Source organism: Quercus lobata, chromosome 6 (genome assembly GCF_001633185.2).
Source record: "Quercus lobata isolate SW786 chromosome 6, ValleyOak3.0 Primary Assembly, whole genome shotgun sequence".
NCBI lineage: Eukaryota > Viridiplantae > Streptophyta > Magnoliopsida > Fagales > Fagaceae > Quercus > Quercus lobata.
In genome coordinates this window covers 25,660,208-25,732,296 of record NC_044909.1, presented here as the reverse complement: position 1 = coordinate 25,732,296, position 72,089 = coordinate 25,660,208, and the positions used below count along the sequence as shown (strand labels likewise).

Below are 72,089 nucleotides of genomic sequence, written 5' to 3'. Positions count from 1 at the left end.
CAATGGTCGTCTAATCCTATTCATCATTTCGAGGTTCAAATTTGGCAATGGTTGTCTAATCTCAACAAGATTCAAATTAGATAGTGGTTGTCTAATCCTATCTATCATTTCAAGGTTCATATTCGGCAGTGGTCATCTTATCATAGCAGGATTCAAATTTGGCAGTGGTCGTCTAATCCTATCTTTCATTTCAAGGTTCAAATTCGGCAGTGGTCATCTAATCTCAATGGGATTCAAATTCGATAGTGGTCGTCTAATCCTATCCATCATTTTGAGGTTCAAATTCGGCAGTGGTCGTCTAATCTCAATAGGATTCAAATTCGGCAGTGGTTGTCTAATCCTATCCAATGAATAACCCTTATTGGTTTGGGTATCAAAATACCAATGAATAACCCCCATTGGCTGGGTATTAGAGTACTAATGAATAATCCCCTTTTGTTTGGGTATCAGAATACCAATGAATAACCCCCATTGGTTTGGGTATCAGAGTATCAATGAATAAACTCCATTGGCTGAGTATCAGAGTCAAACATAGTCAGATTATCCAAAATCATATATATAAAATCATAATTCAAACCAAAAATATATCTCATTCAAATACATATATATAATCATATATTCAGTATTCAAATATATTTGTGATAATTCTATATTCTTTACTTTCAATCAATATAGCTAAAAAAAAAAAAAAACAATTAAATAAAATAAAGTGGATCCTTCTTCTCCCTAAGAATTAAACGAACCAAGTTCACCTATACGAGAGTGAGGAATAAAAACCAACACTTATATTCAATGCTCATATATATTTGTGAAAGTTCTTTATTCTTTACTTTGAATCAGTATAGCTAAAAACAATTAAATAAAATACCTCATATATTTAGTAATCAGATATAATTGTGATAGTTCTTTACTTGAAATAAGTAATACAAGTTGAGATAAAACTCTAACAGTTATAAACAATTTTCAGTAGTTGAAAATGCAAAAGTAATCAAAATAAAACCAATTAGGATAAGGTTACTTACCTTCAAAAGCCATACCAAAAGGAACTTCTCCCTAACACTTCTTCTAAAATCCTTAGATATCACCTAATTGAAGTATGGTTGTGTGAACTTCCTAGCTCCCTGAATGTAAGGATCTGCCATCTTTTGTACCTTTATAACATGTGGAACTACAGAACTCTTAGATGCATGGTAGGCCTCAAATGTTTTAGCAGTAAGTGACTGAATATGTGGTTCAAGAGAGGTTACAAATGTTAACCATTGTTCCATCATACTTGGTAGCCATTCTGTCATCATTGTTTCAAGGGTTTTTTAAAAAAATAACTATAAAACACATACTATATTATAAGTTAGACAAGGTTTCAAACTTATTGCATTTCTAGCAATTCGAGTCCAGTGGACTCGATTTACCTAGAAAAATGACGTGGACAAAGTAAGAAATCGAGTTTGCTGAACTTGATTTCTATACATAGAAATCGAGTTTAATAAACTCAATTTCTGTGTACAGAAACCAAGTTTAACAAACTCGGTTTCTATACATAGAAACCGAGTTTATTAAAATCGATTTCTATCTATAGAAACCGATTTCAATAAAACTGAGAATCCTCATCATTCTGCTCAACAAAAAAAAAAAAAAAAAGAACATAAGACCCAGAAACCACATAGAAGATCAACCCAAAAACCACATAGAAGATCAAATGAGAAAATGATACCGGTTGTTGGGACGGCGACGGCATCGGAGCGGAGGGGCGATGTCGACGGAGCTGCAGGTATGAACTGTGAAACCCCACTGGTCATTCTCAGCTCAGACCACCCAACTTCATTCTTTCCTCCCCTCCTCCACATTTGACCTTTTCCCACCTCCATCCATCCATCTCTCCTATATCCATCTACCCAAAAAACACTCAAGTTGTTGCAAAACAAAAAATGGGTGCGAGTAGCGATCCGACCCAAGACGGATCCGACGAGCAACAAAAGCGGTCAGAAATATACACGTACGAGGCGCCGTGGCACGTCTACGCCATGAACTGGAGTGTCCACCGCGACAAGAAGTACCGTCTAGCCATCGCGAGCCTCCTCGAGCAGTTCCCCAACCGGGTCGAGATAGTCCAGCTCGACGACTCCAACGGCGAGATCCGATCCGACCCGAACCTCTCTTTCGAGCACCCGTACCCGCCGACAAAAACCATCTTCATCGCCCCTCCGCTCCGATGCCGTCGCCCCTTCGTTCCGTCGCCGTCGCCGTCCCAACAACCGGTATCATTTTCTCATTTGATCTTCTATGTGGTTTTTGGGTTGATCTTCTATGTGGTTTCTGGGTCTTATGTTTTTTTTTTTTTTTTTTTTTTTTTTTTTTTTTTTTTTTTTTTTGTTGGGTGTAATGTTGAGATTTTTTGAGCAGAAATGATGAGCATTTTCAGTTTTATTGAAATCGGTTTCTATAGATAGAAATCGATTTTAATAAACTCGGTTTCTATGTATAGAAACCGAGTTTGTTAAACTTGGTTTCTGTACACAGAAATTGAGTTTATTAAACTCGATTTCTATGTATAGAAATCGAGTCCAGCAAACTCGATTTCCTATTTTGTCCACGTCATTTTTCTGGGTAAATCGAGTCCATTGGACTCGAATTGCTAGAAATGCAATAAGTTTGAAACCTTGTCTAACTTATAATATAGTATGTGTTTTATAGTTATTTTTTAAAAAAACCCATTGTTTCAATGTAAGGCTCAGCCCACTTTTCAACATGACCTTTATTTTCCTATGCCTTTTGGATTAACAAATCCAAGGCTGGCCTTCCATGATCATTCCAGTGAGTCACTATATAGGATTGGAAATAGCGTAAATGGATTGCAAGCCAACATGGAACCCACCATCTATGGACCTTCACTAACTCTTCAAAGATTGAAGCAGCCTCCAATTTTGCCATCAGCATCTCTTCCTCCGCAACTTTTAGAAGATGTTCAGCTTTACGAACGAGTCTTCTGTTCATCACCAATTTTTTTGAAGATTTTCTAGTTTTAAATTCAGTTCATGAATCTTTTTCTCAGCTACGTTTGCCCTGGCTTCCAACACATCTTTTATCAAATTTTGTGTTTCAATTTCCTTTTTAAGTCTGCCAACCTACCAAGAATTGTTGAACTTGGAGCATTTGTGCTGCCCCCTATGGGCTCCTTAACATGTAGTGATCCTTTTTGTTGGAGCAAAAATGCAATGCTATTTGATTTCTCTTCAATGATTCTCTCCATCTGTCTGATACCCTCATCCTTGCTTCTCAATTCATGGTTTCTCTCTTCAACGCTAGAGTTGAAATCTCGAAGTTGAGGTGGTGAAGCGAAGACGAGTGTGGTGGCTCCGCGGTAATTATGGTGACATATGAGGGTGAGAATATGGAAAAGGGAAAAGGAGAAGAGGCAGAAGAGGAGCTTCTTGACCACCATTACAAGACTGCCAAGACAGAGTTTGAGTCTCCACTCTCCCAATGGAAATAGATTATCACAGTCTCCTCCCTCAAAAATATCCCCCCATATACATTGACTTAATAAGCTTATATAGCTAGGGTTTCAACCCTATTTTTCTAAAAAACTCCCTTATAATTATAAATTATAAAATTAACCCCACAAAAGATTTACTTAAATACCCTTCCTTTTATTTTTTTTTTTCCGGGTATTACACCTATCCATCATTTCGAGTTTCAAATTCGGCAGTGGCAATCTCAACAAGATTCAAATTCGGCAATGGTTGCCCAATCCTATCCATTATTTCGAGGTTAAGATTTGGCAGTGGTTGCCTAATCTCAACAGGATTCAAATTCGGCAGTGGTCGTCTAATCCTATCTATCATTTTGAGGTTCAAATTCAGTAATGGTCGTCTAATCTCAGTAGGATTCAAATTCGACAATGGTCATCTAATCCTATCCATCATTTTGAGGTTCAAATTTGGCAGTGGCTGTTTAATCTGAGCAGGATTCAAAAATCGGTGACGGTTGTCCAATCCTACGTTTTCAAAACTACTCATGTTTCAAATTTGCATTGTCATCATGTTTTCAATCTCTCAAAATTCCCATTTATCATGCATAGTTTTTCATGTCTACTTAGTTTCCATAGATTTTCATGTGTTTTCATAGCATCCAATATATGTGAGCTCATTTACGCTACTAAAGCATGTGAACAGATATATTTTCCACCATCATCATGGCATAACTGATAAAAACAAAAAATAAAATATGCAAAAATACCAAAATTATAAAATAAATGCTAGCATGCTTTCCTACTTGCTTTGCTACTAAAATATCTGCAGAAAATAAAAAGAAAGAGAAAATGGACACTGACCTCAAGTGCAGAACTGAAGATTGAAGCTGTGAACTGAAGCTGAAAACTGGACCCACTAAACCACGACTTGCTTAAGAGAAATTTTTAGAAGTGAGAATTTAGAGAAATGAAGTCAGAATTGTCAAAATGGAGCTTTCAGGTCCATTTATACGTTAGGGTTTATGCCCTAAAATCCAACTTATTGGCATGTTATAAATAATTAAATTGCTTAATTATATGAGACTATTTATAAATGAACTAATGTGATATTATCTTAGTCCATGAGATGCATAGTATGTGATTTAGTTACAGAAGATATAAATCACAAGTTCTTTGTAAACTCAGAATTTTAGTTCGTAGTTGGTGATGAAATTAGGTATTTCATCTGTGAAGACTATAACATATCAATTAAGATGATTTGTCTTGATTATGGAAATGGAGACTTCTACTTGATATGTTGATATGTTTTAAGAATTAAGACATATTGAACTGGACCGTTGTGAGATTTATTATTCTCCTAATACTGTCGAATGAATAATAAATCTCACGACTTCTATTTACATTAACTCTAAATCCTGAGAGAATAATGAACCTGATCATGAGGTATAGGTTGTTTTGATATATCAGGAATGAGATCTAAAGTCACGATCAAAACCTCAGTATGTTGCAACTGCATCCAATGTTGATGGAACATATATTCTTAAGATGGAATTCATAATCTCTTAACGGAGATATAAAATATTCTCTTGAGATAAGTTTAATGGGTTTGGTTATTTAGAGTGTTGGGCCCAACCACTTTAGTAAGGAGTTACTAAAGTATATATTTATGAAATTAGATTTTATAAATATATGATGAATAACTTAAAGGATCAAACCAGGTACTCAAGGATTAAGATGTAGTAATCTTCAAAGTGGCAGTCAACATTTCATGACTTTGTATTACTGCGAATATTTTAATGAAGGGGTTGCATGTATAATAAAGTTTTGAGATATAATTTATTAATAAGGCCTAGAGTGCAATTATTTTCATATAGTGGTACTGAATATAATTAATGGTAACTTTGGACTTGTCAAGAGTTGAAAAAAAAAGTCCAAGGCCCATTGGAGCTAGAGTCTTATTTGTTTCCTTTTGGTCCCACTCCAAGCCACTTACTAAAGCCCAATTGGAATGGCCCAAAAGGCTAGCCCAATTAGATAATTAGTTATATATAAGGAAAGAAACATATAGAACTTCATAAGGGTTTTTCATTAAGATCATATAAGGAATGAAATGGTGTGTATATGAGTGTAAGACACTCTGTTATTCTCCCATTGGAAACTAATTGAGAGACCACATTTCTTGGGCATTAAGTGGAATTGGAGTAAAGATTAAAAGTGTTCCTAAATACTTCTAATATTTTGTTTTTGAATTTCACCGCACCAAGGTATGCTTTCTTATTCTTAAATTCTAAAATTCACATAGTACATGTTATCAATTGCGAATGAAGTAGATCCGTTAATTTTTCGCTGCGTATATTTTGAATGCGATACAAACATGTATTTTTCCAACATTATAGGCCTTGTATGGCCTAGGCAGCCCGACGCACCTACAAGGGCCGCCGGCCAACGTTGACCAGTTGACCTTTAACCAAAAAAATAAAAAATAAATAAAGAGTCTTTTGCCCAACATCAAGGACCGAGCTAAAATTTTTCCAAACCCGCTGTAGCAACTCAATCTTGTCAGGTAAGGCTGGTCTCGACCCATGAACAGCACAGTTTCCGCACGCAATATTGGGGCAACAAAATGCGGAATCACGTTCTTTATCCAGCACCTCTCATTGCACTCGAGATATCAGATAAAGAAGGGGCAGTTGTAAACACCGTATTTTGTTCGCCCTCAATTTGTGTGCTGGTCCCCGAAAATTTCAAAAATATTATCTTTTCTCCATGGGGCCACGGAAACATCTAGATTAACGTGGAGCAACCCATTCGAGCATTGGAGCACCATTTTAGGTTGAATTGACCAAAATACCCGTAGTCAACCTTAGGTTAACCGAAAGTCAAAGTTAGTCGATAATCATTCCAAAATAACATTTTGCATGTTTCTACATTAAACCCGAGCTACTCGGTGATTTTCGTCAACTTTGACCAAGTTTGACCAATTTGACCCGTGGTTAACTCTTGGGGGCACCAGAAACCCTAATTTTGATTCGATCATTAGAATGGGTTAAGACTAGTGTCATTGCAAAGATTATCAAATTCCCTTTCCAACGACTATTCATGGGTTGAAATCGGAGTTAAAACGGCTGAGATATCCAGAAGCTGGAATAAGAAAAAGTTGAATCTGTGTTTAGGATGTTAGGATATGTGTCCTTTAAATCTTATTGTATGATACTATGTATGACGTTATGTTGTGATTCATAAAGTTTTTTTTATTATTATATAAAATAATGGTAACATGAATATTTGGATATTATCAAATTGTATATGTGATGCATAGTATGTGATTTATGTGATTTAGTCACAGAAGATATAAGTCATAAGTTCTTTGTAAACTTAGAATTTTAGTTCGTAGTCAGTGATGAAATTGGGCATTTCATTTGCGAAGACAATAACATATCAACTAAGATGATTTGTCTTGATCGTGGAAGTGGAGACTTTTGGTTGATATGTTGATATGTTTTAAATGTTAAGACATATTGAACTGGACCACTGTGAGATTTATTATTCTACTGTTAAATGAATAATAAATCTCACGACTTCTATTTACATCAACTTTAAATCCTGAGAGAATAATGAACCTAAGTATCAGGAGTGAGATATATCAGGAGTAAGATCTAAAGTCACGATCAAAACCTCAGTATGTTGGGCAGCCACATTTAGTGTTGAAGGAACATATATTCTTAAGATGGAATTCATAATCTCTTAATGGAGATATAAAATATTCCCTGGAGATATAAAATATTCCCTTGAGATAAGTTTAATGGGTTCGGTTATTTAGAATGTTAAGCCTAACCACTTTAGTAAGGAGTTACTAAAGTATATATTTATGAAATTAGATTTCATAAATATATGATAAATAACTTAAAGGATTAAGATGTAGTAATCTTCAAAGTGGCAGTCAACATTTATGACTTTGTATTATTATGAATATTTTATGAAGGGGTTGTATGTATAATAAAGTCTCGAGATATATTTTATTAATAAGGTCTAGAGTGCAATTATATTTATATAGAGGTATAATTAATGGTAATTTTGGACTGCTCACGAGTTGACAGAAAAGCCCAAAACCCATTGGAGCAAGTGTCTTATTTGTTCTCTTTTGGTCCCACTCTAGGCCACATACTAAACCCCAATTGGAATGGCCTAAAAGGCTAGCCCAATTAGATAATCAGTTATAAGGAGAGAAACATACAGAATTTTGTAAGAGTTTTTCGTAAGAGAATGAAATAGTTTATATGTAAGTGTAAGACACTCTCTTATTCTCCCTTGAACACACGCATATAAACTAATTGAGAGACCACACTTCTTGGGCACAGGTGGAATTGGTGTGAAGATTAAAAGTATTCCCAAGAACTTATAATCTTTGGTTTTGAATTTCACCCCACCAAGGTACACTATCTTGTTCTTATATTCTGAAATTCACATAGTACATGTTATCAATTGCGAATGAAGTAGATCCATTAATTTTCCACTGCGTATGTTTTGTATACAATGCAAACATGTGCTTTTCCAACATGGGAAGACCTTCAAATATGCGTCAAAAGCTAGAACAAGAAAAAGCTGAAACTGCTGATGTTAGTAGGGTGGCCGGCGGCCCTACAAGGTGCCCCAGAAGCTTAAGGGTCACTTTTACAGTATAAATATCCCTAGACCCCTCATTTTGCAACCAAAAAAAAAAAAGATTTTGGGCAGTTTTTGGGCAAATTCTCTTTCTCCTCTCTCTAATTTCTCTCCCAAACACCTCCCAAACACATCCAAACACCATCAAACACCTTTGATCCTTCTCTTTTCACGACAATTTTATGGTAGTGTTCTTCCACCCAATCTTCCTCTCCTTGGTTCCATACCTTGGATTTGAGGTTTTATAGCTTTTCCTAGCTTCACCTTGCTTAATAATACGCTTTTATTGCTTTTCCTAGCATGTTCTTGCTTCCTAACATGTGTTTATAGTTTTTCTATCATGTTTCCTTTCTTATGCCATGATCTATTGCTTTGATGTTGTTGGCCTAACCTTCTTGGGCTAGGATATGTTTAAATTTAATGTTCGTGCTTAGATCCACTTGTTTTTAAGCTTCTTGCCATGTTTATGCTTAGATCTACATGTTTTTAGCCTCCTTGCCATGTTTATGCTTAGATCTACATGCTTTTGTGCTCCTTGCCATGTTTATGCTTAGATTTACATGCTTTTTTTCTCCATGCCATGCTTGTGTGCTTAAAGCTATGTTGGTTGCTATGCCATGGGCTTCAATAGCCCTTTTTCCCCTTGATATCTCTCTTTCTTGTGTTTTGGCCCTCTTAAGGATCTAGATCCTGTGGTCTAGGCCTACATCCATACACCTTGGCCCATATTAAAGGGTTTGGATAATTTCCTTTGCATGTCTATGTTTGCTTGCTTGTTTCTATGCTTTATCTTCATGTTAGCCTCTCTAGATCTAGGCTTTGCCATACTTTGTGCCGTCCATGGGCTTATGCTTGTGTGGTTGCATCCATCCCTCCTAGGGATTGATTGGGTGTAACCACTTGTGAGATACACCCTCGTGGTGTTAGTGTGCTTGATACACACCTTTCTCTGCTTCATGCGATGTTGATATGCTTGCCTTGCTTGCTTTGTGCCACCCGTTTGGCTTTCATTGATTTTTTGTATCTTTTTATGGTTGCCTACATGTTCATGCAAGAGTCTGTATGTTGTTCTTACTTCAATCCAATGGAACTATGGACACTTGATCCAAACCTACATTTATCCTCCTAGGACACCCTCCTTTTGTTTGATAACATGCTTGTTCGCCCTTTCATATGCTTCACATGTTTGTTTACCCCCATTTGGCATCTTTTCCCAACTTGTCTTTAGAATGCTTTTTCCTTCCATTTGTTTCTTTGTTTATCTGGTAGCTTGTTTCTTTTGTCTTTGCATGTACATGCATGGAGAGTGATCACTTGGAGCAAGGGTATGACCTCCTAGGAGTAAGGAAAAGGGCAAGAATGCAAGGAAGAAGATGCAAGCCCACCAAGGGGCTGTTCAGTAGATTAGGGGGCCTAGCCCTTCTAGAGCGGTTTTCTCTTTCTCTCTCTCTAAGCCTCTTCTCTAGAGCATATATTAGGATCCCCCCCTCTTCTTGTACCCATTTACTTTTCCTACTCCTTGCTTGGGCCACATTCCCTGGGTATGGCAATGTCTGTTTTACATTTCCTGTACCTTACTGGGCCATAACCTTGGAACGTTGGCAATGTCTGTTTACTTTCCCGCTTTATGTGATAGCATTGTGCATGATGTATGTATATATATATATATGCCTATGTGTGTGGGTAATTGTGCACTTTGTATGATGGACTCTCGTGGCTACGTGAGTGACCCTTTCTAGTCATAAGAGCTCTTGACTTTGTAGTGTGGGTATGTGCTCAAGGCAATTGTCGTAGGTGCATATTCATGCTATATTGTGTGCACAATCATTGCAGTGTGATTGTCTTGTTCTATGTCACCAAGTGACATTGGTTTCCACGTGTATGTGACATGCATCAACATGCTTGACGCTTGGAAGGGCTTTGGCTCATCACAGTACAAGCATGTCGATATGTGCCGTATACACAAACACGAAACCCAACTAGTGCACCATAGCACACTAAATGCGAAATGCTGCTAGATTTTCATCGTTGAGATTTGGAAGTGATTCCAAACACACTTGGAAAGCATTGATCGAGTCCACACCCATTCCGAAACCATACCTCAAAGCCCAAAACGTTTAAAGCCTCGAAAGCTAATGCTAATAGCTTGTTTTCAATTGCCAATGTCCTTAAATTATGATTTTACCAAAACAAAAGGCTGTCTACAGACAGGTGTTGTGGGGTGCCTAACACCTTCCCCACACGTAACCAGACTTCCGAACTCAAGAATCAAGATTATTTACCCATCCATACTAGATTAGGAAAAACGACATTTTTCTTAGCTTAGGATCGAGAATAAAATCAAATAGAGTCAGATGACTAATCACACCTTAAAAAAAACCCAATGATTGGGGGTGATTTCACTTACCCTTGGTAATTTTCTTAAAATCAACTCAGATTCTAGTCACACACCCGAGGTACGACACACCTTCATACCATAACAACTCTTGCACTGTAAGAGAGAAAGGCGCACAAGCATCGTCACGATGGGTGGTCGAGCAGCCGCGAGGTGTCGACACATATCATTGTTTAAGTGATCATAAATGTCTAGAAGACCGGACTCTATCCGAGCCGAATGTGTGCCTAAAACCTTCCCATTTTGTAACCTAGCCCCCGAACATTAGAATCTTAGGTTGGTAGAACTAGTATTTTATTTTGTTTTAGTAGATTGTATCTAGGACCAAAGCTTTGTATTTTTATTTTTTTACATTAATTGTATTTAGGACCAAGCCTTGTATGATATTCTACCAAATTGTATTTGTATATTCAATTAATGAAACTTGAGTAATCACATATATGTAAATTGTATATTATAGTTTTTTATTATTTTTTACAATAAAAAATAAGTGGCAACTACACATAACCCCAAAGGAGAGGTGCCGATACTTTTTCCTTTGATTTGACAGCACCCAAAAAGATCCGGTCTCTCACAATGATGTAGACACCACATTTTGTACCCCTTACGACTCGGGCGCCCATTCCCTAATGATGCTGAAATTCTAAGACCCAATGTTGGTTTAGGGCCTAATCAGGTGTAAAATTGACTTAAGAAATGTTAAAATGAAAAATATAACTTTTAATGAGCAAATAAATCTATAATTAGGAGAGTAAAGCCAAGGCAATCCTCGGCCTGTGCACGTAGGAATCAATTTGCACATGCAGCCATGATGCATGCACACGTAGGCTTGAGTCTACACGCGCATGTAGGGTTCTAGAAACTATGAAAGACAAGTTTTCTGCATTAAAGACTGAGGTTTGGAATGAATCCCATAATGTCTGGGAGTTGTTCCAAACCCCCATTTTCACAATATAAATAGCCATACATGGTACCTTTTCAAAACATACAGAAATCTTCAGGGAAAACACTAAGAGTCACTAGAAATAGTGAATCAAAGAGGGAGTTTTTCACAAAACATCCTCAAGTCAGTTTTCTTTTGATTATGGCATTTTCTAGCCTTGATCTTCGAGTTTAAGATTACTGATCACTATTTTATTGATTGTGAATAGATTTAACTAAGGGGAACGGTTAAACCTCAAGCTTGAAGAGCTTTTGTTTTGAGGTATTGAGTTCTAAACTCTTTTTTCTCTTTTCTATTTTAATCTTGTTTCCTTGCTTGTTTTATGTTTAAATATGTTTGTATAGCTTAGTTTTAGATAGCCTTTGTATTTCTAAGCATGTTAGGTTGTTAGATTTATTGTTATGAAGTTTACTTTGTTTTTTGTGCTTGTTGCATTTCTGGGCTAGGGTTTCTAAGTAAGCCTACATGCGTGCGCATGCATCATGCATGCGCACGTAGGTCAAAGTATGCGTACGCATGCATTTGACTTGCTCGCACAGACTTCTGAGATGCCATGATAGATGTATGTTAGGGTGTATTGTGAGATGCCTTGATAGATGTATTGTAATGTGCCATGATAGATGAATGACTGGGTTTTAGGATGATTGATGCCATGTTGTATGTTTAGATGTATGCTAGTGTGTGCGTAAGTATAGATACAATATTGAATGTACCTTTAATAGGATTAAGACAAAAGACACAATGAGAGGAAGCCAGCCATAGGGTTTGGCAGTTTTAGGTGTGTAACACCTTCTCAAGACCGTACCTAAACTCTGAACCCATACTCTGGTAGTAAGATCAAAATGTCATTCCTCGAGAGAACGCTATATTCATGGTTCCTAGGCCATTGCAAAAAATACGTGGCAACTCCCCGTTGTGTCGACTCCGCTGGGGATGTCGAGGGCTAAGCTTCATATTAGACTTAGGATGATTAATTAAGTACCCTTGTGCTTGTATGATATTCTTTACTTGTATAATGTTTTTTATGTTTGTATGATATTGATTATTTGTATGATATTGTATGAGATGCCATGTTGTTTGTTTATAGCATTTCTTAATTGTTATTGTGCATGAACCCATTTCAACAATTTGGTAGTAGTAACCATGGATCACCGGTCTTCCTTAGATTCGGGTACCTAATGGTGAACTCACCAACTCATAGCCCAAAGTCACTTGATCCTTTCTTAATGACTATAAAGAACAAACCATACAATTAGGACCAACGCAACGTTCATTACGTTACAAGTTGGGAGGTGTAATATCCTAGTTATGGGAAACATTGAAACAACAAGCCCACCCTACAATGTAATTTCTTAGAACCTGTCCTTAGGCATGTCTAAGTAAATGATGCATTGCATCTTGTGTGTGTTTATTTTGATCAATTGGATTGAAATAGATGGGACCATAGCCTTGATTGAGCCAACCTTCCTTTTCTTAGGGGAAAATTTGGTTAAGATCAAAGGGAAGACTTCAAAGAGAACCAAAGAATGATAGCCATGCAAGTTCTAGTTCGAGGCCTTTCATAGTACTGAAACCGTTGCGCATAGAAGGCTCCCCACAGCTCCAGTACCACAACCCAATGTTTGATTCACAAGATAGCCCAAGCGACAAAAGATCAGAAGACTCTGTCATTATTGCAGAATGAGATGAACACCAAAATGCAAAAGAACATATGATTACCCAAGAACTGCTAAATACAATGGTAGCTAGCCAAATCCAACTGAGGGAAGATATGAATCTCATGGTGAAACAATTCCAAAATATGAAGAATGGTCAAGAAGGAGACAAGACTAATCAAACTTCCCCCATCACAGAACATGAAAAAAGGATCAATGAGAAGATGAATAAGGGGGTTTTGGAGTCGCCACCTAGTTTTTGCAATGGTCTAGGAACCATATATATAGCATCCTCTCGAAAAAGGACATTTTGATCTTACTACCAGAGATATGGGTTTGAAATTTAGGTACGCTCTTGGGAAGGTGTTAGGCACCTAAGATCGCCTAACCCTAGGGTTGGCCTCCCATCATTGTGTCTTACGTCTTAACCTCATTAAAAACATGTTTGACACTTGTATCTATACTCACATATACACTAGCATACATCTAAGCATACAACATGGCATCATTCATCCCTAAACACATACATATCTACCTTTAAACAAAAAAAAGCCAAACCCAAACGCATATGAGAAACCCTAGCATGTGAAACCCTATCATACATCTTAAAACAAGGCAGCAACCCAAACATGGCAGTCATAAGATCATATAAACATTCATATTCAAGATCAAACATCATACAAACATGCTCATCACAAAAGATGCATGTTCACATCAATGCATGTCTTACCTTTGCTTACCTTGCAGCAACTTAGCACCTATGGTATTAATGCATGGACATATGAATGAATGACATTAAAACTAAGAAACCCTAATCTAAACATATGATTGCAAATAAACAAACAAACATGTAAAACAGAAACTTTGGAAGTGTAAAAACAAATAAAAGAAACTAAACAGAACAACATGTGAAAATAGAAGCAAAACAAACAAATAAAAGTTAGGGTTTCTGGGCAGTGGTTAGCACACGCAAGAACAAGCCTGCGTGTGCATAATCAAGCCTGACTGCGTAGGAAAGATTATGCGTCACAGCCTCTTGCCCAGAAAACCTAAAAACACAAAAACATAGCAGAACTTTAAAACGGAAATTCTAACAACCTATCGTGCATTTTATGTTAGGATTAGTGCCCTTAAATCCAATTGTATGATGCTATGTATGAAATTATGTATGACTTAATGTTGTAATTAGTAAAGTTGTTTTATTATTCTCTAAAATAATGGTAACATGAATATTTGGACATTGTCATTTAGTTCATGAGATGTATAGTATGTGATTTATGTGATTTAGTCATAGAAGATATAAATCACAAGTTTTTTGTAAACTCAGAATTTTAGTTTGTAGTCGGTGATGAAATTCGACATTTCATCTGCGAAGACTATAATATATCAACTAAGATGATTTGTCTTGATCATGGAAGTAGAGACTTCTAGTTGGTATGTTGGTATGTTTTAAGAGTTAAGACATATTGAACTGGACCGTTATGAGATTTATTATTCTTCTAACGACTGTCAAATGAATAATAAATCTCATGACTTTTATTTACATGAACTCTTGATCCTGAGAGAATAATGAACCTGATCATAAAGTGTAGGTTACTTTGATATATCAAGAGTGAGATCTAAAGTCACGATCAAAACCTCAGTATGTTGGGCAGCCAAATTTAATGTTGATGGAACATATATTCTCAAGATGGAATTCATAATCTGTTAACGGAGATATAAAATATTCCCATAAGATAAGTTTAATGAGTTTGGTTATTCAGAGTATTAGGTCTAACCACTTTAGTAAGGAATTACTAAAATATATATTTATGAAATTGGATTTCATAAATATATGACGAATAACTTAAAGGATTAAACCGGGTACTCAAGGATTAAGATGTAGTAATCTTCAAAGTGGTAGTCTATGTTCATGACTTTGTATTACTACAAATATTTTATGAAAGGGTTGTATGTATAATAAAGTCTTGAGATATAATTTATTAATAAGACCTAGAGTGCAATTATATTTATATAGTGGTATTAAATATAATTAATGGTAACTTTGGACTTGTCAAGGGTTGACAGAAAAGTCCAATGCCCATTGGAGCTAGTGTCTTATTTGTTCCCCTTTGGTCCCACTCCAAGCCGCATACTAAAACCCAATTGGAATAACCCAAAAGGCCAGCCCAATTAGATAATCAGTTATAAGGAGAGAAACATATAGAATTTTGTATTAGAATGAAATAGTTTGTATGTGAGTGTAGGACACTCTCTTATTTTCCCTTGAACACACACATATAAATTGATTGGGAGACCACACTTCTTGGACACAAGTGGAATTGGAGTGAAGATTAAAAATGTTCCCAAGTATTTCTAATCTTTGTTTTAAATTTCACCATACCAAGGTACACTTTATTGTTCTTATATTCTAAGATTTACATAGTACATGTTATCAATTGTGAATGAAGTAAATACGTTATTTTTCTGCTGCGTATTTTTTGTATGCGATACAAACATGTATTTTTCCAACATTTTAGACACACAAGAACGTAAATCCAATCTAAAAAAGCATATTAAAACATATTCTAACAAACAAACAAAGCGAACAACGAGATTTAAAGGCAGAAAATAAAAGAAAGGAAAAAGAAAAGTTTAGACTAGATACCTCACAGAAAAGCCTTCCAAGCTTGATTTTGACCGTTCCCTTTAGTCAAGTTTATTCACAAACCAATAAGAAAGTGGTTAGCTATGTCAAACTAAAAGGATTGTGGCCAGGAAAGGTCCCAATCAAATAAAATTGACTTGAAAGTGTTTTGTGAAAAACTCCCTTTTGATTCACTATTTTTTAGTGAATCTTAGGTTTTTCTTGTGGGATTTCTGTGTGTCTTGAAAATGTACCATGTAAGGTTTTATATAGTAGAAAAAATGGGTTTCGGAACGACTCTCAGACGATATGGGATTCATTCCAAACCTCAGCCATCATTGTAGAAAACATGTCTTTTTTATGTATCTGAAACCCTAGCTACGTATGCAGGAGTGTGCATACGTACACATGCTTTGGCCCACGTACACTGGTTGCTGTCCATGTACGTAGGCCGAGGGCCACTTTGGTTATTTTATTTCCAAAAATAAAATTTTACTCATTTGAAAAGTTATATTTTCCATTTTAACACTCCTCAAGTCAATTTGATATCTGATTGGGCTTTAAACTGGCATTGGGCCTTTGAGTTTGAGCATTATTGGGGAATGGAGGCTCGAGTTGTAAGGGGTACAAAATGCGGTTTCTATAAATACCCCTCTTTTGATTCGTGAGCTTCACTAACAGAATCAAAAGAAAAAAAGACAAAACATTTTGTTTTGGCGTATAGCTCGGGCCCAACCCATTGGCTTTAACCTGCATATGTGAGACGCCTAACAAAGGCCTTACTCTACCCCTTTTTCACTTCTATTTTAACTGTTTCGCTTCTATATGCAATCCTAACACCTCTTTTTTGTCATTTTTGTATCTGAACCTCACTGCATCCTTCTTTTTATCTTTATTCTTACATCGAAAGCATCACTTTTCATCATTTCTGTTTGAATCAAGAATCTAATGTTATCTTCTTCTTTTGCAGTCCTCCTCCCCTTATGCTGGTAGGGTAAACACTAACAAGGTGGTGGAGTGGTACAACCTTCTCGTCCTTAAAACCAGGGCCTTTATCCATCATTGGCCTTCTTTCGAAAAGGTCCGTAATTGCTACCTTGGTGTAATGCCTCATCGAGAGGTGGTGGGATACTACTCACACCTTTCATATTGCTAAGCTCATGGTGACTCCCTAAGACTTCTACCACATGACTGGCCTTAGCTTCGAAGGGGCCATCATCAGCTTGGATGGCGTGTCGAGCATCCAGCTGGGTCTCAACAGGTTGGGTAGGAAGTATTCCATCAAGACCATCTGCTACTTTGACTTTGTTAGGGTATATGTGATTCACTTATTAGGAACATATGTCACTATTTTATGTAATTGGCTAATCCTATGACAAAACACACTTTACTTGTATTTGGGTAGATCTATAATGTGTTTAAGAATTCAAGAAATTTTGTTTCAAGATCAAGTGTTGAAGCCATGCAAATCTGTCCAAGATTCAAGTTGAAAAATTCCTATCATTAAAGCTCGACAGCTAGCCATCTATCGATCTTGAAGAGCTGTTCAACCCCGTGGCTCGACAATAGCTCAACAGATAGGGTACCTATCGAGGTTTATGAAAAACTGAATTTCAGTTTTGTTTTGACTCTAATCTGGGATTATGTGTTTGGACTTTCTTTTCTCACAACCCTAGACATATAAAAGGATTGTTTTAAGGGCCGTCAAAGTAGACACAATTTGCACAAGTGTTGAGCAAAGTTTGTTCAAGCACAGTTTTGCCCTAGTTCATCATTCTTGTGAAGAAGTTGTTGTGTTTGTGCGCCGTAGGGTTTTGTGACCAAGCATCTTCTTGATCTTCATCGTTGGGTTGAACTGAAGAACTTTGCAGTCAACAACCTTCTCTAGTTGGTGATTGAAGTCGCGTATTGGGATCTGCGCAATTGGTTAGTCACGTACTAGGAGCCGTGCATCAAAAGGAGAAATTATCACTACAGAACAAGTCCAATTGGGTATTGGGGTAAGGGTTCAACTGTAAGTTGGTATAAGGTACTGGGATTCCTTTACTTGTAACCGCTTGTTGTGATAATAGTGGAATTTCGGGAGTGGTGACCTTAAAATCACCCGGTGGGGTTTTTGTCGTATAAGTTTTGCTCATTCATAAACAAATCACCGTGTCAATTTATTTTTCACTACATACTTAGTTTATTGGTGATTTGTTTGTGCTACCACATGTTTGCATGTTAATTTGATTAATTAATAAACTTGGCTAATTAATCAATTAATCTATCACAAGGGGTCAATTTGTTTTTGGCCTATCAAGTGGTATCAGCGCAGGCACACTCTGATTATGTTTTAATCTTTGTTGTGTTGATCCATTAACCCCTTTTTGTCATGGATAGGAACGGTCTTTAATTATTCTTCCTTTATTTGATGGCACTAACTATGCATACTGGAAAGTACGCATGAGAGCTTTCTTGTAGTCTATAGATGAGAAGGTGTGGCAAGCTGTTGAGATAGGCTGGACCAAGCCAAATGAAGCGCTGGCCGATTGGGATGAAGCCAAGATCAAGGCGGCAAATTTCAACAGCAGAGCATTGAATGCTTTGTTCAGTGCAGTCACTAATGTAGAATTCAAGAAGATATCCTCTATTGAAACTGCAAAGGAAGCATGGACCATCCTCCAGACAACCTATGAAGGAATTAAGGCTGTCAAGGATTCGAAGCTTCAGAGGCTCACTATAAGCTTCAAAGAGATTAAGATGGAGAAGCATGAGTCGTTTGATGAGTTCTATGCCAAGCACAAGGACATAGTGAACTTAGCTTTCAATCTTGGGGAAACCATTCCTGAACCCGAGATTGTGAGAAAGGTGCTTAGATCTCTACTTGAGAGATTCCATTCCAAGATTACGGCGATTGAGGAATCAAAGGACATTGACAAGATTCCTTTGACAGAGCTGGTTGGTAATCTACAGACTTACGAGCTAAAGTTAACAAGGATTTGTAAGTCGGGCAAAAGCAAAAGCATGGCCTTGAAGGCCAATAGCAGTTACATGGATGAGTCTTCAGACGATAAAGATTTTAAGATGAAGTCCTACATCACCAGGCAATTCAAGAAGTTCATGAAGAATGCCAATGGAAAGGGCTTCGACAAGGGCTTTGGGTGTCAAGGCTTCGGTCACATAAAACAGGAGTGTCCTACATATCTTAAGAGCATTGGGAAGAGTAAGGCACTTGCTTCTACTTTGAGCGACACCAAGCCTGAGGATGATTCCGACAATGAGGATGATGGAATCCTGAATGCCTTCACTGCCACTGTTAATCCTATTGAGGGGATTTTTGAAGATGTGGATAAAGAAGAGGAATTGGTGGAGTCCAAGTTTGAGAAGATGGATGATCAAGATGATATCCATACTGCCTATGAGAAAATATACAAGCTTTTTGAGAAACATGAGAAACTTTATAGGCTAGCCACCAAAAAGCTTAGTGATGTGGAACTTGATCGTGAAGAGCTTTCCACAAAGTTTGATGAAGCTAATCAAACTATTGGAGCATTGAGGTTTGAAAATAATTTCTTGGCTGAGAAGACCAAGAAGCTTAAAGCGAAACTATTTCAAGTCAGAGCTCAATTGGAGAAGACTTCAAGTGCAAAGCTTGATAAGATGCTCAATCTTCAAAAATCTGCTTTTGATCAAACAGGCTTAGGGTATGGTTTCTCTTCTTCTAATATTGCTTCTACTAGTACTACTATTTTTGTTCTTCTTAGTAATAATGTTGAAATTGAGAACAATGTTGTTAAAACTAATTTAGCTAGTGAGAACATAGACAAAGGTAGATCTATCTTAGGAGCACCCCCTAAGCAAGATAAGAAGGAAGCTAAAAAATCTAAGGCTAAGAAGGCTAACTCTCAAAAGCTTAAACAAAAGAAGCAGCATCTGTGTCATCATTGTGGAGTTGTCGGTCATACTCGACCAAATTGCTATAAGTGGTTAGTCACTCAACAGAGTTGTAAGGTTGAATTTATTCAACCATCTAATTGGCTTTATTCCGTGCCAAATTTGCTTGTAATTCAGCATTTAGTAACCCTGTATTTAGGTGGGTTTGATGTAAGGGTAGTGAGTGAGATAGAGTGAAGTTTGCTCAAGAGTGTGCAAGAAAACAGAGACTCGCGGCTGGGACTCGCGGGTGACTCGCGGCTTCAAGCCGCCAGAAGCAGCACACGTGCCAAGCATGCTGGAAGATGAACAGTCTGCTAGCTGGAGCACTACAGGACAAAACAGGACAACTGGCCATACGGTTATCTCGCGACTGGATCTCGCGACTTAGTCAAGCCGCGAGGTCAAGCCGCGAGCCACCCCTGTTTTGTAAAAACCTGACGTTTCACATTCCTCTCCACTCCAGTATAAATACCCCTATTACCCACGATTGAAGGAGAGCTTCCAGAGAGAATTTTGAGAGAGAAACCCTAAAGAAAAACCAGATTGTTTCACCCACAATCTCTACCTTAGAATCTCTTCAAATTCCTCAACTCTCTTCCTCTCCATTGTTAAATCCTTGAGAGGCATTATACCAAACCAGGTTCTCACCATCATCATCATTGTGAGACTGCTGTTTGGATTTCTGGGAAGCAGTTAGGAAGGAACCAATCTTCATTGGTTGATGCTACGGTCTAGTAGCGGAATCCGGAAAGCTAGAAAAGAAAAAGGTTCGGCGCAACCTCGTTGGAGCAAGAAGCTTGGAGGGCTTAGGTGCACTGGGTAGATTAGGCTTGGAGGGTCTATTGCTGTCCTTGTATCCCAACTATATTTTCTAGTGGATTGATTACCGCTTGGAGGGCGGCGGAGAGGTTTTTCGCCGAGGGCTTCGGTTTCCTCTTCGATAACACATCGTGTGTTGTCTTTGTGTTTGCATCTTCCTTCCTCTCTATCTTTGCCTTTTATTTATCTGCTGTGGATTTTAATCTGTTATGGCTTAGATAGTATTTAATCAATTTCGCATGATAGCATATGTTAAGTTTCCGCACACTAGTTGTTTGACATATTGCTTGAATTGATTAAGTTGTAATTTGGGGGTCTAAAGGTTCAAAGGTGTTTTTGTACACGTTTTTGAACTTTCAATTGGTATCAGAGCGGGTACACTGATATTGGTTTCATTACCATTGTGGGATCCTTGACTCCCTTTTGAGATGGATAGGTCTCAATCCCTAAATGCACCTCCATATTTTGATGGTAGTAATTATGCTTTTTGGAAGGTTCGAATGAGAGCTTTTCTGAGTTCTATTGATGAATCCGTTTGGGATGCTGTTGAGATTGGTTGGACCAAACCAGAGGCAGCCAAATCCACATGGGATAAGGCAGCACTTGCTGCATCTAATGCTAACAGTAAAGCACTCAATGCTATCTTCTGTGGTGTGTCTCCAGATGAATTTCACAGGATTTTTCATATTACCGTGGCCAAAGAAGCATGGGAGATTTTGGAAACTACCTATGAAGGCACGAAGAAAGTGAAAGACACCAAGTTATAAATGCTGACCACTCGGTTTGAGGAGCTCAAAATGAGTGAGGATGAGTCTTTTGACTCTTTCTATGGGAAGTTAAATGAAGTGGTTGTCAGCAAGTTCAACTTGGGGGAGAAAACGGAGGACTCGAAGATTGTAAGGAAGATCCTTCGATCATTGCCGGAAAGTTTTCGAGCTAAAGTGACAGCAATTGAAGAGAGCAAGGACCTCGATGACATCAAAGTGCAAGAGCTGGTTGGTTCTCTGCAGACTTATGAGATGTCGCTGCCCAATCAACGGAAGAGTAAATCTCTTGCACTAAAGACCATTAATGAGAAGGTGGAAGATCAAGACTCATCGGGAGAAAATGTGGTTGACAAAGATGTTGCATACCTTGTCAAAAATTTCAAAAAGTTTTTGAAATTCAAAAATAATGGCAAATTTGATGATAAAAGAAAATTCCAAAGTTCTGGAAGGGAGAAAAGGAAATTCAAAAGGAAAGATGGAAAAGAATCCCAACCTACACAAGGTGTCACTTGTTTCGAATGTAACGGGCATGGACACTTCAAGAAGGAATGTCCGAATTATTTGAAATCGAAAGGTAAAGTGTATGGCACGACCTTGAGTGACTCGGATTCGTCTGATTCAGAATCTGAAGAGAGCTGTGATGGAGAGGGGAACTATTCGGCTTTTATGACTATTGCTCATGTTGAGTCTTCAGATGAGCTGAATCTGCTTGTGCGAGACCTTGGAGAACATAGTGATGATGAATCACTAGGAATTGTTGAAGAATCGGATGCTGAAGAAGATGGAAGCACAGCAAATCTTCAGGAGAATTATAACTCACTCTTAGAGAAGTCCGGGGAATACACAAGGGTGGCCAAGGTTGCTGTGAGAAAAATGAAGAAGGCTGAGGAGGACTACAAAAGTCTCCTAATCCGATATAGGGAGGCCAAATGTGAGATAGAAACTCTGAATGGAGAGTTGTCCGAAACTTATACAAAAGTAAGGTTTCTTGAGAGTGAGGTTGTGCAAGCAAATGCTAAAGTAGAGAGGGTTACCACCAAGAAGCTAGATGATGTTATCTCATCTCAAAAGAGCTTTTCATACAAATCCAGATTGGGATATACCGGAGGAGGTAGTTCGTCTGGAAATGTCACTAAAGAAGTGAAGTTTGTAAAGGCCAAAGGTCCAGTTGTAGCTAACCTTACTGGTGAGAAGCTCGAGGTGGAGGAGAAGAAGAAATTGGTGAACCAACGGATGTTAAATCCTCGCAATCAGTTTGTAGGCAGGTCTGAATCTCGTGCCAAGTCACGTCCTCGACCACAAAGAGGTCCTAGAGGAACTTATGTGTGCCACTATTGCGGACTTCAAGGGCATACTCAACCAAATTGCCAAAAGCTGAGAGCAAAGAATAGTGCAACTCCTCAAAGGTCAGGAGGACCTAGAAATGATAGAAGAATTTGGGCTGGAGATCAATCTAGAGATCAGAATGGTGATCCCGGAATGATGAACGTGATGAAGATGATTGGTGCATTCACCAACTGCTTGGAAAGCTTCTCACGAAGGTTTGAAAGCCCTAACTCCCGTACCCAATCCTATAAGGAAATCACCCCAAACGCAAGTGACGTGTGGGTGGAAAAGGGTACTCATGCATAAGCATTACAACATGTCCATGCATTAATACTTCCTATGCTTTGTGACTTTGTTTGTGTGTTTTGCTTGTTATTTTTGCTGTTGGATGTTTGTTTGTCTACTTGTGAATATCTTTAATTTTGTCGTATCAATCTTTTTGTTTCTTGTGTCAAAAATCCAAAAATCACATAAAAAATTAGAAAATCAAAAAGCTTGATTGACTTTGTTGAGTTTTTGTCTCAAAACTTGTTTTGCCTTGTACCTTTGTGCTAATGGCTTTGTGCATTTTCGAGCATTGCTTGTTTTCATGCACTTATATCACTGTGGGAAAAATCTTGAAATCTTTGTGATTGTTGTAAATAGATCTTCAAACTTGTCATGAATGATTAGTGAATGGTTTTGTTGATCTTGAGACTTGCATAGACTTGTGTCTATATATCTTCCCACTCTTTATTTTTGTTTTTGCTAAAAAGAGCTCACCAAATGTAAATCTCCAAATGAAAAGAGATATTGAGCTGCAAAAGCCTGTCGCACACTCTAGTATTTGACTAGGAAAAAGGGTAAGCGACCTTATATTGAAGTGATTGTTCATTCAAAAAGCCAAAGGCTTATTCATTAAAGTGAAATATCCTATATCACTCTCACAATGAGAGGTGATTGACTCAAAAGATCAAAAAGGTCAATTGTTATGTTTGAAAGTGGAGTCAAATGTAAAGCTCCAAATCATGTTATCAAGTTTTGTGGGAGGTCATATATACATACTTCTATAATTGAGATGGGTCACATGATCTAGTGCTAATTGTGTATGCCTTGGTTGAATTGATCATTGAAGCTTCACATTAGACGAAGGACTATCTCATTGTTGATATCCACACACAACACACAAGTTTATGTTCGATAAATGCCATATTCATTTGTGTGATTGTACTTGATGAAATGTGTTTTCACATGCTCAATCTTTGTTAATTCAAGCACAAAAATATTTTTGAGTGTTTTAGGTGTTTTTGGAAAGTATTTTGTTTGAAAAATCTGAAAATTTCAAAAATCTAGTTTTGCCCTGTTTTGGCGGCTTAGTCGCGGGTATGTCAAGTTGCGAGCCTCAGTCACATCTTCGCTGGTCATTTTTGGCGACTTGTTCGCGAGTGGAAGGTCCAGTCGCGAGGTTCACTCAGAGATTTTCGCGGCTAAGCTCACGACTTACTCGCGGGTAGACCTTCCAGTCGCGAAAAACACTTAGAAAAATTTTCAAATTTTTGTTCTTGAGTGCTTTGGCGGCTTGAGCTGGCGACTGTGTGGCGACTTAATCCAGTCGCGAAATTCGCGTGTTTGGCAGAAACAGGAGCAGTTTTAAAACTTGTTTCAGTTTTCCCTCGAACATTTGTAACTATTCATCTTCTCTCTAAACTTCCTCCTTTCCAAACACTCTGTGAATCCATTTTCAAACCTCATTGGTGCTTCATTTCCTATTCAAATCATCAAGAAAAGGTAAGGGTTTTTGCTTTCTCCATCTCATTTTCACTTTTCCTGGTTATTCTTGCTGCTGTTTAGGTTGATATCGTGTACGAAATACTTCTCTCTTATGAAATGGGTATGGCGGGTCTCGTTTGATATTGTTCCCATCTGTTTTCATGTTGAGCGGTCAAAATGTGATTTTCATTGTTTTGATATTTGCCTATTATTGAGTCTGAAAATCTTTTGGTAAATGGGTTTGGTGTCTATTTGACTTACTCATTTCACTTGCTTAAGCATTGATGTTGATGTTCGGTATTGGTTACTGAGTTTTTCTGATAATGGTATTGGTTACTGAATTTTTTTGGGTGTTTGTCTCTCAACCTTGTACTCTAGTATGAATGATTGGGTTCTTCATGTTGAAATGTTTTTCCTTGCTTATATTTCTGGTGGAGTGTTTTATGTTATCTGCTCTAAATGTTCGAATGCTGTATCTGTTTGCATATCATGATCTTGATAACCTGTCTCAGTGACAGTTGTTAGTTGTTTTTTTTCCATCTATGTCTTTGTGCACTATCACCATATTGCTGCACCTATCATTTTGTGCTCCTGTGTATTGTTGGTAGTTTGGTTGGGACTGCAATATCTCCAATTTGTGTTTAAATGTTGACATTTTGTTTATACTGAATCTTGTTGACATTTATCGTGTGTGGTATTGTTGTTTGGTTCTTTGCTGTGGGCCTGTTCTCTTGCAGATGTCTCGTCAATCTTCCAGGGGTAAAGACATTGTTGCTGACGAACCAGCAACACCAGTTGCCAAAAGGACTCGTCTATCATCTCAGGCTTCTCAAGACCCCAATGAGGATAGGTTCAGACTTCCTCTTAACTCACACGTCTACTCAAACGTGTTTGACAAGTCGACCACTATAGTGGAACGGGTGGTAGAGTTTAATACCTTAGGGACCACTTTCATCCCTCGAATCTTTGAGAAACGAGATTGGGCAAACTTGTTCGGGAACTTTGATGATCCAATGGATGAGCTGGTCAAAGAATGTCTCTCCAATGCAACTGATCTTGGACCTGAACTCATTTTCTGGGTGAGAGGAACAGAGTTTAGTGTTACCCCAAACTCCATCGCAGATCTTCTCAGCATCACCAGACCTCAGAATGTGAATATGACTCCTTACGATGAACGAAATCCAGAAGTTGGAGAAATTTTACAAATCCTATGATACGATCATGAAGTATCCAGTGCAGGAACCTCCATCAGCATCGCAAAGTTTGCACCCGAGCTGACCACACTGAAGTTGATCATGTTCACCAATCTCTACCCATTGTCCAACACTACATTCATCAATCTTGGGAGAGCTCTATTTCTTTGTGACCTTATTACAGGAGCTCCCATTGACATATGTGCTCACATCTACTACATCTTGAGGAAGACCGCATGTCGATCTGCAGCTCGAGGAGTTATTCCATTTTGCAGTCTCATCATGAAGCTCATTCTTCGTGAAGGCATTATTCCTCCTGTAGATGGAAAAATGTTGACTCGTCAACGTCCCATTTCCTTGTTCACTCTTCAAGCTAGCAGAAGTCACTCCTCTAAATCACCAAGGAGTGCTCACATCTCTCCGGTTACTTCATCTGCCCCTGACTCAGAGACACCTGCACATACCACATCTACATCACGTGCTGTTCCTGAAGCTTCACCGGCTAATATTCCGCAAGCACTGACTGCTCCTCATACTGATAGAGTCGGCAGTGTACTTGAGCATATTCAGAAACGCGTTGATGAGCTTGTGGCACTTCTCTACTCCACAAACAACTATGTTCAAATGCGTCTCGAGACTATGGAGAATCAGCTAGATGATATTCAACGAAAGTTGGACGAGAGCCTTTAGCTATTCGTGACAAAAAGGGGGAGAGCATTCAGTAAGGGGGAGAAAAGTTCAAAGGGAAGTGTGCATAGTGATATGGGGAGTACACACATACACACATACTTTTGTCATACTTTTGTTTTTAGTCTTGTCCTCTAAACTTATGGTTTTAGGTTTATGCTTGTTGGGTACTATTTAATGTTTTTATGGGTTTGATACACTATGTTTTTGGTGTATTGTTTCTAACTCTTAACTTATACTCTTGGTTTAAAGTTTAATATATTTTGATGATGTTATTCAGGATGTTTGTGTTTTGTACCCATGTGCTTGTGTAAGCTTTTAGGGTTTATGTTTTATGCATAGTTTGTAGGCTTTATGGTATGTACCTTGCTTAATGCAGCCTTTATGCTATGTTGAAATCAGTACTTTAATCTAAATGGTATGCATTTTGGTTTATGTACTGTCACTCTTGTGCCCTTGTAGGATTGTTCCTAGATGCATATGCCTTGTGTGATATGCATTGGTTGAGCGTTGAGCATACAAGTGTCTTGCCTTGTGCTTGTTAACTTGTATGTCCTTGTGTTCATTCCAAGTGTGAATGAGCACTGTGATCACTACCTTGTGGTGTTCACTTGGTTGATCAAGCCATGGTTTGTTTCATAACTCCATCTTTGCTTGATCACATATTGCCTGTTTCATATGCATTTTATAATTTTCTGCTTACAATGATTATGGTGTATTGTTGTGTTTCAGGAGTATTATGTTCATATGATTCAAGTGCTTCACAGCTTCTAGAGTTAGGTGTGAGTGAGTTTTTGTTCAACTGTTCCCAACTCACATGTTAAGTCTAGAGTCTGTTTTAGGGTTTTGTCACGGAATAGCCAAAGGGGGAGATTGTAAGGTTGAATTTATTCAACCATCTAATTGGCTTTATTCCGTGCCAAATTTACTTGTAATTCAGCATTTAGTAACCCTGTATTTAGGTGGGTTTGATGTAAGGGTAGTGAGTGAGATAGAGTGAAGTTTGCTCAAGAGTGTGCAAGAAAACAGAGACTCGCGGCTGGGACTTGCGGGTGACTCGCGGCTTTAAGCCGCTAGAAGCAGCACACGTGCCAAGCATGCTGGAAGATGAACAGTCATGCTAGCTGGAGCACTACAGGACAAAACAGGACAACTGGTCATACGGTTATCTCGCGACTGGATCTCGCGACTTAGTCAAGCCGCGAGCCACCCCTGTTTTGTAAAACCTGACGTTTCACATTCCTCTCCCACTCTAGTATAAATACCCTTATTACCCACGGTTGAAAGAGAGCTTCCAGAGAGAATTTTGAGAGAGAAACCCTAAAGAAAAACAAGATTGATTCACACACAATCTATAACTTAGAGACTCTTCAAATTCCTCAACTCTCTTCCTCTCCATTGTCAAATCCTTGAGAGACATTATATCAAACCAGGTTCTCACCATCATCATCATTGTGAGACTGCTGTTTGGATTTCTGGGAAGCAGTTAGGAAGGAACCAATCTTCATTGGTTGATGCTACGGTCTAGTAGCGGAATCAGGAAAGCTAGAAAAGAAAAAGGTTCGGCGCAACCTCGTTGGAGCAAGAAGCTTGGAGGGCTTAGGTGCACTGGGTAGATTAGGCTTGGAGGGTCTATTGCTGTCCTTGTATCCCAACTGTATTTTCTAGTGGATTGATTACCGCTTGGAGGGCGGCGGAGAGGTTTTACGCCGAGGGCTTCTGTTTCCTCTTCGATAACACATCGCGTGTTGTCTTTGTGTTTGCATCTTCCTTCCTCTCTATCTTTGCCTTTTATTTATCTGCTGTGAATTTTAATCTGTTATGGCTTAGATAGTATTTAATCAATTTCGCATGATAGCATATGTTAAGTTTCCACACACTAGTTGTTTGACATATTGCTTGAATTGATTAAGTTGTAATTTGGGGGTCTAAACGTTCAAAGGTGTTTTTGTACACGTTTTTGAACTTTCAAGAGTAACGACATGATAGCATCTGGAAAACCAGAATCAGCTTCAATCCTCTTTTGCTCCTCTTGGAGATCTTTTTAAAGCCCTCATGTTCCTTTTGAACTTGAACGGTTTCAATTCTTCCCCCTCACCGCTGACTCAAGGGTTTAATCAAAGGAAAGGTTCTTCCAAGGTGTGAAAGGAAAAGGGCTCCAAGTGATTCTATCACTTTCTTCTCTCTTTTTGTGTTTTTGTTTTTGCATAACTTGTATGTTTTGCTTTTATTTTGAGTCAGTATAGTTTTTATGCTTTGCTTTGTTTAACATATTTTTATTTGTTTTCAGTTTTTTTTTTTTGATAAAAAATAAAAATAAAAATAAAAATAAAAATAAAAATTGAAAAATTAGAAAAAAAAAAAAAAAAACAGTGTGTTTTGTGTACATTAGTACTTGTGTACCTTAAATGACTATTGAAACAAAATTTTCTAAACTTTGTATCTCTTGTAGCTTAGATGAGCATCTCTATGCACAACTAAGCAAGTGAGCTTTGTGGCTTGTGTTTGTGATGAGTAAGGTTAAGTGATCTCTTGTACTTAACACTCGTATCACTCTTTTTGATGGGAAGGACTAGAAAATCCTAAGAGAAATGCATAAATAACCATTTCACCACTGTTGCTCACCAATCATGAAATGACATATGTATGCTTCGACATAGCAAAAGTGCAATGTCAATGACATTTGTGTGATTTGGCATAGCAAAATTGGAATGTCAAATGCTTAACATCATTTGGTATTTCTTTTTCTCTCTCTTATATGTCTATGCATGATTTGCTTCAAAAAGAAAAATATGAAAAGAAAAATAAAAAGCAAAAAGATCAAAATGTTTTAAATATGATTGGAAGCATGTATTCAAGGAGATGTGGGAGTTATAGGATATACCTCGAAGGTGATAGTCCCCATCAAACAGTTATGATTGTGCGTGAGTTAAAGTGATTTTCTTATATCTCAAATCGTCATAACATGTATACACTTATGCAATCTTGTGATATTTTTCACATACAACACGCAATATTCTTTGCTACTCTTGATACATATGCAGGTACAATGTGGTTTGGCCATCACAAGATTTACATGTGTTAATGTATGCTTACTAAATTGTCTTAACTTGATTTTGAAGTATAAAATTGGTTAGTCTTGTTTATTGTGTGTGTGTGTGTGTTTTTGGGATCTATGTCCTTAAAATTGTTGCTGAGAGATGATTTTGAGAACTTAAAGTGCTGTTTGGATCCTTGGTTGAGTTGCATGCTTGATTGCATTCATATCTGTGTTTTTCCCTTCTTGAAAAATTATTTTTAAGCAATCTCAACAGCTTCTCGACACCTGGCTATCTATCGAGCTTTTCATCTTCCTCTTATCGTAATCTTGATAGCTTCTTGATAGCTAGGTGGATCGATCGAGATTTCTTCTGGATCCTCAATAGCTTCTCGACAGCTGGTGGATCGATCGAGCTTTCTTTAGCCTTTTGTTGATTTTGTCCCTCGACAGCTGCATTTGTCGACGTTTTGTTTTCTTGACACCTCTCTCTGTCGAGATTTACTGAACCTCTATATATAGGTTCTGTGCGATCTAGTTTTCATTTGTCTCACTCTCTCTCTCGACAATTTCATCTTTTCACCTCCCAAACCTCTTTCACTTACTCCAAACTTCTTCCTCAAGGTTTCTTCAAGCTTTTACAAGTTTTTCTTCACTTGGTAAGCTTCGAATCTTTCATTTGCATGCATTTCATGTTTTGAAACCTAGGTTTTGGGGTTTTTGAAAAATTTTGGGGTTTTTCAAAATTGATGAGTTTTTGTTGAAATTTTGGGATGGATTTTTGCTTAAATAAGTTTAAAATCACATATATTGCATCACATAAGCACTATAACAGTATTATCATGCATTTAGATGTGTGCAAATTGATTATGCGCTGGTAGAATTGGATTGGGCTAAGCCCTTGATGCCTTTTATATTGCATGTCACATGTTCATGCATTTCCCATGCATACGTACTCTCTTTTCAATATATTTTGATATATTTGAATTGCTTGGAACTTTTCTAATTGTCTCTCTCTCTTTCTCCCTCTCTTTTCGTTTACGTTAGTCATGTCTATGGCACCTAAACGTAAGTCTACTCCGTCCCAGAACCCTCTTCATTCTGGGGTATCCACTTCCTTTAATCCTACTCCTTCACATATTCGGATGCCCGTAAGGCCTTCTCAGAGAACTTTTCTCGACGAGGCATTCATTCTGAATGCTGAGTCATTTTGGCGGACTTCGTCGACACTGACCTACTTGATTTCATTCACAGTCGGGGTTGGGAGTCACTATGTGACGTCCCGGTCACATGTCCATCCATGCTGATCTAGGAGTTTTACTCCAACATGCATGGATTTGATTTTTCAATACCTCTCTTTCATACTTGCGTTCGAGGTACACGCATTGCTGTCACACCGTAGCTTGTTGTGGATGTGCTTCGTGTCCCTAGGGTAGAGTTCCCTGACTAACCAGGTTGTAAGTGTCTTAGGACTGTGTCCAAAGATGAGCTCAAATTTGCTTTTTGTGAGCGCCCTTTTAATTGGGGTGAGCATCAGTTCACTTACTGTTCAGACTTTGCAAAAGGTCCTCGGTTTTTAAACATGGTTATAACATTCGTTCTTCACCTTCTTTCTCACCATAACTCTATCACAGAGCCTCATGCTCAATTTTTGTTGTCTCTTCTTAAGCATCTTACCATAGATTTCCCTGCTCACTTTATTTTGTCTATTCTAGATGTCTATAGGGATTCGGCATCCTGTGATAAGCTCATCTTTTCTTCAGCTATCACGAGAATCTTACGCCATTTTTCTGTTCCCTTTCCAGTGTCTGACCACTTTTCTTTCATGTGTGCCATATACTACGCTACTGTTAAACATAGCGAGGCGTAGTTTAGGTCGAGGCAGTCTGGGTTAGCAGCTCCTCCATCTTGATCTACTCTATCCTCATTCGCTCCCTCCTCTTCTACGAGCGATGTGTCACTCGGAGACATCATGGCACAGTTTTAGCGCATGGATACTCACCTTGATACACTCTCTACAGAGCTATATCAGGTGAACATTCGTGTTGACCGTATAACATGACGGTAGGTGGTCATAGGTGGCTTTGCTCCTGAGGCTTCTCCTCCACCTCCTCCAATGGCTTATAATTTTGAGGATGAGGATGATGATGATGCTTCTAATGATGATGATGATGGAGATGCTAGCTCTACCGATGATATGTTTACTTAACACTCTTATCCTTTATCACTCGTGACAAAAAGGGGAAGTAGTTTTGGATATGAGAGTAGTCATTCTTAGGGGGAGAGTTAGTATAGGACATTTTTGTTAGGGGGAGTGTTAATATCTGAGGGATGTAGTGAGGATTACATGTATATTTTTATTTTCTCTATTTTAGATACATTTATTCTTGTACATAGGTCTTGTGACCATTGTTGATATACATTGTACTTATCTTCTTTATATGTTGATGTATGTTTTTTTCACCTACCCTTTCATGTGTTGTTTCTTCTCTCTTTATGCACATGCTTCTTATTACTTGTATGCAATCTATTATTTTTGTTTCACACAAAGATGCCTTGATGAGTTTTGTTTAAAGTGTTTCAAAAATACAGGTTGTCAAAGTTTACTTGCCATAAACTCTCTTATTGTAAAGTTTTTCAAGAGTTTGTGTTAGGATAGATTTTATTGTATTCAACAAGTGAATGTGAGTTGAGTGATTTATGACTTCTCTCATATGTTCATTTGTTTGTTGTGGTTTTGTCACGGATTGCCAAAGGGGGAAATTGTTAGGACATATGTGATTCACTTGTTAGGAACATATGTCACTATTTTATGTAATTGACTAATCCTTTGACAAAACGTACTTTACTTATATTTGGGTAGATCTAGGATATGTTTAATACTTCAAGAAACTTTGTTTCAAGATCAAGTGTTGAAGCCATGCAAGTCTGTCCAAGATTCAAGCCGAAAAGTACCTGTCATTAAAGCTCGACAGCTAGCCATCTATCGAGCTGCTGTAGCTTGAAGAGCTGTTCAACCTCATGGCTTGACAACAGCTTAACAGATAAGGTATCTGTCGAGGTTTATGAAAAACAGAATTTCAGTTCTGTTTTGACTCTAATCCATGATTATGTGTTTGAGCTTTCTTTTCACACAACCCTAGACATATAAAAGGATTATTTTAAGGGCTGTCAAAGTGGACACAAGTTGCACAAGTGTTGAGCAAAGTTTGTTCAAGCAATTTGTGACCGGAGACACAATTTTGCCCTAGTTTATCATTCTTGTGAAGAAGTTGCTGTGTTTATGCATCGTAGGGTTTTGTGACCAAGCATCTTCTTAATCTTCATTGTTGGGATGAATTGAAGAACTTGGTAGCCAACAAACTTCTCTAGTTGGTGATTGAAGTCGCATACTGGAATCCGTGTAATTGGTTAGTCACGTACTGGGAGTCGTGCATCAAAAGGAGAAATTGTCACTACAGAACAAGTCCAATTAGGTATTAGGGTAAGGGTTCAACTGTAGGTTGGTATAAGGTACTGGGATTCCTTTACTTGTAACCGCTTGTTGTGATAATAGTGGAATTTCGGGAGTGGTGACCTTAAAACCCGGTAGGGTTTTTGCCGTGTAGGTTTTCCCCATTCGTAATCAAATCGCCGTGTAAGTATATTTTCCGTTGCATACTTAGTTTATTGATGATTTGTTTGTGCTACCACGCGTTTGCATATTAATTTGATTAATTAATAAACTTGACTAATTAATCAATTAATCTATCACAAGGGGTCAATTCGTTTTTGGCTTATTAGACTTGGTGTCGGATTACATGCTTCTCCCACAGAGGACTACAGAGCAACATGTCTGTATGGATAGGGCTTTCCTTTTACGTTTGTTGGGAGCATAGCTCTTTGCCAATGGTGGGCAAACGGTGTACTAGAGGTGGTTGACCCTCTTTCAAGACTTTAAAGATGCACGAAGGGCTAACTAGGGGCAAGCATGTCTCGCCTATCTTTACTCCACCCTCGACACTCTTAGCTGGGGTACCTTACGGCAGCTTGTGTGGCCTTGGAAGCTCCTTGAGGTTAGTTCTCTTTTTATTTCTTGAATTTTCATTTGTAGCTTGTAGTCATGTAGACTGTATTATCTTGCAAACGGTCGTCCTGTATCTAACCTGTGTCTTGTGCTTCTTTTTGTAGTGGTGGGTTGTTAGGTATGGCCTTATAACCTCGGGCACTGATCTAAGTTTGAGGGAGTTCCCTCGAGTGAAGGCCCACCTTGCTTCTTCATGAATTTCCTTTAGGATATCCCTCTTTTGACCATGCATCATTATAGGTTAATTGGACTTCATGGATCGGCTAGCCCCTTTCTGCTTCTCCAAACTTAGAACCTGCCACTATCATTGCTTCAGAGATTACCTTGCCCTTTGAAGGAGCAGGCTTGAGGGCACTCTACTTGGTAGAAAGGGTGCAGTGTGGTGGGTAGGGATGACCCACAAATTCCAATGGATCCTCCTGAGTTCATGCTTACCCCACACTCCATGACCGATGCTGAGTACAATTCATGGGGGAGTGGCGTTCCCTATGCTGGGCGGCTCCTTAAGGGATTGGACTATGAGGAATTCAACATCACTCACCTCATGCCTTCAATTACTGCTTAGGTATATGCTCAACCTCTTCTTATTCTCTTCTTTTCCTCTACCTTGTTTGTCATGACTTTTAATGGTGGAAAATTGTAACAGGAGGAGCCTGCTGCAGGTGAGCTCATTGACCCTCTACATTTCCCTTAAATGGTCTATGCTTATTGCCCTGATGGCTTTGCTCGGGAGCGTGTCATGCCCTATAATCCTAATGTCATAGGCTATCCTTTTCCTCCCAACACCTGGGTGGTGAGTTCTTCCTTCCCTTTGTTCTTTCTCTTTTTGTCATTTCTCTCTTTTTGATTCGGTCACTAACCCTTATTTCTTTGAATTGCAACCCACCATCCAAGAGCATGAGGAGTTGGTATAGTTGGCTAGGAATCTCAAGCTAGAGGTGACCAACTATTCAAGGAGCTTATGCAATATTGGAGGAGTGGCCCACCCGAGCGGTGGCGATAATGATGATGAAGATGGTGTTAATGAGGAGGATTCGGAGGCAACTCCTAGCTACCAACCAAGGAAGAGAAGACACCATTTATTACCTGTAGTCAAGACATATATGCATACAACACACAATTGCTTTTACTTTTTTTAATTGCTTTTGTTGTTTTTTATTTCCTTTAGCAAACATTTGAATTTAGTTTGAGACAAAAGGTTGTACTTAAGAACATCTTTTACATTTATGCTTTTAATTAGGACTAGTAATTAATTTACAAGATATATGGTTAATTGTATGTTTCCATACAATATTGCTTTTTTGATGCTTGAAATCTCGTGCTTGGAATATGCTTTGGATGACCCTTTAGGCCGTAGGAACCTTAGGAATGCCTTGGAGTGAAAAACCATGCTCAAAACAGGGGAGAATGGGTTTTTGCCAATCATCGTGCATACGTGGGGATGGGCCTACATATACAGCTTTGACTTTGCGTACACAGGGTTGACCTTGCGTATGTGGGTTGCGAATCAAAGGAAACCCTAACTGCCTTAATTAAGTATAAAAGTAGCCATTTGAGTCCAAAACTCTCACCAACGTATTTTCAACCCAGAAAGCCCCTTTTCAAGGATTCCATCGCCCTCTATGGCCTTTCTTGTGTCTTTCCATACAATCAAATTAGGGTGGATGATCCTCTTCTTCGTGCTATTGCCAATTATTGGGTCCCTACTTGGCATATTTTTCGCTTCAACGAAATAGAACTATGCCCCACTACCGAAGAATTTGGTGCCATCATCGGTAAATCGAAGACTGACGATCTCATCTTCCTTACCATGGGTGGGGATCTTCCCTCCTTGCTACAAGTTATGTTGGGTGTCCCTCTACCACGACTGTGATACCTCAATTTGATTGATTGTGTGATGTGTGTGGGTGTGTGATGAGTCCCACATTGAGTATTTACTGGGTAGATCTGGGTTTTATTAACAACTACAAGGAGCCTCAATTGTGACTAGTCCTTTTGAGGTATAGCGCAGATGTGGCTAGCGCTTTTCCTTGGGTCGTTACATATGGTATCAGAGCCGGCCCGATAACCCCGTGTGGGCTCAGAGACACTACCCCACAAAGTGGGCCCTAACAAGGACGTTAGGGATTTAAGTGGGGGAGATTGTGATACCCCAATTTGATTGATTGTGTGATGTGTGTGGGTGTGTGATGAGTCCCACATCGAGTATTTACTGGGTAGATCTGGGCTTTATTAACAACTACAAGGAGCCTCAATTGTGACTAGTCCTTTTGAAGTATAGCGTAAATGTGACTAGTGCTTTTCCTTGGGTCGTTACATATAGTATTAGAGCTGGCCCAGTAATCCCGTGTGGACTCAGAGACATTACTCCACAAAGTGGGCCCTAACGAGGACGTTAGGGATTTAAGTGGGGGAGATTGTGATGCCCCAATTTGATTGATTGTGTGATGTGTGTGGGTGTGTGATGAGTCCCACATCGAGTATTTACTAGGTTGAACTGGTTTTTATTAACAACTACAAGGAGCCTCAATTATGACTAGTCCTTTTAAGGTATAGCGCAGATGTGGTTAGTGCTTTTCCTTGAGTCGTTACAGATGGTATCAGAACCATGCCCTACCCGGAAGTGTGGGTCCCACACGCGAGGATGCTTGTGCCTGTAAGGAGGGTGGAGTGTAGTGACCCAAAAAGGGGGGTCTTGCATTCCATGGAATCCCACATCGCCTAGGGAAGCACATGTGAATATGTTTATAAGGAATGGCCTCCCTTTAATGTGTAGAGACATTTTCCCCAGCGCAACATGGGAAGAACAAAACCATAAGGGGTATGAGACCCTAAAGCAGACAATATCTACACAGGTGGGGTGGGGTAGTTACAATGACAAATAGGTGGTATGTCTTCAGTGAACTCAACCTTAGGTTGGTTTTTGAGTACTTTTCTGGTTCGGGCCTTCCGTGGGTGAGAGCCCACATTCATACTTTCTTCATGTCTTTTGCTTATGTGCCCTTGTAAGGTATTTCTTGGTTCAAAAGTCATTGTGTGAACCACTGGATGTGCATGGGGGCTTGTGAGCTAAAGAGAGGCAACCCGGTGGGCTTGATCTTGGTGGAAACCCTTAATGGTTTGGATGCCTTTCATAGAAAGGAAGCAAGCTTCTTTGTGAGAAGTCCTCTTCTTATTCAGGTATAATCCCTAACTTTTAACTAGGTTCTCAACCTAGTGGGATCCCTCTAATTTTGCGTGGTTTCCTTTCGGTTTTCAACCCATCGAGGCACCTTATATCGTCTTTCATCATTATTTTTATTTTTTCTCACTCATGCTCTCTCTTCTTCTCCTTCTCTTTATTTTTTTTTTCTATCATTTTTTTTTATTTTTTATTTTTTTTTTCCAGATATGGCTACAAGAGAGGCTTCGGTTGCTTTAGCCTCCTACTATACCCCCCAACACATACATGTTAATACTATGTTAGGACATATGTGATTCACTTGTTAGGAACATATGTCACTATTTTATATAATTGGCTAATCCTTTGACAAAACAAACTTTACTTGTATTTGGGTAGATTTAGGATGTGTTTAATACTTCAAGAAACTTTGTTGCAAGATCAAGTATTGAAGTCATGCAAGTCTGTCCAAGATTCAAGCTGAAAAGTGTCTGTCATTAAAGCTCGGCGACTACCATCTATCGAGCTTAAAGAGCTGTTCAGCCCCGTGGTTCGACAGATAGGGAATCTATCGAGGTTTATGAAAAACAGAATTTTAGTTCTATTTTGACTTTAATCTGTGATTATGTGTTTGGGCTTTCTTTTCTCACAACCCTAGACATATAAAAGGATTAAATTAAGGGACGTCAAAGTGGAAACAAGTTTCACAAGTGTTGAGCAAAGTTTGTTTAAGCAATTTGTGACCAGAGACACAGTTTTACCTTAGCTCATAGTTCTTATGAAGAAGAAGCTGTGTTTATTCACCGTAGGGTTTTGTGACCAAGTATCTTCTTAATCTTCATCGTTGGGATGAACTAAAGAACTTTATAGCCAACAACTTTCTTTAGTTGGTGATTGAAGTCGCATACTGGAATTCGCGTAATTGGTTACTAGGAGCCATGCATCAAAATGAGAAATTGTCACTACAGAACAAGTCCAATTGGGTATTGGGGTAAGGGTTTAACTGTAGGTTGGTATAAGGTACTGGGATTTCTTTACTTGTAACTGCTTGTTGTGATAATAGTGGAATTTCGGGAGTGATGACCTTAAAATCACCCGGTGGGGTTTTTGCCGTGTTGGTTTTCCCCATTCGTAAACAAATCACCGTGTTAATTTATTTTCCGTTACATATTTAGTTTATTGGTGATTTGTTTGTGCTACCACGCGTTTGCATGTTAATTAACTTAATTAATTCACTTGGCTAAATTAATTGGTTAATTTATCACAATGGGTCATTTCGTTTTTGGCCTATCATACTGTATTTTGTCCGCCCTCGATTTACATGCCGGATCTTGAAAATCCGAAAAATATCATTTTCTCTCCATGGGGTCACAAGAACATATATAATGATGTGGCGCAACCCGTTTGGACATCGGAGAGCTCAAAATGCATTTTTCAGCCAAAATGCCTCTAGTCAACCCTGGGCTGACCGAAGGTCGAACAAGGTCAAAATTCTCACAAAATAACATTTTTCAGGGTTTTATATCAAATCCGAGCTCCTCGGAGATTTTTAGTAAGTTTGATCCGGAGTTGACTCTTAATAGGCCCTAGAAACCCTAATCTTGATCCAGTCCTCAAAACAGGTTGAGACCAATGTCATTGCGAAGATAATAAAATTATCATTCCAATGACTATTCATGGGTCAAAATTAGAGTTAAAACGGTTGAGATATTGAGAAAACTGTGAAAAGCGCATTAGCACACTTCCCGAGGTCATAACTTTTGATCCAACTGTTGATTTTAATTTATTTAGTTTTCTGAAAACTAGACATCCAGAGCTTTCCAGGGACACCAAGATCGCCTTAATCTAAGTTTGGGAAGAGCTCTAAATGCATGTCCGAAGTCAGAACTGAAAAAGTGCATGTGGACGAAATTACAGACGTTAGCTGGGCTCGACCTGGCACACCAACAAGGGCCGCTAGCACACCTTGGGCCCTGAAAAGCATGCCAGGGCCTATAAAAGGCTACTAGCAGCTCAGATTGAAGAGGAGACATTTTGGGAGTTGTTTAGGAATTTTTTTGGGCATTTGTTTTCTCTGTTTTCTCACCGTATTTCTCTCCCAAAAAACACAAAAACACATCAAATTTTCTTAATTCTTCTCTCTTCTCCAAAAATACAAGGTAGCATTCATACCCTCCATCTTCCTCTCCTTGGTTCTATACCTTGGATTTAAGTTATAGGGGTATGGATGTAGCTTTTTGGCTACAATCCATACCTCTTTTCCTATAAAGCTTCATTAAACTTTTTATCCTTTCTATTTGCTTAAATAACATGATTTATTGCTTTCTTTAACATGTTTCTTGCTTTATTTGTGCTTCTAGCGTAAATCTCCTTACTTTTTATGCCTTATGCCTTATGCCATGTTTTATGCTTTGATCTACCTTTTTTATGTGGTGCTTGTGTTTGGATCTACAAGTTTCCATGCTTTCCATGTTTATGGCTTGATTTACATGTTCTTTGTTAGTCTATATGCCTATTTCCATGCTTGTGCCTAGATTTATGGGTCCTTATGCTTGCTTTTATGCTTTGTGCCATGCTCACATGTCTAGACCCAAGTGTTTATGCCTATATTTACATGTCTATATGCTTAGATCCTTGTCTTCATATGTTTATGTGTTTGGATTCTTTTTCACATGCTTAGATCTACATCCTTACATGCTTATATGTTTAGATTTACATGTTTTCATGCCATATGCCGTGTTTTCATGCTTAGATCTATCTTTTCCTTGTATTGTTGTTTAGATCTACATGCTTACATGCTTGATATCACATTTTTGGCCATGCCTTACTTAGATCTACATGTTTACATGCATGTTTCTATGCCTGTATGTCTAGATCAATGTTTTTACATGCTTGCGTGCTTAGGTCATCTTCTCTATATGCACTATACGATTTCCCATGTTAGATCAATATGCTTGCGTGCTTCTTGCTAGGTTTATGTGTTCAGACCTAGGCTTTGTTTTTCATGCCATGTGCTATTGTAACCCTTTTGTTCCTTTTATCGCATCTTCTTGTGTTTTGGCCTATTGGTTCGGACCCGATCTAGACCCTATGGTCTTTGTCATCATCCATACACCATGGCCCACATCAAAGGGTATGGATCATCCTATTTGCATGTCTATGCTTGCTTACTTCTATGCTTTATGCTTGTGCTAGCCTCTCTTGTCCTAGGCTTTGCCATGCTTGATGCCCTCCACAGGCTTGATCTTGTTTGGTTACATCCAACGCCCATGAGGCCTTGTTTGGGTGTAACCACTTGGGATGCGTCTTCAGATGCCGAGTTGCTTTGTGCATACACTTCCCTTTTTCGTTCTATGCGATGATATGCTTGTCATGTTTGTTCGTGCCACCTGTTGGCTTTCTATGCATCTTTACATGCTTGCTTACATATTCTTACATGAGTCTTGCTTGCTAGTGTGTTGTCCATACTTCAACACAATGAAGATATGGACACCCGATCCAAACCTACATTTGTCCCCCATGGATCTTTTGTTGGCCCTTTTGCTTGCTTACCTTCTTGCTTGTTTGCTTGCTTTCTTGTTTGTCTGCTTATCTTTGCTTGTCATGTCTCCCACCACATGCTATGCTTGCCATATCTATCTTACTTGTTTGCTTTGTACACTTTGCGCATTATCTACGCATCTCTTTCTTTCCATTGCTTGTCTGCTGGTTTCTCATTCTTACCTTTGCATGTACACACATGGAGCAAGGACGCATGGAGCTAGGGCACGGTTTCCCAGTCACAAGCAAAAAGGGCGAGGATGCAAGCATGTCGATATAAGCCAAGTGACCATGTTCATTAGATTTTAGGGTTTAGTCTCTCCCATTTGGTTATGTACTCTTTTAAACCCCCTCCTTCCTCCCTTCTTTCTCTCATAGATGGGTTGTATTAGGTATATCATGCCATGTACCATTCATCCTCATCTCTAGAGTATGGAGACCCCTGTTTACTTTCTTGCACCTATATTTTGGGCCATGCTTTAAGGATGTAGGCATTTACTTTCCTACTCCGTGTGGTTGAAATATGCATGATGTATGTATATATATACCTACTCGCCATTTCCGGTGTGACTGTCACAATTCATGTAACCTAAGGTAAAGCAATGCCTAATTTCCGTGGCGAAAGTAAGATGACATGTCGCTAGATTTTCGTTGTGGAAATATGGTACTTTGCCCGAATGCCTTAGGAAAGCATAGATTGGGACCACATGTTTTGTGAAGTCTGAAACTCATCCTAGATCTACCCAATTACAAGTAAAGTGCTTTTTGTCAAATGATTAGCTAATTACATAAAATATGTCCCTAACAATCTCCCCCTTTGGCAATCCGTGACAAAACCACAACAAACAAATAATCATGAGAGAAGTCTTAAATCACTAAACTCATAACCACTTGTTGTATTACAAAATAAATCTATTTCTACTATAAACTCTTGAAAAACTTTGCAAGAAGAAAGTTCATGGCATGATAGACTTTCAAAACCTGTCTTTCTAAAACACTTAAACAAAACTCATTAAGGCATCATGTGTGAAATAGAAATAAGGATTGCGTGCATAAAGAAACATGTGTATAAAGAGAGAAAAGAAACAACACATATAGAGGTAGGTGAAGAAAAAGAACATACATCATCATCATACATAAGATAATAAAGTACAATGTATGTCATAATGACCGATGTACAAGAGGCTAATGTAACTAAAAAGAAAGAAAAGTACATATAAACCTCACTACATCCCTCAAAACTATATACACTCCCCTTATCAAAAATATCCTATACTAACTCTCCCCCTAAAAACAAGACTACTTTTAAACCCAAAACTACTTCCCCTTTTTGTCATGAATGACAAAAGGTAAGTTACTGAGAGGTCGTCATCTCATCATCACCAGAAGAGGTAGCACCATCCTCATCATCATCACCGGGCGAGGTCTGTGGAGAAGGAGAGGAAGGAGCAAGACCAGCCATGCGAGCCTGTTTGAGGGCAATGCGACCAACTCGGGTGTTCATCTGATACATCTCATCGGTGAGATAGTCAAGCCAACCACCACAGTCAGCCTCTATCTGCTGAAGCTACACCATGATGGCCTTGAGGGTCACACCACCAGCTGTGGAGGTAGAAGGAGTTGAGGAAGAAGGTGGAACAGTAGAAGCTGCAAGATCGATCGTCTCCACTTGTGGTTGCTTCAGTCGAAGCTAAGCCTTACTCCGCTGGACAGAACCAGCGCTGATGGCAACCATGATGGTGAAAAGAGGAGAGAGAGGAATGAGAATGTGAAAGTGTGTGAGGATACACGCGATAGCCGAAGGGAAGGTGAGCTTATCACTTGTAGCAATGTCCTGATACACATCTATGATAGATGTGATGAAGTGAGAGGGTAAGTCAATGGAAAGATACTCCATCAAGGAAAGAAGAAAATGAGCACGAGGCTCAGTGATGGAGTAAAAGTGAGACCGTGGAGTGAGAGTGAAGGTCACCATGTTTAAAAAGCGAGGGCCTTTAGCAAAGCTCGAGCAAGGGTTTGTTTAGAAAACCACCCCAAAGAGAAGATTTCTCACAAAAGTGAGAGATAAGCTCGTCTCTAAACACCGTCCTGAGACGCTGATAACTAGGGTAGTCAGGATGCACTACCCTAGGAACATGTAGTACCTCGAATATAAGATCTGGGGTAACTATGATACGTGTACCTCTGAATGTCGTAGCAAATTGAGGCACAAAGATATTGATGGTGTGCATGTTGGAGTAAAACTCCTGAATGAACATTACTAGACACCTTTTGGGTTTCCCATAAAGGGATTCCCGTTCCTGAGTTCGAATGACTTCAGGTAGAGCAGTGTCGGAGAAATCCAATAGAATTACCTGACATTCCGGATGAACTCCATGGTCCTGAAAGCTCTCAAAAAATTTCGTCTTGGCCTTCTCATCATGGAACCGGATATGAGATGGAATAGGAGGATCAGAAAAGGATGACCTGAAACCACGAAGAGGGTTTCGAGCCGGAATAGATTTTTTCTATTTAGGTGCCATTGAGAATTTCTATCCAAGAGAGAGAGAGAGAGAGAGAGAGAGAGAGAGAACAGAATAGAAGGAAACACAACACAGGTTCATAATAGAAAAGAAAATGACCGAACGTATGTATGAAGAATGCATGAACATGTGATGCAAAAATTAAAAGCATCATGGGAAAAACTCAATCCAAACCTAACAGCACTTGTAAGCTTGATCAAGCACACATCTAACAAATGCATGAAACATTATTATAGTGTATAGAAGATGCAATGCATGACCATATAACAACGATTTCTCAAAGCCCAACCCAAAAAATTTCATGAAAAACTCAAAAACCCCAAAAATTTTGAAAAACCCAAAACCTAGGTCTAAAATGCATGAATGCATGAAAAGAGAGAAGATGAGAAAACTTACCATGTGTTTGAGCTTGATCTAGGCCGAAGAACATGTGGGTGAGGAGATTTGAGAGTGAGAAAGAGTTTTGGGTCAAGAGAGATTTTTCTATCAAGAGAGAAGTGAGAAAATGAAAGCTGGATCGCGCTTCAGCTATATATTGAAAAATGCAGCTTAATGGATCAATATTCTGTCGAGAATCTGTAGAACACTAAATCTCGACAGAAGCGAATCTGTCGAGGTGTTGTCGAAGACAAAAACATGAGCTCAATGGATCGAAGATCTGTAAAGAAAGTGTTGAAGAGACAGAAGCTCAAGCAAAACATCTCATTGGATTGAGAAGCTATCAAGGTTCTATCAAGAAGAAACCCAGAAATCTCGATGGATCGAGAATGTGTCAAGGATTTGTCCAACAGATAGAGAGGTCAAAAGAAAATCTCTATGGATCGGCCTGTTATCGAGAATCTATTGGGAGCAAAGCAAAGAGGCTCGATACAAAAAGATGTGTCGAGGTATCTGTTGAGGTTCTGTCGAGCTTGAAGAAAAGAGGTTTTTCGAGGGAGGAAAAACACATAAAGATGAATGCAACAAGCAAGTTACTCAAACAAAGATCCACTCAACATGTTAATCTCTCAAAACATCTCTCGACATATAAGCAAAGCATCCATAGATCCAAAAAACACATACACACACACTAAACAAGTCTAACCATTTTTATATTTCAAAAACGAATTAAGACAGTTTAGTGAGCATATATTAACACATGTATTCCTTGTGATGGCCAAGACACATTGTACCTACACATGTATCAAAAGTAGCAAAGAGTATGTGTGTTGTGTGTGAAAACACAACAAGAGTGCACAAGTTTCTCATATTATGAAGATTCAAGATATGAGGTGATCTAATACACTTCACACACAATCATAACCGTTTAATGGGGACTGTCACCTTTGAGGTACATCATATGACTCCCACATCTGCTAGAAACACACTTACAACCATTATTAAAAGTATTTTGATCTTTTTGCTTTTCATGTTCTTTGCATATTTTTCTTTTTGAACATTCCATGCATGGGCATATATAGAGAGAAAAGAAATACCCAATTATGTAAGCCAAAAACATCACGATTTTTCTATACTGGAGCATACAGATGTTATACATGATTGACGGGTTTTAGTGGTACCATGGTTATCATGCTTTTCTTTTAGGATTTTCTAGTCATTCCCGTCAAAAAGAGTGATTAGAGTATAAAGAGTGAAAGATCACTTGATTGTACTCATCACAAACATGAGCTACAAAACTCACTTGTTTAGTTGTGCATAGAGATACTCATCTAAGCTATAAGAGATATAAAGTTTAGAAACTTTGTTTCAATGGCCACCAAAGATATACAAGTACCAACATATACAAACACACACTATTTTTGTATTTTTCTGATTTTCAATTTTTATTTTTTTATTTTTATATAAAACAAAACTAAAAACAAACAAACAAAAATATGTTAAACAAAACACACAAAGCATAAAGACTAGATGCAAAAGCATGAGAAAGGAGGAGAAAGAGGAGAGATCACTCCATGGAGATTACACCAATGTTTTGGTGTAAGAATTCAAAACGTTTGCTATCAAGAGGCTTACTGAACAAGTTGGCCTTCTGATCATCAGTGTGGATGAACTCAAGAGTGAGTGTGCCATCTTCAACAAGTTCCCGAATGAAGTGGTCTCACATCTCTATATGTTTTGTTCGAGAATGTTGAACAGCATTTTTAGAGATGTTAATGACACTGGTATTATTGCAATAAATGGTAAGATGTTCTTGATGAATACCATAATCAAAAAGGAGTTTTTGCATCGACAAAAGTTGGGTGCAACAGCTACCAGCAGCGATGTATTCAACCTTAGCAGTGGATAAGGAGATGAAATTCTGATTCTTACTCATCTAGGAGACAAGATTATTACCCACATAAAAGCAACCCCCGATGTACTTTTTCTATCATTAGCATTCCTAGCCCAATCCGCATCAGAATACCCAACTAAGATATCGTTTGTGTCGTTGCTATACCACACTCCAAAATCGGTAGTGGCTTTTACATATTTTATGATTCTTTTTCAAGCAATCATATGAGACTTTTTGGGGTTTTCTTGATATCTAGCACACACTCCTACACTGTAACTAATGTCAGGTCTACTAGCAGTAAGGTAAAGGAGACCACCTATCATGTTTTTATATAAGCAAGAATCAACACTTTCGCCTAACAAGTCAACAGTGAATTTATCAACTGTACGCTTTCTTAGTGTCAGTTCATTCATATTTCCCACAATAACTTCAGGAGGGTGATTCAGCTTGGTCCTTGAGGAAGGTCCTTTCTCTTCATGAGATTCAAGCTCAGGTGATGTAGGAATATCTGCTGAGACTTCTACAACACTTGGAGTACTTTGAAAAACGGGCTCTTGACCAACTTCCTCTTGAACAACTTTAGGCTCTAGAGGAAGAATTGCCTTAGGTATTTCCTCACTACTTTTCTCAGAATCTGAATCTAAAACTTCATCAATAACAATATTGACAGTTTTCATCACCTTCTTGGTTCTTTTGTTGTACACCCGATAAGCTTTGCTTGTGGAGGAGTATCCTAGAAATATTCCTTCATCACTTTGGGAGTCAAACTTTCCCACATTTTCTCTATCCTTAATGATGAAACAAGTACTTCCAAAGATTTTGAAATAATTTACATAAGCTTTCTTCCCTTCCACAATTCATAGGGAGTTTTCTTTGTACTAGGTCTGAAATATACCTTGTTAACAGTATGACATGCGGTGTTGACAGCTTCTTCCCATAAATTTCTGGCCACATCTTTATTGTGTAACATAGCTCTAGCCATCTCTTGAATGACTCTATTCTTTCTTTCTGCTACACCATTTTGCTAAGGAGTAATAGGAGCAGAGAATTCTTGAGATATACCAGATCTAGTGCATAAAGATTCCATGTATGAGTTCTCGAATTTTTTACCATGATCACTGTGAATTTGATTAATCTTCATGTTCTTCTCATTTTGCAATCTTGTACACAACACTTCAACGTGCTCAAGAGCATCTGACTTGGATTTGAGAAGAATAACCCAAGTGTATCTGGTGAAATCATCTACTATGACCATAATGTATCTCTTTCCTCCAGTAGATTCGGTTCTAGTTGGACCCATGAGATCTAGATGTAGTAGCTCCGAAGGTCTGGATGTAGCTGATGCCTGAGTGCCTGGATGTTTTGCTTTCATCTGTTTGCCAAACTGACATGATCCACATACAACATTACTAACCTTGCTAAGCTTGATATTCCCAACACTAATTCATGCTTAGATACAATTGACAGATATTTGTAGCTCGCATGTCCCATCATTTGGTGACATAAGCCTTCATTTGGCAAACGAAAACTATTGCACATGATGTCAACATCAGGTACCAATCCATAGCAGTTATCCAGAGTGCAGACTCCGCTTATGAGTTTCTTTCCAGACTTATTCAAAACGAGACATTTTCCTTTTGAGAATAGCACCATGAAATCTTGATCACAGATCTGACTTATGCTCAACAAGTTCACTCTCAAACCTTCTACATACAATACATTTGTGACGTCTGGCAATCCAGGTAAAGAGATGATTCCCTTCCCTTTTATTTGTGATTTGCTCCCATCACCGAAAGTGACATTTCCACATTTCTTAGACTCGAAAACCTTAAAGAGAAAATGGTCTCCAGTCATGTGTCTCGAGCATCCACTTTCAAGATACCACAAATATGTGTCCATTACTTTAAACGCCGACTTCATCATAAAGCACACTTCACGCATACTTGACAAATCAATAGGAATGGTTTTTTCTCTCTCAGCTTCCATTTATGAGCAAAACCTTTAATTTTCACCATTCTTAGATGAACTCCTCTGCACATTTTCATTTTGAGACAATCTAGTCTCTTCTTTGTCACACTAAGACCTTTTTCAACAATCATCAAGATAGCTTTCAAATAACTTTGAGACTTACATTTTCTGAAACACTCAATCAAATAGAGATTAGAAAAGTAAGATGTATTTGAAATAAAAGATCTTTTTATGCCGCTTGTAGCCATGACAATAGAGGTCAATGGATCACACAGCAAAGATTAAAACCTAACCAAAGTGTGTTCGCTCTGATACCACTTGTTGGGTTAAAATGAATTGACCCCTTGCAAATTAATTAATTAATTACCCAAGTTAATTAATTAGGTTCAATTACATACAATAGCATGGCAACACAAACAAATCACCAAATTATCTAAATGTAGCGGAAAATAAATTTGATATAGGTAACATGTTTACAAATAGGGAAAACCACCGAGGCAAAACCCCACCGGGTGAATTTCATATCACCACTCCTAAGAATCCACTATTATCAATCACAAACGGTTACATGTATAAGGAATTTTACCAAACCCTTTGGCTTATCTTGAAATACCAACTTTCAGTTGAACCCTTACCCTAATACCCAAGTGGACTTGTATTGTAGTGGTAATCCTCTAGTTCAATGCACGAATCCCAATACGTGATTAACACCAACAACTTGAAGAAGATGTGGTGATAGAAAAATACATGTTTGTATTGCATATAAAACATACGCAACGGAAAAATTAACGGATTTACTTCATTCGCAATTGATAACATGTACTATATAAATTTCAGAATTTAAGACAGTGTACCTTGGTATGGTGAATTTCAAAACCAATGATCAAAAGTTCTTGAGAACACTTTCAATCTTCACTCCAATTCCACTTGTGCCCAAGAAGTGTGGTCACTCAATTAGTTTGTTCAATGGAGAATAAGAAAGTGTCTAACACTCACATACAAATCATTTCATGTTCTTACAAAAATCTGTATGTTTCTCTCCTTACAACTAATTATCTAACTGGGCTAGCTTTATGGGCCTTTCCAATTGGACTTTAGCATGTGGCTTGGAGTGGGACCAAAAGGGAACAAACAAGACACTAGCTCCAACGGGCCTTGGGCTTTTCTGTCAATTCTTGACAAGTCCAAAGTTACCATTAATTATATTTAATCCCAATATATAAATATAATTATTAAATATAATTGCACTCTAGGCCTTATTAATAAATTATATCACAAGACTTTATTGTACATGTAATCCCTTCATAAGATATTCGTAGTAATACAAAGTCATGAATATAGACTGCCATTTTGTAAATTACTACGTCTTAATCCTTGAGTATCCGTTTTAATCCTTTAAGTTATTCATTATATATTTATGAAATTCAATTTCATAAATATATACTTTAGTAACTATTTATTAAAGTAGTTAGGCCTAACATTCTGAATAACAAACTCATTAAACTTATCTTAATGGAATATTTTGTATCTCCGTTAAGAGACTATGAATTCCATCTTAAGAATATATGTTCCATGAACACTAAATGTGGCTGCCCAACATACTGAGATTTTGACCATTACTTTAGATCTCACTCTTAATATATCAAAGTAACCTACACTTCATGATTATGTCCATTATTCTCTCAGGATTAAGAGTTCATGTAAAAGGAAGTCGTGAGATATATTATTCATTTGACAATTGTTAGAAGAATAATAAATCTCACAGCGGTCCAGTTCAATATGTCTTAACTCTTAAAACATACCAACACATCAACTAGAATTCTCTACTTCCATGATCAAGACAAATCATCTTAGTTGATATGTTATAGTCTTCACAGATGAAATGCCCAATTTCATCACCGACTACGAACTAAAATTTTGAGTTTACAAAGAACCTATGATTTATATCTTCTGTGACTTTTCACATAAATCACATACTATGCATCTCATGGACTATATGATAATGTCCAAATATTCATATTACCACCATTTTAGATAATAATAAAGCAACTTTATTAATTACAACATTAAGTCATACATAATGTCATACATAATAACATATATAGCATCATACAATAGGATTTTAGGGCACTAATCCTAATAATCTCCCACTTGCCCTAAAGACTATTGTGCATTAATCAAACTCCCATTCCCTCAAAATGTGACTCGAAAAGTCCTTTAAGGCAAAACTTTGGTAAAGGGATCAGCTAGATTATTTGCACTTTCAATCTTTGCAACTACTACATCTCCACGAGCAACTATGCCTCGAATGATGTGGTACTTTCTCTCAATGTGCTTTCCTTTCTTATGATTCCTTGGATCTTTGGATTGTGTAACCGCTCCACTATTGTCACAAAACAATGTGATAGGAACTTGCTCCATTCTCACTACACCAAGATTAGAAAGGAATTTCTTCAGCTAGACAGCTTCTTTTGCCGCTTCACAAGTAGCAACATATTCAGCTTTCGTGGTGGAGTCCACAATACAAGATTGCTTAACACTCCTCCAACTTATGGCTCCACCTCCCAAAAGTGAACACACAACCTGAAGTGGACTTTCTGAAATCTAGATTTAATTAAAAATTTGAATCTGTATAGCCAATGGGAATCAAATCCTCACACCAGTAAACAAGTATATAATCTCTCATTCTCTGTAGATACTTGAGAATGTGCTTTTCAACTTGCCAATGTTTTGATCCTAGATTTGATTGATATCGGCTGACCATGCCAATTGAATAACAGATATCTGGTCTAGTACAAAGCATGGCATACATGAGACTTCCCACTGCAGAAGCATAAGAAACTTGTCTCATCATATTTTCTTCCTCTTGAGTCTTAGGCTTTGGTCATCAGATAGAGGAACTCCATGTCTGAAAGGAAGTAATCCTTTCTTGGAGTTTTGCATGCTAAATCGTTCTAGAACCTTATCTATATATCCATCTTGTGATAAGCCGAACATCTTATTCTTGTGATTTCGCCAAAGCTTGATCCCTAGAATAAAGTTAGCCTCAACCAAGCCCTTCATATCAAATTAGTTTGACAACCAATCTTTACTAATGACATTACCCCTACATTATTCCCAATGAGTAGAATATCATCAACATAAAGCACTAGGAACATTACTACTTTATCCCGATGTCTTTTGTACACAAATGGTTTATCAAGATTTTGTTGAAAATCAAATCACTTGATTGCTTGATCAAATCTGATGATCCATGACCTAGATGCTTGTTTAAGTCCATAAATGGACCTTTTCAACTTGCATACCATATGCTCTTGGTTCTTTGCTATGAAACCTTCCGGTTTCATCATATAGATTTCTTCTTCAAGATTACCATTAAGAAATGCAATCTTGACATCCATTTGCCAAATCTTATAATCATAATGAGCAGCAATGGATAAGAGAATTCTGATAGATTTAAGCATTGCTACTGGTGAAAAGGTTTCTTCATAATCAATACCTTCCTTTTGTGTATACCCTTTCGTCACTAGCCTTGCTTTAAAGGTTTCAATCTTTCCACCTATCCCTTTCTTCCTTTTGTAAACCCATTTGCAATCAACAGGTTTAATGCTGTTAGGCACCTTTACAAGATCCCAAACTTGATTAGAATACATAGAATCTAATTCAGATTTCATAACTTTGACCTAATGATGTGCATCTATATCATTCATTGCTTCTTCATAAGTGTAAGGATCAGTTTTGGCCTATTCTGAGATAGTTTCATAAGTTTCTCCTAGACCTATAAATCTTATAGGTGGCCTAACAATCCTCCCACTACGACAAGGCACCTGTGTACTGGACATCTCATGAGTAGTATCTTGTGGTGTATCAAATACAACCATATCATCCCTAGTTTCATCCATTGGTTGTTCATTTACAAGTTCATTCATTTTAGCTAACACAACTCTACTTCTGGGAGTATAATCATTCAAATAGTCATTTTCCAAGAATTTTGCATTTGTACTAACAAACACTTTATTATCTTTATGACTATAGAATAAACCTCCAACAGTTCCTTTTGGATACCTAACAAAGAAAATTACTTCTGTTTTAGACTGTAACTTGTCAGACTTTCCTTTTAACACGTGTTGGACAACCCCAAATATGGAGATGTCTCATACTAGGCTTACGCCTATTCCACAACTCTATGGGTGTTTTAGGAACAGATTTCAAAGGTACTAAATTCAAAAGATGCATTGCAGTATTTAGGGCATATCCCCAAAAAGAATTTGGTAGAGTCGAATAACTCAACATGGACCTAACCATATCTAAAAGAGTCCTAATCCTTCTTTCTGCTACACCATTTTGTTGTAGAGTTCCAGGTGCAATCAATTGGGATACAATCCCATTTTCAGTTAAGTAATCTTTAAAAACCCCAAGAAGGTATTCGCCACCACGATAAGATCAAATGGCTTTTATGCGTTTACCCAATTGATTCTCAACTTCAGCCCTAAACTCTTTGAACTTTTCAAAGGTTTCGGACTTCCGTTTCATTAGGTACACATAACCAAATTTAGAGTAATCATTAGTAAAAGTAATGAAATACTCATAGCCATCTCTTGCTTGGATTGACATAGGACCACATACTTTTGAATGTACTAGTTTTAGCAAATCTTGAGCTCTTCTACCGTTTGCATTAAAAGGTTATTTGGTCATTTTGCCTTCTAAACAAGATTCACAAACTGGAAATTTATCAAAGTCCAATGGCTCTAAGAGACCATCTTGTATAAGTTTTTGAATCCTATTTGAATTAATATGACCCAAACATTAATGCCAAAGATATGAATCACTAGTAGAAGGAAACTTTCTCATTAATGATTTTACATAAGAGTCAATATCTAATTCAGAATTATATAATTCATGCTTATTAGGAGTTAAAATATAAAGATCATCCACAATATTGCCAGAACAGATAAACACTGTACCATTTTTTATTACGACATTGTCTTTAAGGATAACACAATATCCATATTTAACTAAATAAGTTGCAGAAATTAAATTCCTATGAACATTAGGTACATATAGACAGTCTTCCAATATTAAAACCCTAGACTCAAAACATAAATTAAACACTCCAACAACTACAATTGGAATCCTGCTCCCATCAGCCAAAATAAGAAACAATTCCCCTTTATTAAGCTTTCTGGTCTCCTGGAACCCCTGCAAAGAATTGCAGTTATGATTAATACAACCTGAATCCATACACCAGGAATCCATGGGATTTTGTACTAAACATATTTCAAGGAGGAATGAACTTTTCATACCCTTATTATTGGCAGCCCTGAATTTTGGACAATTCTTCTTCCAATGTCCTTTCTCACCAAAATGTAAACACTTTCCTCTGATCTTCTTTCCTTTGTCGGCAACCCCTAAGGCAATTTGCTTACCATCTTGCTTGGTGAAGTCCTTCTTCTTCTTCTTTTTACCATTGCCTTTTGACTTAGATTGAGAAGAAGAAGCTTTAGCCATATTAGCATCAACACTAGATGTACCAAGAATGCGTTCCACCGCTCCCAACCCATTCATTAATTTAGACAATGAATAAATCTTTTTATTCATATTATAATTGAGTCCAAATTCCTTGAATGATTCCGGTAGTGACTGGAGTATCATATGCACTTGGGATTTTCCATCAATATCGGCACCTAAAACTTCTAATGTATTCAGATTTAAGATCATCGCAAGATAATGCTCCCTCACTGAACTACCTTCAGCCATTTTGGTATTATAAATTTTCCTCATGGTTTCTTGTCTTGTAGAACAGCCTTGCTCACCAAAAATCTTCTTCAGACTTAGCATAATGTCCGAAGCTAGTTCTACATCCTGCATTTGATGCTGTAAAACATTTGAGATAGATGCTAGGATGTAGCACTTGGCCAATTCATTAGATTTCTGCCAACGATCATATCGCTGTTTTTCCTCAAGAGGAGCATCTAATGAAGGAAAGCTAGGACATGGTCGAGTAAGCACATATTTGTGCTCTTCAGTTGTAAGAACAATGTCCAAATTTCTTTTCCAGTCAACATAGTTGGATCCAGTCAGTTTGTTTTGATAAGAATAGTAACAAATGAGCTAAATGATGCCATGTTCAAATATGAAAATAATAAATGAAAGCTTGAAAATGTGTTAAAACACAAGAACTTGTTTAGACCCCCAATTAAAAATTACGGCTTGGTTGCTTTTACTCTAACTTATCTAAGTGCGGAAACAAAAGTAAATGAAGCGCAATCAACCGATACTACTCTAGTGCATAAACATGAACAACAAACAATAAAACTAAGGCACAAGAGTAGGGGAAGAGAGATGCAAACACAAGATAACACGGCAATGTGTTATTGAAGAGGAAACCGAAGAACTCGGCGAACACATCCCACGCCAGGTCAGGGGGAACACCTTGCGCAAAATTACCAAGCAGGATTTCCCCAAACACAATATCACATAATTCATTAACAAAATCCTCATCCCATGTTCTCAAATCCCCTGGCATCTTACACCAATCTCTGAGCATGTAAGTAACACTTTTAAATAATAACATTTTCATGTATGTAATGTCAATTTAGGTGACAACTATAATAGTCTCCACGTGTGACTCTGTGCAAATCTTACAATGTTTAACCCAAATCCCAGTAAGCTAAGAGGAGCAAATATTGAGAATACAAAACCACAAGGACCACTAATTAATGATAATATTAGTATAATACAACTGAGCCAGCCCAACAATAATAATCATTACAAATTAAGATTTTCTATAAATAAATTAGGAAAGGAAAAAGTCACATGCAAATTATGACAACCATTATCCAAGTATTTAGATGCTTTGATCATACCTTTAAACAACATACAAAAATTGTACACAAGACGAGAGTGGGAGGGACTTGTTGCTGTGGGTTTGGGAGAAGAGAAAAGAGGAAAGTGAAGTTTGAGATAAGTTGAAAAGAGTTGGCTGGGATGAGAAATGAATATGACCATTGAGGGGAGCAAAGGCAGAGCAGTGATGAGACTAGTCACTAGCCGTGGGGCCCATTGTGTGAGAGATATTACAATATTGCCATCCTAACTCAATTCTTGTAACTTGAAAACAAGCTTCTTTTTCTTCTTCCTTTTTTTTTTTTTTTTTTTTTTTTTTTTTTTTTTTTCGGTAACTCAACTCTCAAAAAAGTGAGAAACGAGTGATGGAAATTGAGAATGGAAACAAAGCCAAACAGATGTTGTATGCATAGGGCCCACCTATTTTGAGTGATGAATTAAGAAAACTCAGTGATGAGTGATAAAAACTCACGAATCCAAACACCACCTAAGGGTTGTGAACTTTATCCAGATTTTTTCAATGTAGATTTGGAAAAACTCAAACTTGCTTCAAACTCATCGAATTAAAGTCATGGTGGAATATGAAAAGGATTAGTAAAATGACTAGAGAGATCAAAGCCCAAAGGTTTTCTAAGATAGTTGATGATATTAAAGAGATTGTAAATGGGTGAGATTCTTTAAATTTTAGATATTTAAAGCCCAGTGTCCTTGCCAACGTGGTAAAGGATAATGTCAGGATGGGCTAGATTGCCCATCCTTCAAACATCATTACCCAAAACGAAGTGTCACAAACTCCATAAATTATTATTATTAGGTAAAATACTATTTTGATCCCTAAATTTTATCAAAATTTTCTCTTATTTTTCATCTTGAAACTATTGAAAAGTTCTTTTTTATTTTTTATTTTTTATTTTTATCTCTAAGCTATTGAAAATGTTTTAATTTTTGTCCTAAAACTTTACCATTTTTTTTTGGTCACTAACCTAGGGTTGTCGAGACCAACCTTGAACCTGATGGACCTAACCAACCTGGCTCCACTTGAACTAAAACTGATTCACCCTAAGTGTGTGCCCAACCTATTCCTCCCCCCCCCCCCCCCCCCCCAAAAAAAAAAAAAATTAAATGATCTCTCTGCTCCCAGATTTTAATAGGAACGAATTTGGTGTCTTTGGGCAGTTTTCTCTTTCTTTTCACTAGAATTATCTCCAAAAAAAAAAAAAAAAAAAACTTTGATTCTCTCTTTTCTCCGTACATCAAGAGGTAGTGTTCTTGCTACATAATTTTCTCCTCCTTTGTCATTTTTCCTTGGCTTCGATGTTGAAGGGTGTAGATGTAGCTTTTTAGATACTATCTACACCCATTAATTTAAGCTTTTTAATGCTTTGTTTTAAATTCTCTAGTATGTTTTTATTGCTTTGATAATGTTAGCCTAGCCTTCTTAGCTAGGATATGTCTAAATTTCCTTGTCTATAATTCTTATGCCATATTGGCATGTTTTGATGCTATATTTGTGTGCCTTTTGCTCTGATATTTGTTTATGCTTTGATTTTGTGCTTTGGTGTCTTGGTTAGGGTTTAGATCTTGATCTTCTAGTCAAGGTTTACATCTAAACACCCATATTCAATAAAGGGTTTGGATTAGTGTCTTAAATACATGTTTATGCTTGCTGGGCTCTTTTACATGCTTTTTATATGTTTAATTTCTAGATCATTTTATGTGATGCCATGTTTGGATGCTTTATGCTTGTATTGATGTTCCTCTTTAGATCCATGCTTGCATGCTTAGTCTTAGATCTAACTTATTTGTATCTTCGAACATGCTTTCTATGCTATTAGTCTCCCTTTCTAGCATATATTTGGTTGGATCCTTTGTGTCTTTCTTAGCATGTTTGTTACACCTTTTGTGATTTGCTTGTCTATGTGTGGTCTGTCCATTTTCCCATGTTGCTTGCATGGGTGCAACATTTTGTTTAAGATCATATGATGATGATGCTTATGTGCTTGTCCATCTCTTTTGCTTAGCTGTACATGTTAGGGTTTTACATCTTGGTCTTGTATGTGCTTCATAACATGTTTAGCCTTTATCCTTGTATGTGACGATAACATGCTATGCTTTTCTATGTTTTCGCATCTTTGCTGATGCCTTGTATGTGCTTATAGCATTGTTTGCTTCATTGAATTCGTGTATGATTTCAATATGTTGGTTGCACCCTTGCTTGTTTGTCTTTATTATGCATGTTGGTTGGTTGGTTGTTTGTGTGTGTCACAAGTCTTGCTCTAGAATAGGTTTTCGTGCGGGTTTGCACCTGTCCACATACACGAAACCCTAAGACCTACTTTTAGGAGTTTTGCTTGTTGGCACATGTTTCGTCCATAATTCAATCCAATGGATCTATGGACACAATCCAAACCTACATTTGTTACATATGAGTTTATATGTCTCTTTTTTTGTTTGCATGCTTCTATTTCTTTGTTTGTTTGTTTGTTTTGCCTATATCTCTTTGTTTGTTTGTTTAGTGTTTTGTTTGTTTGTGTTGCATATGGAGGATGGAGCATACTCCTACTTCCAAGAGGCAAGCGAAAAGACATAAATCAGTAGATTTTAGGGGTTTAGTCCCTCCGAGAGGTCCACTCTTTCCTTAGCCATTTCTTTAGAATCATGTTTAGTTGTATTCCTAGATTGTGGCTCTTTCTTGTATCTTGCTTTGGGCCACACCTTCTGGGTTTGGATATGTCTACATTTTTGCTTTTGTGTGATATAAGTGTTGTGCATACTTTTGTAAAGTAAAGGTGTATCGTGCACTTAGGATGATGGTCATTCATGATTAGGTGGCAACCCTTCCTAATCATGAATGCTTCTTAACCTTGGATTATGGGTATGTATTCAAGGCTCAAGCTATAGATTCATATCTATGTTTCATTGGGTGCATGATAGGTGGCAACCCTTCCTAATCATTAATGCTTCTTAACCATGGATTATGGGTATGTATTCAAGGCTCATGCTATAAATGCATATCTATGTTTTATTGGGTGCATGATATACCACGAATGTGATTGCTCCCATCTATGTTAACTAGTGACAAGTGGTTTCGCTGTGTGTAAGACATGCACCACATGTTTAGTACTTTGATGTGTTTTGGTGTGCCTTGGACTAAACATGTTGGTGCACATCGTTCACACATACGCGAAACCCTATCAGTGCGCTGTGGTGCACCTAATGCGAAACTTTGCCAAATTCTCTCCGTGAAAATAGGGCAACTTTCTTCTATATTTTCAACACGAAATCTTGGTGAGAATCACGGTGTGAATGCCACAACGCACTTGATACAAAATGCTACCAGATTTTCATCACAGAAATCTAGTAAGAATTCCAATGTGATAGCAAAACATTGATGAATGCCATACACCTTTTCAAAATCAAACCTCTAAACCCAAAGTCTTTAAAGCCTCGAAAGCTACAACCAATAGCTTAATTTGATCTACCAATGACCAAAACTTGAGAGTTTATTAAAACAAAGAATTGTCTTGCGACAAGTGTTGTGGGGTGCCTAACACCTTCCTCACATGTAACCAGACTTTCGAATCTAAGAATCAAGATTTTTTTTATCATCCATTTAAATTAAGAAAAACTGACTTTTTCTTAACATAAAATTGGTAATAAAATAAAATTAGAGTTAGGTGACAAATTACACCTAGAAAAACCTAAAGATTGGTGACAACTCTTGAACTGTAATTAAAACGGCCCACTGCTATAATTCACATCCACCGTGCACATCTTTAAGGTGAGGCACACTCGTGTCCTTTCCCCCACTCCATTCATGAAGAGCGAGCATGCATCACCATTTCAGGGTGGTCGTAATTGCGAGGTATGGAAATCTCTAAGTACCCAAACCTTGATGAAGAAAAAAAATTAAGGTGAATCCATTATGAAAGATAAACATTCTAGATAATTGGAAGCCCTATGCATGCAATGAATTGTACAAGACCGGATATTCAAATGCCTTTGGAAAATTTAAGTAGATTTAAATCTGAAAACTCAATTAGTGTGAAAACACTAAAGCTTGTTTAGACCCCCAACTTTAAAATTACGACTAGATTGCTTTTACTTTAACTTATCTAAGTGCGGAACAAAAGTAAATGACATGCAATAGCCGAAACTACTCTCTAAGCAATAACCACAAGCAAGCCACAACAATAATAAAGTTTAAAGAGTAAGAGAAAAGAGATGCAAATACAAGATAACACGACGATATGTTATCGAAGAGGAAATCAAAGAACTCGACAAAAATCCTTTCCACGACCGGCCAAGTCAAAATTGATCCACTAGTGAAAAAGTTGGAGTACACGAATATCAAAAAGACCCTCCAAGCCTAATCTGCCCAATGTACTTGAGCCCTTCAAGCTCCAGCTACCAACATGCTTGTTGAAGTCTTGTCTTCACTAGTTATTCGGATCCCGCAATACTGCTCGATTGCATCCGCCAAACTTCACCAACTTCTTTAGACAAATCTCAAATGCTTCCGAAACTCCAAAACACTGTCTACATTCTGAATAGGTGTGAGTTGTGTTTGGGCACAAATTTCCTCTCAAGGTATAACAATGAGAGAGGGGAAGGAGAAGAGACTACAATAATTTTTCACTAAAGGATGTGTAGCTTTCTCTTTGAAAGGTGGGTATGTCGTAGAAACTTCTCTAGAGTTTTCTCTAAATAGCCTCCTTTACCTTTTGTGGGCAATGAAGGTATATATAGTATGGGTAAAGAGTATAAGAGTCATACTTAAAATCCTCCAAGCAAAGAGTTTCGCGAGTACCTCGCAAGATAGCCTTTCTCGCGAAGTACTCGCAAAATGACAGGCTAGCATGACTCTTCAATTTCTAATCATGTGCTTCCACATGGCCTTTCCATGGAAACCTTTACTCGCGAGCTTCTTGCGAGATAGTCGCAAAACTACACTGATCTTTATTGCAAGCTTGATTCTTCACCAATTTAATATTAAACCTAATACAATAAAATCCCACAAAATACAAGGAAATAATTTAATGCAATTACAGCACTTTTTGTCATGAAATGAAGCTAACATAAAATATAGTTGTAAATTACAACTTTACAATCTTACCCTTTGGCTATTCTGTGACAAAACACCATATAACAAACTCTATACTTAAACATGAGTTTGGGAACGATAGCAAAACTCATTCACATATTAATCTAAAACCTGTGATGAACTTGGAACATAAATACTTGTAACCTAAAATATTTGCACAAAACACATCAGACCTACAATGTAAAGCAAGTAATAAAAAGACAAGTATAATGTAACAAGTAAAATGCAATCAAGTAAGTATGATGCGAAACTTATGAGCAACTTGATCAAACACATGACAGTCATATAGAGATGACTACAATAATCACATAGCAAAGCCAATGATCATCCGAACATGCAACCAATAAAGCACAATAGCACAAGGATGTATGCATGTCCAATACACAAACACGATATGATGAGAACAACAAAGCATAGATGCTAATAGAAGCTCAAAGCACCATAAAGCAAAACAAGAAAACAAACATAAAGAAAAACAAAGCAAAACAAGGTTTTCTTGTAAGAAAACTCCTCTCCCTTGGTATATGCATCTACCTTAAGACTTTCTCTCCTTAAGAATGTGCACAGGAAATAGAATTTCTCCATTTGAGAATATGCATAAGAGTCATATAGATATGACAAAACACTCATGTATACTCTCTCCATTTTTTTTGTCATGAATAGACAAATGGATAAAGAGGAATAAAAGAAAGAAAAGAATATATGAACAAGGATAAAACGCATGAAGGGTACAAAATGAATGAGAAAATGAAGCTCAAACAAAAGACAAAACACCTTAAAAAAAACACAATGCTACAAAGCATAAGGTAAACATGGCATGCTAAGGATGATGGAACAAGATATAAACCAAGGCATAGCAAGGGTAGCAAAAGTATGTGCATGAGGTGACTATGTGCAATGCATAAACAAGGCATGAAAAATGCACATGTGGGGCAAGGTATGTAAAATACACAACCAATAAACCAAACATGTTTTTAATGAGGAAACATGAAAAACCCCAAAGATTGGTACTCATTGAAGTCCAAAAGGATGAAAAAATACCATAGATGCATTTTATCAAACACCTAGTGTGCACACACACTATATATGTATGATAAACAATGCATAAACATATGAAAATCTTGCCTAAATACATGTCAAAATACTACAAGGGGCCAACAAAAACATCAACAAACATAATGAGACATAAGCCAAGCAAGAAAAAAGAAAAGATTTGACAAAAAATTAAGTTTTCCCAACCTCATTCAAAATAACCCCAACCCTAGAATTTTTTAAGAATCTAAGACATAATCTAAGGATTTAAAAGTCAAAGAGTGTTAAAACATACCTTAGAAAAGTCTTTGAGATGAAATCCTAGGAGTTTTGGTTGAAATTTGAGTAAAAAATGTGTTTTGGGTTAAGAGAGGCACGAGGGAGGCAAAAATAGAACATTTGAAAAACTGTCACTGTGTGTCCCTTTAAAAACTAAAAATTTGCTCATTTCGAGAGATAGGTACTCATAAGGGACTTGCGAGTTACTTGCAAGATTCCTCAAATGCATAGGGCAAGTTTCGCGGGAAGCCATTTCTCCCGAAGGACCCACAAGGGAGTCGCGAGACTCTGTGTAAAATTTTGGAAGAATTAGAAATTCATTTCCTCATTTTCGCGACTTGGTTGCAAGAAACCTTACTCACGAATTACTCATTGTTGGGAAATTTAGACTCCGGTTGATAAAATTAACAAATTTTAAACTCAAATTGTTAATTAGATTTATTATGAATAAACCTTATTAAAACAAACCAAAATCAATATTATGTCAATATCATGCCCAGTGGAATAGTAAATAAGACAAAATATGATAATCTAGGAAAACTAATGAAACAAACTAGTTTCACAGTAAAAAACTGGGAGGAAACCTTCCCGAAAAGCAATTCACTATAGTAAAGAGAAGTTTCAGATCTAGTACAGAGAAATTTCAGATCTAGTACAAAACCTTTGTCCTTAGACTCTACAATTCCCGTAGATGATCTTACAGCAAAAACCTTATACCGCTTCAGAACCTCTGAACTCTTCAATATATAAATATCACTCTTTTGCACGTATCCTAGTACGTAACTAACTCCAGCAACTTGAAAACATTGTTGGCTACAAAGTTCTTCACTTCATCAACAATGAAGATCAAGAAGTACTTGGTTACAAAAACCTTAAGGCGCAAAAGACGCATTAACTTCTTGCAGAAATAATAAGGCATTAGGTCACTTTCTGCATGTATTCTCCATGTATAACGGCCTTTAAAATATCAAGGTATCTGTCGAGTTTTAATGAACAGTTTTTTTTCACTTGTTTCTTGATCTAATCTTCATGACTTTAATAATTAACTTGAACTCTTGTTTCTTGAAGTATTAAACTCATTCTAGATCTAACCCATTACAAGTAAAGTGCATTTTGTCAAAAGATTAATCAATTAAATAAAATATGTCCTTAACACTCGTGAAAATGCTTGCAAAGAAGTTTTTCAACAAAAAAGATTTGGCTTTTTGGAAAAAACTTTCAAAACACAAGTAACAAACAAAAATACTTTCAAAAATAAATAAAATACTCAAAAATCATTTTGGGTTTGATCATCAAGCAATGGAGTATACACAAATCATATTTGAACACATACAATTACACAAATGAAATAGGTATTCATTGAACATTAGACTTGTGCGTTGTATGTGTGAATCAAGTATGAACTAGTCCATAGTTTAGTATGAAATTTTAATGATCAATTCAATCAAGTCATACAAAAATAGCACGAAGTCAAGTGACCTATCTCATTAGTAAAAATGAACTTATATGACCCTTCACCAAAATGTTTAAATTGATAGAAAACTTTTCATTTGGCTTCCATTTTTCATACTTTTTAATCAATACAACTCAATTTTTGAGTAACAATGTCATAAAATTTTTAATATTTCCTTGATGAATAAGCTTTTGGCTTTGGCATTATACATTTTACTCCACATTTTCCTAGTCAAACTAGTTTTCGAAGTAAAGGTTTTTCTATTTTTAGAGATTGATATTTGAAAAGCTTTTTGACATAAAAAAATGTGATAAGATATATAAGATCAAGTCTATGCATGTATCAAAATCAAACAAGACTATTAACTAATCATTCATGACAAGATTGAAAATCTATTTCCAACAATCAAACATATATTTCTGGATTTCCCTTACACTTAAAAATGTGCATACATAACAAGCTAAGCTCGTAAATGCACTACGCCATTAATACGAAGGTACTAGGTCAAACTCAACATGTGAAATGCCACAATACAAACAATCAAACTTTTAAGATTTTATACTTTTTATGGGTTTTTGAATATTTACTCACTCAAAAACAAAGCAATAAAGTAAGATCAACAAACAAAAACAAAAAACAATGCATATAAAGAGATGCATGATAATGAAGCATCTAATGCATGAAGAGTTCTACAAAGATCGAAAGAATTAGATCAAGGATAAAAAGCAAAAACTCAACCGTAGGAACCCTTTCTCTTCCAAATAGAACGATTATTTGGAATGAGTGGCTCATGAGAAGTGAGCAAAAGTTAGAAGAATGAGAATCGAAGATGCACATAGTCAAGGAGTTAAAAAGTATTAACAATTTTCTTCAACAACTTACCATTTTCACTCAAATTTGGTTTTGCTTTCTTAGCACAACTTCCAAGAAGCTCAAGTTTTTATTTTCTTTTGATTATTTTAAGAGCTTGAAATTTAAAACAATGAGGTTTTAGATGACCAAAAACACCACAATGGTGATAAATAATGTGTTTAGGTCCATTAGGCTTTTTAGGAAAGCATCTAGCAACATGGTTTTGTTCTCTCTTTAACATGGAATATTGAGGTCTAATATGATCGATCACACCGCAATGGTGGCAAGTAGAAACAAACTTAGACCCATTCAAATCCCTAGAATGAGACCTAAACGAAGGCTTTGGCTTAAGAGTCTTTCTCTCCACTTTTTGGTTTCTTTTGTGTGGAAGAATGTATACCGATTTGTCCTAAGAGGTAGAACTTACAATAGGTACAAAATCAGACAACACAACATGATTGCAATAAATATTTTTTTCTTTTTTAGCACTAAGTTCAACAATCAAACACTTGGCATGCATCTTAAGAGATTCATTTTCACATTTAAGATCATCAACAAGTTTGTTAGACAAAATAAGTTTAGTATCCAAATCCACATTCAAACATTTAAACTCGTTAAGTTTTTCAAGAGAATGTTCAGCAAGATTCTTATACTTTTCAACCAATTTGTTGGATTCATTGAGCTTATCAATCAAATCATCATTTTTACAAATGAATAAATGAACTTGCTCAAATTCTCATAAAATTTCTTAAATCTTTTTCTACAAGAGTTTGACGTTACAATACCCAAAGAATCATGTAACATGTCATCACAAGCATGAGGATAAACACTCATAGAGACATTTTCACAAACATATGACATATTGCAATCAACAATATCTAAAACATCCATAAAAACATACAAAGCACTATCCATGGCAATAAACACAAGAGGTCAAGGATCATACTTAGGTATTTAAATCAAAACAAGTGTAGCCGCTATGATACCAATGGAAAGCTCAATTAGTGTGAAAACACTAAAGCTTGTTCAATCCCCAATTTTAAAATTACAACTAAATTACTTTTACTCTAACTTATCTAAATGCGGAAGATTACTTTTACTCTAACTTATCTAAATGCGGAACAAGAGTAAATGATATGCAATAGTTGGAATTACACTCTAAGCCATAACCACAGGCAAGTAACAACAATAATAAAGTTTAAAGAGTAATGGAAGAGAGATGCAAACGCAAAATAATACAACGATGTATTATCGAAAAGGAAATCGAAAAACTCGGTGAAAAACCTTTGTGCAACCTTCCAAGTCGAAATCGATTCACTAGTAAATAAGTTAGAGTACACGAATATCAAAAAGACTCTCAAAACCTAATCTACCCAATGTACTTGAGCCCTCTAAACTCCAATTACCAACAGACTTCTCAGAGTCTTGTCTTCACTAATTATCTAAATCCTGCAATACCGTCCGATTGCATCTGCCAAACCTCACCAACTTCTTTTGGCAAATCCCAAATGTTTCCCAAGTTCCAAAACACTCTCTACACTCTGAATTAGTGTGAGTTGTATTTGAGTACAAATCTTCTCTCAAGGTATAATAATAGGAGAGGGAAAGGAGAAAAGACTACAATGATTTCTCACTAAAGGATGAGTAGCTTTCTCTTTAAAAGGTGGGTGTGTTGTAGAGACCTCTCTAGGGTTTCTCTAAAAATAGCCTCCTTTACCTTTTGTGAATAATGAGGGTATATATAGTATGGGTAAATGATATAAGAGTCACACTTAAAATCCTTCAAGTAAAGAGTTTTACGGGTACCTCACGAGATGGTCTTTCTTGCGAAGTACTCGCGAAATGACAAGTTGGCATGACTCTTCAGTTTCTAATCATGTGCATCACACATGGCATTTTTACGAGCGAGATAGTCACGAAACTGTGTTGATCTTCATTGCAGGCTTAATTCTTCACAACTTTAATACTAAACTTAATATAATAAAATCCCACAAAATATAAAGAAATTATTTAATGCAATTACAACACTTTTTTGTCATGGAATAAAGCCAACATAAAATATAGTTATAAATCACAACTTTACAAAATCTAATCCTAGTGAATACCATTGGAGAGAAATATAGATATTTTTGAGATATCCTTAGGGTACCATGCACTATGGATTATGTTATGATGAGCTTTAACCTGTATTAGAATGTTATTCAAATGGTGATTGGGCTAAAATGAAATCATACTATAAATCCACAAGTAGATCGATTTTTTTTTACCATGAGAGGTGATGCTGTTACTTGTTCATCCAAGAAACATGCATTGCAATTTATTCTATGAAATCCGAGTATATTGTGACATCTGGAGTAGGTAAAGAAAATGTGTAAATTAGGAGATCTTTTATACTTATTCCCTAAGTTAAACTCCTACTACTTCGACCAATTCCCTCTACTGAAAAATAAGCGGCAAGATAGGAAGAAAAATGCTAAATTAGAATTTGAAATCTATGATCAATTTTGAGGAAAATATTGAACCCTTCTAAAGAATTTGGTATAAGTGCCTAGCAATTGTCATGGAAGCTAATGTGAGAAGTTAAAGCCTCAGATTTTTGCGACAGGATTGAGCATTTGTCCAAAGAAAATGGCATTTCTTACTCACGGTAGTAAGTAATTCTTATTGAGTCAGAAGACAGCGGAGAACAGAGTGAAGCGTATAGCATCAGTGCAGTACAGCCCATGCTCCCACCACTTTACATGGTAATGAGGTTATTCTATATTATATTACGTGGAAATGAGATGTTATCCCCTTACATCAAGAAATGCTATATAACGAAGCTCCTTTGACTTTGCATCATGTGCTAGCAGTAGCTTACAAGTTACAAGGAGGTAAGCGCTGGATTCCCCCATGAACCAACTGTTGAAGGCTGGTTCTCCTCTGCCCACGGGCCTGGCATGGTGGCAGATGAATAGGATGGGATGGCAAGTGGTGGCATGGGTTGAGGACCAGAGGTGATAAAGGTACATTCAGCTCAATAAAGGACAGGCCAGCTGTATCAGTCTGACCTTCCCTTTTGTACGAGGATGCAATCCTCCGGGATCACTCTATAGAATGCAAAAGCTAATACCATTTTTGCTACAAAATGTTTACAAATTGTGGTGACAATGAATATAATTGATGCCAATTTAACAAAATAATAACCAAATGTCTTATTTACATTTTTGTGATTTGTGGCACATTAGTTTGTGAGGCTTTAGTACTTTAAATTAATGGTATCCTATCATTCCTACTCTATATATATATATATAGATCTTCCTAGAAAGAAATTATAGAAACATAGCTAAGCACAAAACTAGCTTTTTGAAAGTTTAGCTTCCAACTGTAAAGATTTCAATCTATCAAAAGGGAGGAAATAATCAGAAACAATCCAAGAACTCTAGGTCAAATTTATAATCATGGATTGTTCAAATTCTAAATCATATTTATGACTGAAGTTTTGCTTTGTAAAAACTCCCCTAATAAGCCTTAAATCTACATGGACATTTTCCTGATATAAAACACAAGATCTCCCCTCTAAAATCAAGCTAATCATACATTTATCTAGCATATCGAAGCAAATATCTTAAAAGTACAATCATGCTTAATACCCACAAAAGAAAAAGCACATTAAAAGGAAAGAAAGTTGTTGCCTTTCTCAATGCTAATACATCATCAAGTTTTGATGATACCTCTTGCACATCCAGTAATGACCTCACAACCTCTATTGTAAGGATTTGCAGTTCCAGCATGGCAGTTGTAGTATGAAGACCCTGGTGTTTGACATGGAGTCATGTCCCTCCTCAGTGTCTCATAGCTTATATACTTCTTCTGCATCACTAGAACTCTCCTACTGGTCCCTGAATCCATTTCTGGCTCTGTAAAGCATTCCCCAATATTTTGGGTGCAAGCCCTTTTCGCCATTACATCCATTTCACTGTTTTTCAGTGAATCCAGGCCCAAAATTGAGATCTCATTAGAGATTGGGAGATGGGTGTGGAGGAAAAGGAGTACCAGGTATAGCGATGTCAGAGGAAAGAGGCAGGGTTTGGACATTTTGCTTTATCTGTTTGGAGTGTTCTTGTTTTCAGTTTTGTGTTGGGTTTTAATTTAAGTGTAGTGACTGGTAAAAGTGAGATTCTTGGTAGCTTGGAGGGTCATAACTGGAAAATGGCTTTGCATTGCATACCGTTTCAATTTCCAAATGTTCCTTATAATAAGATCCATGTATTGTTATTGCTAACTGTTAAGCACCCAAAGGGAAATGAGTGACAGTAGTCCAACGATATCCCACTTTTTTCTTTATCTTTTTTTTTTTTCATACCACTCGTTCTTTCAAATTTAGAAGATGAAAATAATTTCGATCTTAGAGTTCTAGCAATAAATTTTAAAATGCCCTTGACCATTTTTGATGTTAAGCCCATGAAAAAAGGTTTTATGAGACAATCATATAAGATTCTCGTATGAAATAAATACTTTTTCAATGATATAGATTCTTTCCGATCAGTTTTCTAAAGTTAAGAATATGAGATTGTGATCATTCCGTTTTAATAGTAGAAAATCTCAATTTCTTTTAAGTTTGAATTGTAAACTTTAGATTACCGCACATTCTTGATGTGATGGTTACTCTAGAAGTTAAGTGCTCGTGGGGTGTAGGGAAAAAGGGCTATGATTCAAGTCTCCAAGAAAGAGTTTCACATATATATACACTTAGATTAGGTTAGAGTAGATTACTATCTTGTATGAAATAAATAAATAAAAATTGTAAACTCTAGTGATAGAACCTAATTTTTTTTTTTGAGTAAGACACGTAACATACTTTTATTCAGATATGTGAAGGAATATCCTCCATCCAAACTAACAAATCCGGAATGCCAGCGGCATATCTAGCCAGATTATGAGCTAAAACATTACAATCCCTCTTAACATGAGAGTAATGTAATTCTTCAAAATGTCTAGATAAATATTTGGCCTCCTCAATGAGCAATCCCATTGGTGTTAGCAACCTTCCTTCCCCCATTAACCCTTTGATAACAGACAAAGAGTCACCCTCAAGTACTACCCTTTTCACCCCCACGTCCAAAGCAAAAAACAGAGCCCATGCCGCTGCCGTTGCCTCAACATCCTCACTGCCTAGCTCCTGGTGTACCGGTTTTGAGCATGAGGCAATAATAGAGCCCTGGTGATCTCTTATAACGACTCCAATGCCAGACTTCTTTTCATGTTTGAAGACGGCGCCATCGAAATTTATTTTGAAAAGCTCCGATGGTGGTGGCCTCCAAAGAGTTCTGGTATTGCGGTTCTGCTGCACTGGAGTAGTCACAGGAAGTTGCCGATCATGATATTCAGCTAGCCAAGACTTTGAAATCTGAGGAATTTGGTGAAGTGAGTCCGCCGGTTGGTTGAGACGAACCTGATTCCGCTGGTTCCAGATTGTCCAAGCCGTTACAGCAAAGACCTCTGGTTGATGGTTGTTTGCAATTAACCACGACAGCAACTCCTTGAAGGTCACGAACTGAACATCACACCTGAAATTCCAAAGCTCCAAGTCCGACCACACCGTATCTAGTTCTGGGCAGGACCACATAGCATGCAATGAATCTTCATCATGGCCGTGACATCTGACACAGACGGAGTCCGTTGTAATAGTTCGACGGAATAGTGCCTTCTTTGTCGGCATAGCTTCACGGCATGCACGCCAAAGCAGTGTTTTCACCTTGGGGGGAACTCGGAGTGACCATATTCCATTCCACAGCTTCTTCTCTTCATTTATGGATACTTGTGGTTCATCAGGCAGCTCCTCTTCCATTTTTAAGAATTTGTAACCGGTCTTGCAACTATAATGACCATTGCTTGAGTGAGGCCAATATAGGATATCTTCGGAAGCTCCACTACTTAAGGGAATGGTCTTGATTAGCTCTGCCTCCTCTGTACAGAACAGACCGTGTAGCATCTCATCATCCCACCTCCTCCTACTTGGGTCTATAAGAATATCCACTCTAGAGTTTTCAAAATTTGTCAAAGGAGAAGAAAGTACTTGTGGTGGATGTTTTCTTGGCAACCAATGATCTTGCCAAATTCGGATTTTATTTCCATCACCGACTCTCCATCTAGCTCCCCTTCGAATGACATCTCTCCCTACAAGTATACTCCTCCAAGCATAAGACCCCATCCTTGACTCCTTGGCCTCCATAATGGTTGAATTTGGAAAAAACCGCGCCTTGAACACTTTGTAGAAAAGGGAGTTATGATTATGCAAGAGCCTCCAAGCTTGCTTTGCTAATAGAGAGTCATTGAATTTTGCTAAGTCTCTAAAGCCCATGCCACCCACTCCTTTGGCTTTAGTCAACTCATCCCACTTGACCCAATGTATCTTCCTTCGATCTCCTCGTTGTCTCCACCAAAATTTTTTAATCATGGTCTCAATTTCATTGCATAGACCGATTGGAATTTTGAAACATCCCATGGTGTATGTGGGGATGGCTTGGATAACGGATTTTATCAATACCTCCCTACCGGCCTGTGAAAGTAACTTCCCTTCCCATCCTTGAAGTTTTCTCCACACACGCTCCTTAATGTAATTGAAACTTGCTTTTTTCCTTTTCCCCACAAAGGATGGTAGACCCAAGTACTTCTCATATTGCATAATTTCTGGTACACCCCACGCCTCTTTAATTTGCTCCTTTAAAACTTCATTGGTTGATTTGCTGAAAAACAATGCTGTCTTGCTTCTATTTAATTTTTGGCCAGAAGCAACTTCATAGGCATTTAAAATCTCCAATACTTTGCCACACTCTTCCATTGTTGCCCTGCAAAAAAGAAGACTATCATCTGCAAAAAGCAAATGTGTTAGTTTTGGGCCTCTTCTACAGAGGGAAAAACCATGAATATCCCCATTCCCTTCTGCTTTTTTGAGCAACCCGTTCAACCCTTCAGTGCATAGCAAAACGAGGAAAGGGGAAATAGGGTCGCCTTGCCTAATGCCCCTTGTAGGGTGAATCATTCCACAAGGTTCTCCATTCACCAACACTGAGTATGTAACAGTTTTAACACACAACATAATCAGATTTATCCATCCTTCATTGAAACCCATCCTCCTCATTATACCCTCCAAAAAAGGCCATTCCACCCTATCATAGGCCTTACTCATGTCAAGTTTAACTGCCATATACCCATGCAATCCAGAATTATAACGTTGTAAACAATGTAAAGTCTCAAAAGCCACCATTATATTATCAGAAATAAGTCTATCTTTGGTAAAGGCAGATTGGTGTTCTGTGATAATTGAAGGTAAGACTTTTTTTAAACGGTTGGCTAAAACTTTAGAAAAAATTTTATACAACACGTTACACAAGCTAATAGGGCAAAATTGGTGGGCATATTCAGGGGAGTGTGTTTTGGGTATCAATGTGATAAAAGTATGGTTAATAGATTGGGGTAAGGAACCTGAGTTTAGCCACATAAGGATGGAGGCAGTAACATCATGATTAACTGTTCCCCAAAAGTGTTGGTAGAAAAGAGGTGGCATTCCGTCTGGACCAGGGGCTTTGAGGGGAGCCATTTGATTCAAAGCCACTTCTACTTCATGTACTTCAAATTTCTTGCATAATAGGGCATTCATCTCATCAGTAATCACCCTAGGTACACACTCCCATACCTGTGAAGAATCCAACTGACCCGTGGAGTTGAAAAGTGAATGGTAGTAGCTTACAAGAATTTCTGTAAAGTCTTCCGGGTTGGTCTTCCATGCACCTTCTTCATCTCTCATACCTTCAATCAAATTTTTTCGGTACCTTTTTGTAGCACAACTATGAAAGTACCTTGAATTTTTATCCCCTTGTCTTGCCCATAAAATTCTTGATCTTTGTGCCCACATTGTCGCCTCCTTATCCCGCCATTCTTCAATTTCCTTTTTTAGTTCTCTAACTCTAGTATTGTCACCCCTAAGAATGGCCTCCTCCTCAGCCTTGGGTAGAAGTTTTTTCAATTTTTCCAACTCCCTTCTTACATTCCCAAACACATTCTTCTCCCACCAACTCAAATCCCTACCACACTTTTCAACTCTACCTACAATCCCTTCCAAAGATTCATTATCACACCTATTCCACACGGCTTCAACAATTTCAGAACACCCCGGATTTGACAACCACATTTCTTCAAACCGAAACACTTTCTTCCTTTTAGGAGGATCCCGTCCCGAGAACACAATGAGGATTGGGTTGTGATCCGAAGAATCACACGTTAAATTGTGAACCCTTGTACCAGGAAATTTTAAAAACCAATTATTAGTGGCCAAACCCCGGTCTAGTCTCTCCCATATTGAATTACCATTATCATAATGTCTAGCCCATGTGAATTTTGGTCCTACATACCCCAAATCCATAAACCCACATTCGTCTAACACTTCTCTAAACAATTGCATTTGATTATGGGGTCTTAGAGCTCCTCCCACCTTTTCATCTTGTTTAATTATCTCATTAAAATCCCCAAAGCATAACCAAGGTACTTCAGATTGAGAATTGAGATACCTGAGCTTCTCCCATGCCTTTGATCTTCTTGCTGTTTCAAGCTCACCATAGAATCCGGTTAGCCTCCATTAATTTTCGGAACCCCTATCTACGATAGCATCAATATAATATTTGCACGACCCCACTACTGACAGATTTATTGAAGACTTCCAAAACAAAGCCAAGCCACCACCTCTACCCTCCCGTGGAACCACCCATCTATGATCATAATCCATGCTTCTTTGTACAATCTCCAGCCTTGCATCATCTGTAAGTGTCTCAACCACAAACACTACAGAGGGATCTTTTGGCCGTGTCAACTCCACAAGCTCTCTCCCTGTACGTAGGTTCCCAAGCCCACGACAGTTCTAGGCTAGGCAACTCATTGCTCCTGGCGGGGCTGAACATCAGCCTCCGCCAATATACTAGATGCCTCCTCACCATTCTGAGAAATCTGAAGGCGTTTGGAAAACAATTCTACATGGTCATCGGTACTCACATATTGTCTCTTCTTTCCTGTAATTTTTTCTGTTGGTTTACTCTGACCTTTGGTGGCTGGCCTATCTCTGCGTGTCCAAACAGGGAGGATACGTTTTGGTTGGTCCGAAATTCTAGTGGGCGTAACCCTAGCAGGCTCACATCTGTTTTGGCCGTTTGTCTCTTCAAAAAATTCCCACAATTAATTCCCACAAACGGCTGACTTTCTTTTCCTGGAACCTTACCCTCATCATTTCCCATTGATTGCACCATATCTGGATTAATTGCTCCCATATTCGGATATTTTTCCTTTCCTGGCATGTCACCCACGTATTCTCTCATTGATTGCACCGTTGCAGCCTTTGTTGACTTCTCTACACTTTTGGAAGCTTCAGGTAAGTCATTAATCACCGAATTACAATCAGGCGTGATAGGTGGATTCTTGGCATTTATGGGGTTTGAAACCGTTGCAGCCGTTGTTGACTTCTCTGCCTTGTTGGACGCTTCAGGTAAGTCCTTAAACATAGAATTATATGCGTGCTTGATAGGTGGAATCCTGGCATTTATTGGGCTTGAAACACTGTGGCCGTTGCATGGTAAGTGGGAATTAATTTCATCTTTGTAACGGTCATCCTATGGAGGAACTTCAGCTCTGGTGGTCGGTTCTGGGTGGTGGGGCTGCGCTGGCCTGTCTTTCTCCTTCTGGCCGCCAGCTTTGCCATGAATGGTCTTCTTCATATTCGA

The 72,089-nt window shown here is 37.7% G+C and overlaps 1 protein-coding gene across 1 annotated transcript; it reads right to left on the bottom strand.

The window, feature by feature from the left end:
- Window positions 1-51,847: 51,847 nt before the first annotated feature.
- LOC115994344 lies at window positions 51,848-52,509 on the bottom strand. The gene is made up of 2 exons (XM_031118441.1): window positions 52,078-52,509; window positions 51,848-51,973 (listed from the first exon to the last, which is right to left on the bottom strand). The coding sequence occupies exons 1-2, from the start codon at window positions 52,490-52,492 to the stop codon at window positions 51,948-51,950; spliced, it is 441 nt and encodes a 146-aa protein (XP_030974301.1). The 5' UTR covers window positions 52,493-52,509; the 3' UTR covers window positions 51,848-51,947.
- Between the last annotated feature and the right edge of the window lie 19,580 nt (window positions 52,510-72,089).

What these genes read in the sequence shown, in the direction of transcription:
- LOC115994344 (XM_031118441.1), bottom strand. Translation starts at nt 52,492, where the DNA reads ATGATCTTAAATCTGAATACATTAGAAGTTTTAGGTGCCGATATTGAT. An exon ending in CAGGGCTGCCAATAATAAGG is followed by an intron (nt 51,974 to 52,077) that starts GTATGAAAAGTT and finishes AATTCTTTGCAG; the next exon opens with GGGTTCCAGGAGACCAGAAA.